Source organism: Eptesicus fuscus, chromosome 11 (assembly GCF_027574615.1).
Source record: "Eptesicus fuscus isolate TK198812 chromosome 11, DD_ASM_mEF_20220401, whole genome shotgun sequence".
In the NCBI taxonomy this organism is placed as follows: Eukaryota; Metazoa; Chordata; class Mammalia; order Chiroptera; family Vespertilionidae; genus Eptesicus; species Eptesicus fuscus.
Window position 1 is genome coordinate 42,248,188 of NC_072483.1, and position 72,089 is coordinate 42,320,276.

The window sequence follows — 72,089 nt, forward strand, 5'->3', positions numbered from 1 at the left end:
CCTTTTTTAAAAATTTTATTTTTATTGTTAAGGCAATTACAGATGTCCCCCATTCCTCCCCTACCTTGTCCTCCTCTGCCCAGCTCCCACCTCACCCCTGGCCCTGTGACCATGGGCTATGCATATATGCATATAAGTTATTTGGTTAATCTCTCCCTACAACCCCCCTTCCCTCTGAAAACTGTCAGTCTGTTGCATGCTTCCATGTCTCTAGACCTATTTGTTCATCAGTTTATGTTGTTTATTAGATTCCTAATATAAGTGAGGTCATGATACAATTTATGAATTTTATCTGTTTTAGTTTTCCCTTATATTTTCAATCACTCTGTTAGCTAAAAGCAAATTGAGTTGAACTAAATGTATAAATCTATTTGGAGATTGTGATAGACAGAATAATGACCACCCATCCCCCAATATCCCCATGCCCTAATCCCTAGAACCTGTGAATTTGTTACTTTACATGGTAAAAAGGGACTTTGCAGGTGTGATTAAATTAAATGTCCTGAGATATTTCCCTGGATTATCTAGGTGGACTCAATGTAATAATATCAAGGGGTCCTTGTGGGGGAAACTGTGAGGCAGGTTAGTTAGAAGCAGGAAAGGAGATGAGGGGAGCAGAAGACAGAGAGGAGAGGGATTTGATGATACCATACAGTTGGCTTTGCTGATGGAGAATAGTGAGTGACATGAGACAAGGAAGTCAAGTGGCCTCAGAAGCTGAAAAAAGCAAGGAAAGTAATTCTACTCTTGAGCATCCAGAAGGAAAGCAGCTTAGCGACACTTTGATTTTAGTCTAATGAGACCCATTTTGGACGTCTAACCACCAGTACCATAAAATAATATACTTATGCTGTTTTCACTCACAAAATTTGTCGTAATCTGTTACAGCAATAGGAAACTAATACAGAGGTTGCTGGCATTATTAAAACACTGAAAATTTCCTTCAAGAACATCACATGCCACAGCTTTGATTCAGATCTTCTTTTACATCTCTCAAATCAAGTTTTTGTTTATAATATTAATCTTCTATATATCATACTAGAGGCTGGTGCACGAAATTCATGCACAGGGGGTTTGTCCCTCAGCCCAGCCTGCACCCTCTCCAATCTGGGACCCCTCGAGAAACGTCCGTCTGCCCATTTAGGGATCAGGCCTAAATGGGCAGTCGGACATCCCTCTCTCAATCCAGGACTGCTGGCTACCAACTGCTCACCTGCCTGCCTTCCTGATTGCCCCTAACCGCTTCTGCCTGCCAGCCTGATCACCCCCTAACCATTCCCCTGCCAACCTGATTGATGCCTAACTGCTCTCCTGCCAGCCTGATTGCCCCTAACTGCCCTCCCCTGCAGGCCTGGTCACCCTAACTGCCCTCCCTTACAGGCCTGGTCCCTCCCAACTGCCCTCCCCTGCTGGCCATCTTGTGGAGGCCATCTTGTTTCCACATGGGGGCTGCCATCTTTGACCACATGGGGGCAGCCATCTTGTGTGTTGGAGTGATGGTCAATTTGCATATTACTCTTTTATTAGATATGATTAAGTTAACTCCTAATAAGTTACATTCTATGGATACTATTATTTTTTTAAATATATTTTATTGATTTTTTACAGAGAGGAAGAGAGAGGGATAGAGAGTTAGAAACATCAATGAGAGAGAAACATCGATCAGCTGCCTCTTGCACACCCCCTACTGGGGATGTGCCCGCAACCAAGGTACATTCCCTTGACCGGAATCGAACCTGGGACCCTTGAGTCCGAAGGCCGACGCTCTATCCACTGAGCCAAACCTGTTTCGGCAATGGATACTATTATTAATGTGATGTCTTAATATATTATAAGTAGTCATTTATGATACACAGGAAAGGCATTGTTACTTTTATTAGTCTATTTATTTTTTCCAATTTTTCTGATTTTTTTGCCTGTTTAAAAATTATTGCTTTTTGCCCTAACTTGTTTGGCTCAGTGGATGGAGCATCAGCCTGCAGACTGAAAGGTCCCAGGTTCGATTCCAGTCTAAGGCATGTACCTTGGTTGCAGGCACATCCCCAGTAGGAGGTGTGCAGGAGGCAGCTGATCGATGCTTCTCTCTCATCAATGTTTCTAACTCTCTATCCCTCTCCCTTCCTTTCTGTAAAAAATCAATAAAATATATATTTTTAAAAATCCCTGCTTTTATTTATATTGATTCTTGCTTCCCTTAGATTTATATCAGGTTTATGTTATATTTTATTTTCAGTTGAATGCCAATTCATTCATTTTTTCTCATTTGGCAATTGAAAAATATTTGGTGCTAGGGTTTGCTTCTGACAACTTTTGTATTGTCTCCTGTTGTGTTCTTATCATTATTTTTAAGTATTTTGTAATAGAAAATTATAATTGACACTGACTAAAAATTATTTCAAGAAGTTATTTTTGTTAACGTAGCTCTTTTATTATTTAGTAGAGGCCCAGTGCACGAATTTGTGCATGGGTGGGGATCCAGCTGACCCATCCCCAATCGGGGCGGATTAGGGTTGGGACTGTTGGGAGGAGGAGATGGCAGGAGGTTGGCCGGCTGGCCCGCCCCAATCAGGGCCCGATCAGGGCTGGGCCGGCTGGGGAAAGGGGCTGCAGGAGATTGGCCGGTGGGCCCCAACCACTGATTGGGGTTGGGGGGCCAATGTGGGGTAGAGCTGGCCTTGTGGAGGGGCTGTGGGTGGTGGGCTGTCTGGCCCCACCCCCAAATTAGGTGGGGGTGCCAATTGGGGTCCAGCAGCCTTGGGGAGGGACCATGGGTGGTTGGCCAGCCGTCCCTGGCCCTGATGGGGTGAGGGGGCTGATCTGGGGTTGGGCCAGGTGGGGGGAGGGGCTGCAGGAGGTTGGCAGGCTTGCCCCACTCCCTTTTGAGATAGAGGGGTGATCAGGGGCAGGGCTGGCTGGGGGTAGGGGCTTTGGGCCAATCAGAGTGTTGGGGGCCCATCGGGGGCATGGGTAGCTGGGGGGAGGGGCTATAGGAGGTTGGTCAGCCAGCCCCGCCTCCTGTTGGGGTGGGGGGTGCGATCAAGGGAGGGCCAGCCAGGGTGAGGGGCTGCAGGCCTATCATGGTAGGGTGGGCTGATAAGGGGCGGGCAGGCTGGGGGAAAGGGAGGGGGTGTTTGGCTGGCGGCCAACTCTTGATCAGTGTGGGAGAGCCCAATCAGGGGTAGGCTGGCAGGGAGAAGGGGCCGCAAGGTTGGCCAGCCGGCCCCACCCCCTGATCAGGCCAGTTCGCTGGCCACAGTGGGCATCATAGTGACCAGTTGTTATGGTCATAATGGCCATTGTGGTCACTGGATTTTTATATACATATAGACTAGAGGCCCACTGCACAGATTCATGCATTGGTGGGGTCTCTCAGCCTGGCCTGTGCCCTTTCACAATCCAGGACCCCTCAGGGGATGTTGGACTGCCAGTTTTGTCCTGAATCCCGCAGGCCAGGCCAAAGGACCCCACTGGTGCACAAATTCGTGCACTGGGCCTATAGTATGCATATAAGATATTTGGTTAATCTCTTTCTGCCCTCCCCTCACACCCCTTCCTTCTGAGATTCATCAGTCTGTTCTATGTTTCTATGCCTGTGCATTGAGCATCTGCCCCCAGGTGGTCAGTGTGCATCATAGCTACCGGTTGAACAGTCGAATGGTCACTTAGGCTTTTATATATATAGATTTATTTATTTTGTTTTATTTATTAGGGTGACATTGGTTAATATAATCATTTAGAATATGGAGCTTTCTAATTTATGATTATGGCATGTATTTTTATTATTTATTATTTTAATAATGTATCATAGATTATTGTATAGTAATATGAAACATTTTTGATATATTTCTTTTTGGTATTTAGTATTATATATATTATTTTGAATTGTATATTTTAAAAATTTTCATGTTCTAATTATATGCTGAGGCATATAGAAACATTTTTTTTCTATTTAAGAAAAATAGAAACAATTTTTAATGTTGATTTTGTATACAGACTTTGCTAAATTTATTATGAATTCTAATAGTTTTCCTCTAGATTTATTTGAACTTTCTTGACTATAAAATTATGCTATTTAAATATAATGGACATTTTGTTACTTCCAAAGTTTATATACATATTTTATTTGTAATTCTTAATTTTAATAGCACCACCAGTAAAAGGTTGTACAAAAGGGGTAATAGTGGTACTCTGGTCTTAATTTGAATTTCAGGATGAAAGCTTTCTATATTTTACTATCCTAATATATAAAGAGCCAGGCTAAACATCCAGATGGACAACCGAACACCAGGCTAGGGTCCTGGCTGGCATGGCAGAAGTCAGTCTGGGTCCCGGTCAGTGCAGAGGAGTCAGTCCTGGGTCCCGACCGTCCATGATGGGAGTCAGTCCTGGGTCCCGCTGTGGGCCGTGGCATGGCGGCGGGAGAGAGCTGTGGGAACAGAGCCATGCTTCCATTGGACTTGCCTCTGAGTCCCTCCCCCTGCCCACAGGCTCTGGGGAACCAGAGCCATGCTGCCATCAGATTCGCCTCTTGGTCCCTCCCCTCCCAGCCCACAGGCCCGGGGAACCAGAGCCATGCTGTGATGGGACTGGACCTTACCCAAGGGGTCCCAGATTGTGAGAGCGTGCAGGCTGGGCTGAGACCCCCTCGAGTGCATGAATTTTCATGCATCAGGCCTCTTGTTAAGAGAAGTTTGTTGAAAGATACTTTATCAGATTAAGGAAATTTTTATTTTGGTTACTTTTTCAAGAGTTTTATTATAAAAGGGTGTTAACTTATAAAATACATATTTTTATTGATTTCAGAGAGGAAGGGAGAGAGAGAGATAGAGACATCAATGATGAGAATCATTGATCGGCTGCCTCCTGCACACAACACCCTGGGGATTGAGCCCACAACCCAGGCATGGGCCCTGACTGGAAATTGAACTGTGACCTCCTGGTTCATAGGTGGATGCTCAACTGCTGAGCCACACCAGCCAGACAAAAGGTGTTAACTTTTTATCAAAGTTATTTTCTACTTCCATTGAGAAGAATTATAATTTTTATCTTTATTCTGCTGCTGTGTTGAATTACAGATTGCACTTAAATATCAGACCAATCTTATATTCCTAAAACAGTCATACTTTATTGTGTTATATTATCCTTTTTATGTAGTGTTTCACTGAGTTGCTGATATTTTATTTAAGATTTTTTTCATCTGTGTTTATTAGAGAGAATTTCCTATAGTTTTCCTTCTTTCCTTGAATGTCTTTGTTAAGTATTTATAAATAAACTGACAAACAAAATAGGTCCAGAGACACAGAAGCATGAACCAGACTGTCCAATCTCAGAGGAAGGTGGGGGAGGGCAGATGAGTGGGATAAGTCCAACCAAAGAACTTGTATACACATGTGCATAACCCATGGACACAGACAACAGGGTGGTGACGGCCTGGGGAGGGGGACAGAGCAGGCTAGAAGAGGTCAATGAGGGAAAAAGAGGGACGTATGTAATGTTTTCAACAATAGATATTTAAGGGGAAAAAAAAGATTTCACTCAACTCATTAAAAGTTATAAAGCTTGTTCTTTTATTCTGAACTCTGGAAGAGTTTGTGTGAGGCTGCAATTCTTTTTAAAATTTTGGTCATAGAAATAAATTTTTATATGGAAGATTTTAAGTTACAGATTTTATTTCTTACTGAGTTGATTATTCTAAGTTGTTTTCCCCTAGGATTTAATCTCTCTTATTAATGACATGACATTTCATAAGGTCTAATTTGTATCATTTTAGTACTTGTGGGATCTATAATGATATGTTTTAATTCCAACCATTAGTGATATTTCTTGATCAGTCCTTTAGAGATCAGAAAGCAAGCTTCAAATATTTAAAAAGTATCTTAGTCCTTTAATGGGGTATTAGTAATATATTTTAATATAATGGATTCAATTTGCCATTTTTTTGAGGTTGTTCATGAATAATAGTTTGGAATTTTTTTATTGTAATGCCTTTCTCTGGATTATGCTAGCCTTATAAAGTACATTGGGAAGTGCTTCCTTCTCTGCTGTATTCCAGAAGTTTGTGTAGAATTAATATAATTTATTTCTAAAATGTTGGGTAGAATTTTCTAGTGATATTATTAAGGCCTAGAGTTTCCTTTCTTAGAAGGATTTTAGCTACCATCAATTTTCTTAATTAATACATATGTTCAGCGTATCTGTTGTTTTTTGTATGAAATTTAGTACTTTGTGTCTTTCAAAAATTAACTCATGCCATTTATATTGTTGAATTTATGGGCATACATTTTTTATAACATTCTGTTATTATCCTGTTAATGTCTGAAGGATCTTAAATGCCACATTTTATTGCTGATATTAATAAATGTGTCTACTTTTTGGACATTTTTGCAAGAGGTTTACCAATGTTAGGAATTCTTTTCTTAAAAATTTTCCATTGTTTTATGTGGTCATTTCACTTGATCTCTGCTTGTATCTTTATTACTTCTTTTTCTCTGTTTGCTTTGGGTTTAACTTGCTCACCTTTTTTTAGTTTCTTAAACTAAGATAATCTGAGATGTTCTTCTTTTCTAACATATGCATTTATTGATTCAAATTTCCTTCTAAGCTCTATCTTAGCTGTATCTTGCAATTTTGATATATTGTATTGAATTCATTTAATTTAAATTCATTTCTTTTTTGAGTTTTCCTTTGACCTATGGGTTACTTAGAGTTGTGTTGTTTATTTTCAAAACATTCTGGTATTTTCCAGATATCTTTGAATTATTGGTTTCTCATTTAATTTCCTTAGAGTAGAATAATATTTTCTAAAGTTTTAGTTATCTAAAAAAATTTAAAATTTGTTTTATGGCCCAGAACATTTTCCACCTCGTGAATGCTCCAGGTGTGCTTGAAAAGAAAGTGGATGCCAATTGTTGCGTTTGGGTGGTGAATACATGAGTAGTTACTGAATTAGTCTCTTCCCTTTCTATTTGTTTAAGCTTATAATTGAAGGCTGAAAAATATTTTAATGTTGGGCACTGGCTATTACCACTTAATCAAAGTGAGACATCCATGTGAGCTAAATGAACCAATGAAGACTTCACTGAAGATTTTGGGGTTTTAGTTGGGCTTTCAACATGGTCAAAATTAGGTAGATGGAATTAGAGAGGGTGGGTATGCCTAAAACAGAAGAATTATAAACAAAAACCAAGATACTAAAATGAAAATTAATGTCATTTTCAACTTGCTTCACTTTTCAGATCTTCCTGGGAGCTTTTTTCCTAAGGATGATGAAGCTGGCTTTCCAAAACTTTAGTCATAATTATGCTGTACTAGTATCTATTTCCCCTAAAAAAGAGATTCTATATTCATTGGAAGAATTGAGGAGGAGTTTGTTTAAAGGTCTTATCTAAGTACTATGAATCATTACACTGTTCGCCAGTTCCTTCATCAAAGTTTCTATTTTAAGGATCAACGCATTTCTCTACTCAGAAATCTTTTTTATAGAATGACGGGGAAAATATACTGTCTATGTGTTCGTCATTGTTCTGGTAAATATTTAAGAATAAAAATGCTACTAATCTATTAGTATAATCAAAATAGGCTGCTGCCATATGTATTTATAGGAGATTATCATTTGGCTAAATAGTGCTGCATAAGAAAAGCTCATTTCACAGTCTATTCACACCTGACTTTATGACACTTCACCCAGGAAGGGCAAAAAGTTTAGACATTCACAATGACAACCAACTTAAACCTTATTTAATTTCCAAACCTTCTAAATTTCTTTAAGGCTTAGGTAATTCCCACCAAGTCTTGCCTCACTTCCTTTCTGCACTCTCCACCTGCCTTCTGAGAAATCAAATTACCCACTTACTGGAAGAAACAAACACTACTTATTTGTTTTTCTATATAATTTAGGGTTTTCCATTTTAGGAAAACTTAAAGAGAGGGCTAAGATTTCCTTGTAAAGATGTAACTCTACCAACAATATCTAAATGAGATAAATTAGGGCATATATTTAATATTTATTTTCCATAGGTAACACAAAGCATGAGGCAGGTATAAGGTTGATTTTCCCGTATGGCTTGGGGTATTGTATTTTACTCACCACTCTTAAGAAAAGCACATAGCTTCTCATATAGTTAACAAAAATCATATTAACTAAAAGCCATTAACAAAAGCTAAATGGAAGTATAGGTTTCGCTTTCAGTGCTCAGGGGAAACAGTATGTTGAGTAGATACTTTCTAACTAATGATGCTATCATTGCAGCTTGCATTTGTGGAGTGCTTTCGTTTTGTCTCATACCCATATTTACAGGATTTGATGCTAATTGTTAATAAAGAAAATTTACACAGAGGTAAGACATATTTAAATATAAACCCTAAAAAAATTTAAAAGCAGACAATAGTGAAATAATGGTCATTTAATATCCAGAATACTTAGATTATAAAATGGAAGGATCAGTGATGTTTAGGAAGTTTGGAGAAGTATGCCACCCTGATCTAAATCCCCATGCTTGCTTTCTGGTCAGAAATGAAACTGATAAACAACAGGACAAACCCCAGCAGAACAGCTATTTATAAAGGAATTCATAGCTACATAAATGCAGGCCTTAACCTTAAGCAGCAGGAGAAGATCAACTACTGATGTCGTCTGCACAAAGATTGGGCTAGCCACAAAAAAATATATTCTTGATTTTGGAAATATTTTTGCCTCATGTGGATGCATTCCCCAAAGTTTTTGTCTATTTAGAGCAATGTGCTATCTGAAAAATTGGGGTGTCCTCTTCCCCCCTGGGTGCTGGGGGTAGGGTCCTTATATCTTGAGAAAAAGAATTTTCAGAGACTTGTGCCAGAGGATAATTTTCATTTGTGTGGAATTACATCCCTGGGTTTCCGAAGTCTCTCTTTTACTCATGGAAGAAGTGTAGCTGGGGTTTCGGTAAAGCTAGAAGCAAATCCAGTGTCCAGAGTTTCTTTTCCATGTTGCAGCTGGGTCCAGTTGAACATCAGGCTAGTTGCAGTCCATGAGTCCATAGTGTGTGGGGTTCACATGGCCGTGAGCAGGAGAGTGTGCCCTGAGCAATAAGAGTCCCAAGAGCATAAGAGAACAAACTCCTTTGTTTAGGGCAGTGGTCGGCAAACTCATTAGTCAACAGAGCCAAATATCAACAGTACAACGATTGAAATTTCTTTTGAGAGCCAAATTTTTTAAACTTAAACTTCTTCTAATGCCACTTCTTCAAAATAGACTCGCCCAGGCCGTGGTATTTTGTGGAAGAGCCACACTCAAGGAGCCAAAGAGCCGCATGTGGCTCGCGAGCCGCAGTTTGCGGATTATGGGTTTAGGGGATTAAATATCCAAAATGTTGCACCCTTGCAGTGGCCATGACCATTCTGGCCAATGGCCTGTTGCCAGATGTGACTGACAGACAAGTAACTTTCTTTTTTTTTTTTTTTTTTTTTAAATATATTTTATTGATATTTTACAGAGAGGAAGAGAGAGGGATAGACAGAAACATCGATGATAGAGAAACATCGATCAGCTGCCTCCTGCACACCTCCTACTGGGGATGTGCCCACAACCAAGGTACATGCCCTTGACCGGAATCGAACCCGGGACCTTTCAGTCCGCAGACCGACGCTCTATCCACTGAGCCAAACCGGTTTCGGCACAAGTACCTTTCTGACATCATCCCAACTTTACTGGGCTTGCATTGTCTCTTCTCCTCCCTGTGATTTTTGGGGAATAGACTGTGGCTTTGTGGGGAGTGTAAAGCTTTAGTTTCCTGATGAAGCTGCCCAAATGACATGCCTCTTATGGCTGGCTTCCCCCTTTGTTCTTGCCCTGTTATTAAATAACTAGGCTAATTACAATGGTATCAAATGGACATAGTCAATGTTTCAGAGGACTGACTTAATCACAGGAAGAAAATGAAGTATACAAATAGAAATTTGTTAGAGCAAATAAAGAAAAATTATGTTAAAAAAGATTTTTAAAGTATTTCTAACCTGAAAAATAAATAGATGTTATGCAAGCTTAAATTAGAAAAATATCAAAGGTAACTCCTGGTGTCACAGGTAGTACTTGTTAGTCACTTCTGACAGTACCTATCTATGTGCTTTTAGTGAAGGATTATGTCCAAGTGTTTCATGAAACTAGCTGCAAGGCTTTGTACTTCAAATGGTCCTGGGTTTCTCCAACGACATGGTTCTTTCTTCATGCTTCAAATATTCAAGTTTAACATTTGAACATTTAATAATGACTGCTACTTCCAGTGCAACACTTAGTGACCCTGTGCAAAACTGTTATTTAAAAAAATTAAACATTTTATTCAGTATAATGTACATAGCAGAAATGCATCTAAATAGTAAGTATACTACTGAATGGATTTTTTTCTTAATAAAGTAAGTACACAACCAATATTCAAATAGAGAAAAAATCATTACCTGCACCCCAAGGCACCAGTCACTGCTACCCTCCAATGTAAATATTATCCTGGCTTCTAATGACAAATTTCAGCTATGCCTGATTTTGAAGTCTATATCAATGGGGTCCTATTGTATGTACCTTTTTTGTGAGCTGGCATTTTCTGATCAACGTTGTATGTGAGATTCATTCATTCTCATTGTCGTATGTGTTTTTGTACCTTGCGGTAGTTGCCCCTTTGATCTGAGTATGGATAATGCTGCTCTGAACATTTTTGATGTATTTTTTGGTGTACATATCCATGGAGAGGTGGTTCTAGGTAATGCATGTGTTCAGCATTAGTAGATATTCCAAACTGCTTCCCAAGAGGGATGTACCAATTGACAGTCTCAGCAGTGTATTAGAATTCCACTAGCTGGGGAAACCAAGATGGCGGCATAGGTTAAACACCTAACCTGCAGCCGGGCACAACAATTTCAAAAATACAACTAGAGGTCAGAACGGACATCGTCCAGAACCACAGGAGAGCTGGCGGACTGAAATGCCCACAGCTGGGGGGAAGGAGAAGGCCACGGGCACAGTCAGGGAAGCCGTAAAAGCCTGAGGTATGGAGAAACGGGCGGAGACACGAGCACGCGCGCCTGCGGGGAGGATGGAACTGGAGAGGAGGGGGCGGCTGATGACCTGGCCGGAGTTCACTGGCAGGAAGGAGATAAAGGCTCCGGAGTTCGCTGAGCGCCGGCTCCGATTGCACTGAACCCCATTCCGGGCGAAACCCTGGGAATCTCACTCACTTTCGCAACTCCGCCGCCCCCGCAGGCCGCCCAGCCCGGGACGCTGGGGACGCCCATGTGTCCCTGGATCCAGGTGAGGCCTTGTGCAACTAAGCCCGGGTGAGGCCACGTGCCCCTGGGTCTGGGAGAGGCCAAGCGTCCCTGGGTACGGGTGAAGCCAGATCCTGGGTCCGGGTGAGGCCGTGCGCCCCTGGATCCATCCGGGTGAGGCTGGGTCCCAGGCCCGGGTGAGACCACGCTCCCCTTGGGTATGGGTGAGGCCACGTGCCCCTTAGTCCGGGTGACGCCGTGCCCCTGGGTTCGGCCGAGACCAAACCAGAGGGAGTCGGACCTCCGTTACCACCATTTGTCCACCATCCAGAGCTGAGGGGTCAGTGCTGACATGTACACATAAGGAACTACTGGACATTGAAATTGGGTCTCAAAAGAACTGTTGGTCCAGGGGGAAGCTCGCTACAGATTGATTCATTTGCCTGTCAGCATAACTATTATTGCTCGTCTCACATTCAGTTCTTATTAGTATATATCTAGTGACATATGATCTCGTTCATCTAGAGGAAATGATGAACAACATAGACTGAGGAACAAGAACAGAACCAGAAGCAAGGAGGCATCGATCGGACTATCGGGCCTCAGAGGGAGGATAGGGGAGGGTAGGGAGAGGGTGGGAGGAGGGGGAGAGTTCAACCAAAGGACCTGTATGCATGCATATAAGCCTATCCAACGGTTAAGTTCAACAGGGGATTGGGGCATGCGTGGGGAGAGGGGTGGGATGGGAATGGGGGGATGAGGACAAATATGTGACACCTTAATCAATAAAGAAATTTAAAATAAATAAATAAATAAATAAATAAATAAATAAATAAATAAATAAAAGAATTCCACTAGCTCCACATCCTCACCGACCCCTGATATCATGGGTATTATGGTGGGTGTATTGTGGTAACTCATTTCAGTTATAATTGCATTTCTTTGTTGATTAATATGGTTGATCACTTTTTAAAATGTTTAGTAACCTTTTGATTATACTCTTTTGAGCCTTGCCTAATCAACCTGGTTTTCTATATTTTAACCGGGATTCTACTTTTTAAATTTTATTTGTAGAAGTTCTTTATATATATTTTGGGTACAAATGCACTTTCAGATATCTGTTCCCTCTCCCTTTATTTCTGATATAATTTCCCACTCTTTGGATTGCTTTATTTTATTCTTTCATTTCTATTGATGAAAAATAAATTACTAAATGTCATATTATCTAATTTATCACTTTTTCTTTATGGCTCATGCTTTTCTGTCCTGTTTACCAGAGGTCATGAAGACAGTGTCCAGCTTTTCTTCTAAGGAGATTGCTTTCTTGCATTCACCTGGGATCTATAAAACATTTGGCATTGATTTTTGAAAATGATGAAACTTTAACCAAAATACACTATTATGACCTATAAATAACCATTTCAAATACGGCTCTAGCTTTCTTGTTTGGTGGAGGTGGAGAAGAAAGTATATTTAAAAAACACATTTCACCTAATTTCTAATCTTTCACACTGATTTGGAGACTGTAAATTACACGAATAGCATTCTGTTGAGCACTTTATTAAAGCAAAAGCAAAGGAAAACCTTCACATTGCCAAACCACCTAGTGCTGATGTGAAAGTGCTAAATGGAGTTGGTGATTTGGAAGTGGCTCCTCAATTCTTGCAGTTGAGTGCTGACATATTGAAACTTATATAATAGGTAAGTGTTATGCTACAGTGCCAGGGCTGTGATTTGGCTTGACCACCAAGTGTAAATATCCTGTTACAAATGAGGGGACAGATATTAGGGAAAAGAAAGCTTAATTTATCATGAATTTTTATCCATTCATTTTATATTATTTTTATGTAGATTTTTGATTTCTAAAACCTTCACATTCTGCTAATATAGCATCTGCATTTAATTGGCTCATTGTCATTATAATTATCATTGTATTTATTATTTCCAACTTATTTTTACAAAGTATAGACGATATAATTCCACTTTCTGTATTTATTCACAGGTACTTAAAAATTCACATTTGTCATTTACCATCACTTTACAAATTTTATGTTTTATCAAACGAAGTAGGTTTTATCTTACTTAGAATTTTCTCAGGATTGGCTTTTGGTAAGGTCCTGTGACACAGAAACACAACAGTGTGTGTGCTGTCTGATCCTGTTGCTTTATTTTTCATGTTCCCCACTATTATTTTGACCATTTTTGTTTCGTTTTTCTATCTTAATTAGCAGTTTGACATTAAAAAGAACTTTTATTTGAAGTAATATTTATTTTACACATTTTAATAAGTTTATATATTTCATTTGTAGCCTATGCGGACAAATTTTGCAGTGAGATTTATTTGTCATTTATTAAAATTGTAACATATAAGGAATTCTTCCAATAATATATATATATACACACACATCAGAGAACGTTTATTTTATTTATTTATTTATTGAATATAGCTTATATTCATATTATTTTGCATTAGTTTCAAGAGTACAGCATAGTGGCCAGACAATTCTGCACTTCACAAAGTGGTCCTCTCAATATTTCAAGTACCCACCTAGCACCATGCATACTTATGACGATATTATTGACTATATTCCCTGTGCTGTACTTTGCTCCCCTGTGACTATTTTGTAACTACCAATCTGTACTTAATCCCTTCACCTTCCCAGCCCCCCTTCTCTCTTCCCTCTGGCAACCATCAGCCTGTTTTCTATATCTATGAGTCCATTTCTGTTTTGCTTGTTTGTTTATTTTGTCCTTTAGATTCCACATATAAGTGAAATCATATGGTATTTGTCCTTGTCTGATTTACTTCATTTAGCATAGTATTCTCTATTATTGAAACACAACTTTTACTGACCAATATACTTATTATAATTAAAATTAAGATATTCTTTACATCAAATTTAAGCTTACAAATGGGCAAATAATGATGATTAGTTTAATAGAAGATACATAAATGGATATATCCTGGATTTATATTATAAAACAGACATTATAACAAGTTATTCAGCTACCCTTTTTGCAGTTAACATAGCCTAAAAGTAAACTGACACTGCCAAGACAAGTAAACACAATTTTATTGAATGGTTTTGAAAAAAATTACATATATTGGGTGTTTATTTTAAGCTGCCAAGCCATTTTTAGTTTCTAATAAAATTTTAGATCTCTAATACTTAAAAGAGATAAAATGTAAAATGGCATGGTTTGAAATGAGAGAAACGGTTCTGAGACTCAGCTGGTTAAACTATCCTGCTCTCCAGGCTTTAAGTAACAGACTTTAGAAACCACCTAATAACAGAACTTTGGAAAGTAACTTAAAGTCCATCAACTTCAGTTTTAGCCAAAAGATATTCCTTGGACCATTACTCTCATAAAATACTCATGAAAACCTGAATTCCATGGTCAGTACACCTGAGAAACTCCTTATGCCTAGTATATTCTCATTTAGACATTACCTAATTGATATTAACATATTAGCGACACTGAGGCATCACATAGTAAAAAAGGATAACAAAACAGCTATTCATTGGAGTTTCAAAAATCAGTTTCCAAATATTATTTAACAGAAATTTTATATTTTGGTAATATTAATATCCTAAAGAATTAGTTTATCACAGTTGCTCTATTTACCGAGCAAAACAAGCTAGGGCAGGATTATTTATTTTAAAGAAAGATTCAACCTAGATTTCCTTGAAATACTAGCTCATTTAAGTTATTAAGGTCATTTAGGATAGATTTGAGTTGTAAAATGCAATCATTACCAAAATTTTCAGAATTACACTTGTGGCATAAGGTGAAGCAATCCTATGTAATGAAAGACTATGCAAATCAACCGAACAGCGGAACAACCAGTCACTATGATGCGCACTGTCCACCAGGGGGCAGACACTCAACGCAGGAGCTGCCCCCTGGTGGTCAGTGTGCCAGAAGCCAGGCTCATGGCTGGCGAGCACAGAGGCAATGGTGGGAGCCTCTCCTGCCTCCATGGCAGCGCTAAGGATGTCCGACTGAGGCTTAGTCGGATATCCTCTGAGGGCTCCCAGACTGTGAGAGGTGCAGGCCGGGCTGAGGGACCCCCTGAGCGCACAAATTTCATGCACCGGGCCTCTACTATTATATAAGAATGGATATGTTGTGTGTATAACATTGTTCTTTTGGAATTTACTTGTGACATATGTAAGTGTAACCTTATGGGATATTGGCTGTGGAACCCACACATTAACATTCAGGGAAAAACCAAATTGCAGTAATACAGTATAGACCATATAATTTAAAAAAAAAAAATGATCTGTGTTTCTATCTTATTGTAAAGTTATAAATAAATAAAAATAATAAAATGAATCAGTAAGGCATTCGTTCCTGATACATATAATAACTGTGCTTTGTACAATTCACCTGATTAAATTATGTAGAAAAATATTGATCCTTCTTGTACAACTCTGTTTGCTTTTAGAAAAATAAGGACCTAAACATCCCTCTCGGCTGCCCTGCATCTGTCTTCGACGCACAGCTCTCTTTGAAATCGGTGGGATGCGAGGGAGTGCAGTGGGGGATGAAAATCTGTGAATTCAGTGGCCATTTCTCAGGTGGAAGATTGGAGGAGCTGCCATTTTAATGATATCTCTCAGTGGGAGGTCCAGTGTGATGCGGCTGAATAAGCCTGAAAGCATAGACTTCAAGATATAAAGAAACAGAATCAGAGAGCCTCACTGCTTCCAGAAGGCCTCTGGAAACCCTGAGTGGCATAGACTCCCTTTCAAAGGGAATTAATTGAATCTGTGTAATTTCCTTTTCCCTTTTTAAGAACTTCTACCTTTGTTTTCACCCATCACCCACTATTTGTCATTTCTTAATGTTGCAACATATTCCTTCAATTACTTTATATTTTGAGACTGTCAATACCTACCAGTCTCTTAATTAATCACTATTATATTTAAGGGCCCAATGCTAAGGTGCTCATGTACATCTAAGATGCTCACATACATCTCCCATTGAATTCAATAGTCCTTTAAGCTGTTTCTGTTGAAATTTTTATCTTAGTAATTAGACATTATGATTAGAATAGCTTTTATGTTATGTGGGGTTTCCCTTAAACTTGACTGTATTATGTGCAGGTTTTCTTAAAAAACACCACAAAACTTAGGAACAAATAAAACTTTGAAATGATAAGAGATGCAAATTTATCGGAATGATTATCTCTTCTTTCCCCTGAATCTGTTAGATATCCTACATGGTCTGAACATTACTGGTAACCCCACAGCGTCAGAAGAAATACATTCCATATTCTTTTAAAAAAAATGTCTTTATTGATTTTAGAGAGAGAGGAAGGGATAGGGAGAGAGAGATAGAAACATTGATGAGAGAGAAACATTTGTTGGCTGCCTCTTGCACAGCCCCCACCAGAGATTGAGCCCATAACCTGGGCACGTACCCTGACTGGGAATCAAACTAGCAATCTCTTGGTGCACAGGTCAATGCTCAACCACTGAGCAACACCGGCCAGGCATATTCCATATTCTTAATATCTTCTCAACATTATATGGTTGTCATACCTGTGTTATATACAAAATATCCATTATTTGACTAAGAAATAATTATTATCAACAAAAAAAATAATTATATCCCCTCTAAACACAAGAGCCATTGAAAAATGTTATATCTATACATTTTAGGCAAATAAATTGATGCAATCTCTCCACACACTGGAGCAAAGAGAAAGCACTTAATACTGTGACACATTTAAGAAATGAAATTTATTTGGTTGGAATACTTTTGGAGTGACTGTGTGAGACAATATAAGAATGCAGGGCAGGGGGGGGAGTTGTGGACACATTTAGTAAACCTGCCTAAAACCTGCTCGCTCCTTCTAGACAGGCCCCTCATTCACATCCACCAGCCAATTGTAATACTTATCATAATCAGAACACTAAAGATTTTCAAGGCAGACATTTCCCTCCGCTGTCCTTAGGAGCCTATTTTAGGTGATTAAAATTCAATGCTGTCAAGAAGTTCTTACATTATGTCAACTTAAATTTGTCTTGCAAGTTAAGCCATTTCCTGCTGTAGCCTGAAGAACAGCTGGTCACTATCTTCTTTATGGTCATCCTCCTTCAGCTTGAAGATAACAAGAAAAATTATCCAGTGCTTTTTTTATTTTCTTTTTTAGCTGAAGTCATCACAACTTATTCACATATTTGTTTCACAAAGTCTTATGTTTTCTAATGATATAATTTATTGTTAGGGCCACTAAGCAATTAGTAGATGGCAGCCGCCGTTCCTTTCCATTACGGACAGTAACTTGCCGAAATAATTTCAAATTATGGCTGCCCATCTTTTAATACACTGCCAATGACATAATGTTCCCTAAACAACACAAATATAATTGACATCTGTAATTAACATTGGGTCACACTTTTCTCTCCCACATTAAAAATGTCATCTTTGAAACATTATTTCACTGGTTATGTTTGTGCCAATATAGATATATCCCAGATATATTAGCAGTGAACCATGCAGCAGGAAAGCTTAAATCTCCAAATGCCCTTCACACACCGACTATTTTTAAAATCCTTTGAAACATGATGTGAATCACTGCCTATAATATGGAAGGCTTATTTATTTTTTTACAGGACATAGTAGGTCTGTGTCTTCTCTATGCACAGCATATGAATAAAAGGAGAATAGTTACACTAGTTATCTGCCTATGTCAAAATTGGTGTCCCTGTCCCCAATTTTCCTAAGATTCTTTGATGGTTTATAGTTAGATTGCATGTAGAGTTAAGCTTAGGTGGCTTATTGAATAAATTTGGTGTATTTGATCAGTGTAAATAAATAATTGAGAAAATATAGGGCCTCAAGCTTCAGTTCATTATTCAATTATACATTTCCTTAATTACACATTTACTTTAAAAAACTATAAACTTTCTTAATAATTACCCGAAATATCCTCTCAGCTTTGCCTAGGGAGCTTGAGTAAGCTTGTCAGATTTATTAGAGTCAAGATTCTCCCTAAATCAGAAGGAAGCCAATATGGTATGTATCATGCTGCCATAGATCTCACACTGAGACCAGATAAAGTCAGTTCGTTTTTTATTGTTCATCATGATTTGTCTACTAAGTTTATCATTATACTCCAAATTAGTGCTACAGCAAATATTACTGAAAAAGGTAGGAAATTTACAAAAAAGGATGTAGATGAAAATCCCCTATTTGTTTTAAAAACAGTTTGTGGGTATGTTTATGCATAAGAAAAGTCTGAAAGAACACCACAATATAATTAAAGCGATTATCTCTGAGAGTTGAGATCATGGGTTACTTTTATTTTCTTCTTTTGTTTGCATGCTTTTTTAATTTTTCTACAGTGAACATGCATTACTTACATAACAAAATAAGCTAATTTTGAACATTTTAAATACTAAATCAACTAAAATATATATTTAAATTTTCAGTAATCATTCAAATGGTGGTTTAAAAAAATTCAGCTTTTTGAGTTAGAGACTATACATATATTAAATAGGCAAGGGCTTTGTTTTAAGTATTTTTTTTTTAATCTTAGCATGCTATTCGTACTCAAATACATTCTCTTTTAGGGGTATTAATATGTTAACTTAGAAAAATTGTGTGAAGTTGTGAACTATTTTCTTAATACAAGCAAAATACATCTTTAGATTATTATAGTTGGATAATGGACATTAAGAATTGCCAACTAAAGGGAAAGAGCAAAAGGGAGATTTCTGGTTCCATGACAACATTCTGGGGCATTAGTTTCTACAAATAAACATTGAGTTATGTCAGGAATGTTATGCAGCCATAGTGCTTGATCCTCTATTCCTGTCTTTGTGGCTGTTCAATGTTCTGAAATTTCACAGTTGTGAAAAATTTCCTTCTCAAAACAACTTACTTGGAGTTAGTTCTAAATATTCCTTGGGTAAAGAAATATGAAGGAAATGAATTAAAATAGAGCATTGTAAATACTACAATTACACTGAATCTCCTAAGTATTAGGTGGAATGGTTCACTAAAAGTAAAGAACTTAACCACAATGTTGGTAAGGTTTTTTTCATTTGTTTGTTGGTTTCCTCATTAAGCTAAAACTTTGATCATTTTGCCAATTATTTTGATCTGACAGAGATATTTGGGAAAGGGATTTTAAAAATGTGATTCAACAGCAGCATGATGAAAACTTTAAAGAACGATGATCACAGTTCTAAATATGACTTATTCTTTTACTATATTAGCTCAGAAGAAGGGGGTAATGCTTATTGCAGGACAATTAGCAAACTGTGACACAGCTTCAAGGCATGGATAACAGAATTTATCTTAGTCTCAGATGACAGGGAAGGCATTGCCTACATTTGAACAGGAGAACAAGATAGCTGGCATTGCAGCTATTTTTACATGTTTGGTGTAAGAATTTTTATCTGGTGGTTTCTACTTCTTTTTTTTCTGTGCTGAATGTGGGTCAAATAGAGTCAGATCTAAGAAGAGTGAGGGAGCGAAATCTGTTTTGAGAATCAGATTGAGATTGGAGATCATGAATTTAGATTGAAACCAACCTGCACAGTTGTGCAATTTTCACTAGCAGCACCCAGCCTTCCAGGTGGACCTAGAGAAAAGCTGGGAGGTAATATTATTCAAAATGGAGCTTTTATTGGGAAAATGCCAAGAAAAGAAATGAGATGAGGAATTTGAAGATGTTGACATGAGAAGAACTGAAGGGCTAGACAATGGAATCTGAGCTGGAAGGTCAAGTGTGTGAAGAGTAATGGCTTCTGATAAATCAGGGTGAAGTGGAGGGGTGCAGGTAATGGAGGGCCTGAGAAGAGGTGCAGTTCCTAAGTGAGGGCTGAAAGGGAAAGAGTTTGCGGTCGGTAATGAGATGAGGTTTAATTTTTGTTTTCCAGATGTAGAATAGGTCTGAGTGATAACAAGCTCCACAGTGAGCCATGAGAATGACTGGCTGAATTAGAATGGAAAGGAAAGTCATTGGAGGTACAGAGGTCAAGAAACGGAGAAGTTAAGGATTCACTGGGAGAATGTGGTTCTTCAGATCTCAGCCTATTCTAGTTCAATAACTACAGATTGGGGGCGTTAATATCATATAAGTGTTGGGAAACAATTCTCCACGAGTCTCTCTTGTTTTTGTAGATTTCGCAAGCAAAGACACTAACTACTTTTGCTCTGGATTATTGTTTCAAGGATGTTCGTAAAGCCTTGCAAGATAGAGATAGTGTCTCCCTCTGGAATAAAGAACAAGTGTGCTTTACTATAAAAGGTGAGGACAGTCAACCTTTTGTACCACAAAGACACCATGTACAGGTGTTACCTGGTCCTCTTCACAGTGCTCTTGGGGATGAGGGCTTGGGGAACAGCACACATGCTGATAAATTAGCTTCTGTTATTGCTGTGAGATAGCAAGTTCTTTGTCTCTGACCCAGGGGTTTTGTGTCTTCTGCCAGCACCCATGAAACTGTAGCAAGTTAACTTCTTTGCTGGATGTAGATTAAAAAGCCCAGACCTTCACAATTCTTGACAATTATTTCTAAATTTCGTTGAGCTATAACACATTCCAAGAGCCTTCTTTCTTCATCAGGATTTTTCTGTGTTGTTTTGCCTCCTTTTCATTATTATCCTGGTATCCTGAAAACCAGAGCCACTTCTTATTTTTATTTTTTTCTCAGTTTGATAATATTCTCTTTAATATTTGTAGATTTCTTACTATGTAAATCATTGTTAAAAGTGGAATATTCCATATTGTATTTTTTTAGGCCCATGATTTATTTGTTCTGGGTTACTTCACCCTCCCCCTCCTTATATTTGAGATGAAAATACTTTCTAAATATTTGAGTACTTTGGCAGTTTCGAAGCTTCACCACCATCAGGTGCAATCTTTTGCATCCTATATACTAACTATAGCAGGTGGATAAAATCAATTGGATGTGTAAATTCTTTAAATAACAGCAAATGGAGCAAATTGAATTTCAAAGTGGAAAAAAGGTGAACCCGAGAAGCAGTGGTAAGAAGGTCATCAGCAGAATTAGCAAAAAAGTCTAGCAAAGTTACAGTTAGGCAGCCAGTAATACTCTATTGATCAGACTTTCTCAATCAATCAGGCTGTGCCTAGATTATTGATGCAAAGGTATTAAGCAAAATTTTATTTCAGCTAACTTGTTGGCTCAGATGTCAACTGAAAGTCATTTCCCCAGTCAATCAAATATACAATAAATCTGAGCAGATTTAGCTCTTAAACATTCTTGTGTCCACTCTGCTTTCCAATCATACAATTACCTTTGAGAGGGTTACAATTAAATTAATATAGAAACTAACACTTGGGGAAAAGCACTGCATTTCTACAAAAAAAGAACAGCATATTCTGAGGAAAAAAGACAGATATAAAATATATTTATTGAATAGAATGTAATAGAAACTATTTGAAATGATATGTGTTTAATCCCAGTTTAGTTAATAATTTTGGTAGTCTTGTCACCCAGCACCCATCTGTGCATTTTGTAACACCCACTGTGATATCTAGTATATCTAAAAGCTGAAGTTAACAAGTTGTTGATGAGAATAGCAGACAAAAAAATGTGCAGAGAAGACAGTGCCTGCCTTCCTTCCTTCCTTCCTTCCTTCCTTCCTTCCTTCCTTCCTTCCTTCCTTCCTTCCTTCCTTCCTTCCTTTCTTCCTCCCTCCCTCCCTCCCTCCCTCCCTCTCTCCCTCCCTCCCTCCCTCCCTCCCTCCCTCTCTCTCCCTCTCTCTCTCTCTCTCTCTCTCTCTCTCTCTTTCTTTCTTTCTTTCTTTCTTCTTTCTTTCTTTCCTTCTTTCTTTCTTTTTCAAGTGAGGGGTTGGAGGTGGGGCAGACATTTGGTAGAGTACTGACTGATGCATTCTGAAAAAATAAATGTCACCTTCCTCAGGGTGCTTATTTGATTGGAGACATAACCTTCTTTTCCTTTATCTCATTTATGTCTGAGTCTACAGTTTTCACTATTTCCAATATCACTTGAATGCAGAAAATACCGATGTCTATAATATTAACTGTTTTATAAAATTAACCCTCTACCATATAGAAGGTTATGATTTTGTGATTTTTGCATATTTTGTGATTTTGTATGTTTTAGCCCCAAGCCCCACCGCCAACCTAGAATGGTGCCTATTCTCTCTCTCTTCCAATTCAACACCTATCCCTTTCTTCAGTTCCTATACACCATGCCTTCTTCAACTCTAAGAGTCAGGCCCTCAGGTGACTTTGTCTATAAAGACCCACTATTTATTTATTTTTAAAACATTTCCATTGATTTTAGAGAGGAAGGGAGAGGGGAGAGAGAGAGAGAAATATCAATGACGAGAGAGAATCATTGATTGTTGCCTCCTGCACATCCCCTATCGGGGATTGAGGGTATGTTCCCTGACCAGGAATCAAACCATGACCGCCTGGTTCATAGGTCGATGCCCAACCATTGAACCACACCAGCAGGGCCAAAGATCTATTCTTTAAAAAAAGAAATCTAGAGTGTAAAAATCATGCCCCAAGCTGAAGTTGGTTTTACATCTGTAAAATTCCAGGCTTTATCAATCTATATAAATTTTAGTCTAACTTCAGTATTTAATTGACTTTGATACTATGATTGTGGAAAGCTGTCATTTCATACAGAATTTGAGGATCGACCTAAGTTTTACTGTATTATTTTCTAATTGTTGAATGGATCTACTATACATCCTCTCTTCTCAAATAGATTGTAAACTTCTTCTTAGAGTTAGGAAATAATGTTTCATTTTTTAAAAATATTATCTGTAGCACTCCAAACAGTAATGGAGACAGTAGTGGTGCTTATAAATATTTGTTGATGTGGCTTTTTATCATGTAGATGAAAACCAAGACTGAAATTTATTTTAAAAAATAGTTAATAGCTAGTAGTTTTGATGTCCCTGTAAGACACCGCCCAAACACCTGGAAAGCTTCTGTATTTTGCCTAGTTGAATTTTATCACCTCTTAACCAAATCAAGGCTCAGCTAAACTCACAAAAATCCACTTTTATGCTTGATTATGCCTCATTCACTTTCAAGATAAATAAATATGTAATAAGGAAAGAATGTAATTCAAGTTGAAAAACAATTCCTTTCAAAGCTTCATTAAAGTAAAAAAAATATGCTTGCAAGATCAAGGAGTTCCTTTCTCTTCCTCATTTTAAATGAGAACTGGTCAAGAATCAGAAAAGAAACCACTATTCATTGCTTTCTTTCACCAAAGACGAACCATTGCTAAATTTGCAAAATGAACTTTCTCAGTGTGAATTCTTAATAAGCCTTGTAGAAAGAAAAAAAAAACAAAAAAAACCAAAAACATTTCCATTAATTAAAACAGGATGTCATACTCCAAGCTAACACTGGTTTTATATCTTTAAAATGCCCTGCCTTACAGCTTCTAAACTCAGGCTGTCTTCAGTCATACACTGGAATTGAAAGCTGTTGCCCATGAGTGCAGGATGGCTGATAAGATACTGTCATATCAAGCTTTATTTAATACTGTTCACATTTTCCTTTACAACCAAGGTAATACGATGAATGCTGGTTAGGGACTGCATTCATTTCCTAGGGCAACCCACAAACTGGGTGACTTAAAACAGCCGAAATTTTTTCTCTCACAGTCCGGAGGCCAGAAGTCTGAAAACAAGGTTCCAGCAGGGCCATGGTCCCTCTGAGACTCTGGGTAAGATCCCTTTTTGCCTCTTCCTAGCTTCTGGTAGCGGCTGCCAGTCTCCGGCATTCCCTGCCTTGCAGCTACATCACTCCAGCCTCTGCTTCTCTTGTCACAATGCCCTCTTTTCGTTTGCCTCTGTCTGCACATGGTATTTTCCTCCTTTTATAAAGACACTCCTCATATTGCATTAGGGCCTGCCCTAACGACAGCTTTACATTGATTACACCTACAAAGATTCTATTTCCAAAGAGGGTCATGTTCACAAGTATCCAGAGTTAGGACTTTTGAGGAGACACAATTCCACCCATAACAGGGATGTATATGATAAAAGGTTGAACTCTAAGAACTCTAAGTATTGCAAATTTATCATTTTTAAAGTGTATTTAAAGTAAAAAAATATATATTTTATTGGTTAGCAATCATAAAATTCTAGCCAGAAACATAATAGGCTTTTCCACTTGTATTACTGACATCAGTACAAATTTCCCATTATTTTAGCTTTAGTTTTTCATTTATCACACTAATTCTCTGAAAATAGATTTGGGGCATCCAAGCTTCCTATTTTGAAAGCCATTTGCTTCTGTACCATCTTTTTAATAGGTCTTTTCTGTATAACATACTTATTCTTCTGTAATATCTCTTAAAATGTCCTATGTTTTAATAACATTTATATTTAGTAGCTATTCTGTAACTACATGTTAGAGGCAACTATATATCTTACATATTAAGAATCTCAAAATATTAAAATTTTGATCTCTTGCTGATGAAACACTTAAATGATTCATAAATTTTCACATTTCAAACAAGGTAGGAAGAATATAGTTTTTGCTTACTTATACTAACACATTTTCAGCATAGTGATAATTCCATTTGGCCTTTTTTCCTTTATTGATTAAGGTATTACATATGTGTCCTTAGCCCCCATTGCCCCCCACCCTCCTGCTTGTGCCCTCACCCCCCCCCCTGGTGTCTGTGTCCATTGGTTAGGCTTATATGCATGCATACAAGTCCTTTGGTTGATCTCTCTCCCTTCCCCCCACCCTCCCCTGTCTTCCTTCTGAGGTTTGACGGTCTGATCACTCTGTCTCTGGATCTGTTTTTGTTCATCAGTTTATGTTGGTCATTATATTCCACAAATGAGTGAGACCGTGTGATATTTATCTTTCTCTGACTGACTTACTTCGCTTAGCATAATGCTCTCCAGGTCCATCCATGGTGTTGCAAATGGTAGGAGTTCCTTCCTTTTTACTGTTTTAATACTAATTTCATTTTATTTTTAGAAATTGACCTCCATTTTAGCGATTGAAGACAGTGAAGACAATCCCAGAAGACAGTTTATAATAAATAGAAATATAAGTATATAACATGCATGATAATTTATAGCTTTTCTTTTCTTAAAACTAGACTTTGTGAGATAAATGCTCAGTACTCATTATAGTACCTCCAATGTAAGGAATAAAAAGGATGATTATGCAAGTGGATCTACGTGACTCGATAGGTTGAATTTTCATTATTATTGTTTTCTGAGTTTATTTTAATTAATTAATTAATTTATATAATCCTTTAAACACTTTTTCCTTTTTATTAACTTTATTGAGGTGATATTGGTTAATAAATTTATACAGGTTTCAAGAGCACAATTCTAAAACATATCATCTGTACACTGTATTGTGTGTTCACCACCCCAAGTCAAGTCTCTATCCATCACCATTTATCCCCCCGTGCCCTCTTCCACCTCTCTCTATCCCCCTCTACCCAGCAATCACCACACTGTTGTCCATGTCCATGAGTTCTTTCTCTTTTTTTGCTTATTCCATCCATACCCCCTCCACCTCTCCATCCCCCAATAGCTGGTCCAGGTCAGAATGGTCAACTTAAGTTTTAGTGGCAAATAAATACATATACTATTATTAAAATAAAATACTTAAAGGTCTTTATAAATCTACACTGTGAACCTAAGAGTAATGTTTTTAAATTTATACCAACTTCCAAATTTCAAATTTAATTAACAACTATATATATTAGCATATGTATAGGGTTTTTTATTATACTTATTATAAAAACTAGATGTCACCTTAAGCATACAATGTGTGGAAACAAAAATCCAGTTGTATCTGTTTGTGATTAACCATAACACTTCCATATGTGGTATCTCTCTTTGGACTCAAGCTGTCTACAGTAACTTGATCAGGGGTATAATTACACCCTACTTGAATCAAGAAAGTAAAATAATGTCAAAAACAATCATTTTACTTGTAGATGTTTTGAGAATTAAAAGCTGAAAAAATGCAGATAGCTTGATGTTAACATCTCACTGATTTAAGCTGATCTCTCAGCAGAACATGGAAACTAGAAGAATTACAAACTGTATGATAAAATGTTATAGGGTAATATGGAGAGGCTCATGTATTTAAAGAATGTTTCTTGGCTTATTTAGTGTCTAAACCAACAATTTCTTAAATTTTCCTAACATATCAATGGCCATTGGCACTACATCTTCTGTTATAGTTGGTCTTGATCCACTTTCAAATAATTTTATTACCCTCAGAATTGATAAAATGATTGCATTAACCCAAGTAATAACAGATACCATAATTTCTATAAAAGATCTTAATAATCCAACCATCACATTTTAAAACAAATAATTTTTAAAAAAAGAACAATTAGATAATATACCAAGGTCACAGCACTAGTTTTTGGCAGAACAAAGAATAGAATTCCAAACCTCTAGGACAGAACTAAATTTTTACATATTCCTACAGCTTTTAAAAGTCAGTTATCCCCAGAAGAAAATGAGGATGTTGGAACTGCAGTAGTGGATTTGTCTACACTATAGGATTAAGCTGGAGGACAAGCCAAGTCAGAAGGAAGATTGAATTGTAGAGCTTACTGCCAGAGAACCCAAGTTAATTTAGGTGGCCAAGAAGGAGTACAGTCAAAGTCAACTGGGCTGACATGGAACTAAGAAGTGAGGTAAGCATGGGTCATATGATCCGTGGGGAAGATTAAAAACACACACAAGATCATGATGCTTTTGCCTAGACTTTCTGGTTTTTAATATAAGTGATTTACATCTCTTGAATGTGTTCATTTACCAGTTTTAGCTGTCATTATCTATTCAACCAAACCTGTTACTATTTTATGGTAGGTAGCTATACTGACATAGCTATATAGTGTATGTAACTGATAACCACTGTGAAATTCCTAAAATTAAGAAATGGAGAAACTTCTCAAAGTATAACTACAAATTTTCTTACATTTCCTTACACACATTGCATATCACATTGGAAGCACATTCTGTTTATTCTTTTCCCAAATTACGTAGGTCCTATTAAACCTCAATGAGACAGAATAATCCCTATACCTTGTATATAGTACATCAAATTTTATTTCCTTTTAAGCAATTATAAAAAGTATATTTTAGTTAGGTTATTTCTACATAACAATCAACAAAATAATGAAAACTTAATTTCAATTAAACTGGTTCATTTTTTGTACTTATGCATAATAAATTTTTATAAAATCTAGTACATTTTACTTGCTAGCTACAGAATTACAGGCCATTTTAGCCATCTCTATTCTTTCTTTCTCTCTCTCTCTCTCTCTCTCTCTCTCTCTCTCCCTCTCCCTCTCTTACCCAGGATCAGTTAGAGTTTCCGAAATAAAGAATTCAGTTTTGGACACTTGACAAAAATATCCTCCCAACAATTCTTATGAGGTTAAACTCAGGACAATTTATGACTGAGTGCTGTCTGAGCAGGTTGTTCCTGGACCAACGTGGATTGTAAGTTGATTCCTCAACTATACTCATAAAGGTCCTGCCCCATTATTTGACATTCTTGATTCAAGCAGTGTGTAATTACAGGCCTAATCAAGTTTCAATAGTCAGCCTTAATACAAATCAGAAGCTTGAATTTCATTGTCAACCATCATTTAGTTTCATAAGGAATGGAGTGCTGTGAATGATGTGGTCTTTTTGTCTAAATTCCGTTAGGAGTGGTTTTGCTGAGGTCTCCACTATACCCCCTTTTTACAACATTCATAAGTAAAATGCAGAGGAGCAAATTTGTCTTCCTAAAAGACTGCAGAGGAAAAATGATTTTTTGGGAGCTAAAAACATTTATTCTCAGATATCTCCCTTGCCCAACTGACTAATGCCTACATTTGCTTTTATAATTTAAATACAACTGAGTAGAGTGATGTCCAGAGTTCTCAGAGGTATTTACATCTCAGCATGAATGGGTTTATCCACTTACTTTCTAAGATGAGTTTGATAGAAGATTTGGAAAAGAAGAAGAAGGAAGGGGAGGCCAAGCATGAGACAATTTTGCCCTCAGCCAGCAGTCATTTTATTAAGAAAAACTCCATGATGGGTGCTAGGTACCCACCTAGGTGATCTTTTCTGATTGGGCATATGGAAAGGAAAACAATTTGGCTGAGCATTTACCTCCAGGGATGAAAATGTAAGTATCTCCTCAGAAGGAAGATCTGCCAGCAGAAATCTCCACTCATCACAAATATTTACAGACCCTCCGCTGTGCACACAGCACAGTATTCAGTGTTCCAGAGTCAAAGGGACTTAAAATTTGTTACTTTTTCTAAGATTACTTCCTCATTTGGATAACACTACTCTTTGAAAGGTGATCATTTTGTTTCACCATTTTGCCTGACATTCTAAATGATGGGGAAAATTCTATTATTTTAACATTTTTTCTTCTAAATTTAAAGCTCTTCATCGTTATAAAATTTTATAAAAATATCTTTTGCACAACAAAAATATGATCATAATGTTGTGGGTATACCACTGTTTGTGGTGTCAGAATCATGTTTGGAATAGTACAAACTTTAAGCAATTGTAATGTCATAAATGAGATATTTATCAACTTGCTATAAGCCTTCCATTCTTGTTTGATAGAATTGAATAGTGCTTAAAAGCACAGAATTTGGAGCCAGACTATATGGGGTCAAATCCCAGTTCTGTCATTTATTAGTAATATGACCTTAAACAAGTTATTTAATCTCTTAGTCCCTCAATTTCTTCATCTGAAAAATGAGAATGATAATAACAATACATCAATCATAGGGTTGCTTTGAGGATTAAATAAATTAACCTCTGTAAATCACTTAGAAGAGTGCCTGGCACATTGAAAGCACTTACATACATGTTTGTTAAAGAAATAAACCTAAAGATATTCAATAGTCCAAATTATATTAATAATCTCCTTGTATGTTTTCTATTAATTTATAGCATGCCAACTCTGTAATAATACTAAATAATACTAAATACAACAAATGCTTGAAAACTAATGTTTAACTTAATTTAGGAATTAAAATAATGAGTGCTCAGCCATCTTAATACCATTTTTAAATTAGACCCCCAATTTGAGAGTAGCCATTTAGAAGCTTCTTTACAGCCATGGTTAGAAACGGAAGAATGTGATTCCTTTGGAAGAGATACTCCACTGCCATATTTAATATGACACCCTACTGGCTCATCATACTGACTTTGTATGAGATACTGAGCAATTTTTCATCTGCTTGTCTAGAAGCTTAATGATTGGAACATTAAAAAGTACTGATATATGGGCTATATGGCAGTTGAATTGATACTGGTGTTATTAAAACTAGTGTCATATAGCTTTTCAACAATTCTAATGTAGAAGTATCATGAAAGAATAAACTCTGAAGATGTTGTTCTCCTTGATTTGTAAGTTGAAAGTATTCATAGGTTCTTATTTGTATATCAGCTTTTTAGCCAATGCACTGTGTTACTCAATAGAGTTATTCAGTACTTCTTTATTCTCAGTTCCAACTATAAGACAATCACAGGGTCAAACATTCAGTGCTTTCTAAGTTGAATAAAAATCGTGGATACATACACCTTAATTTTATTACATTTACAAATATTTAAATTTATTCCTTATCAAATCACACCCAACATTAAAGAGATCACTCACATAATTCATCCTTCAAATTATTTCATATGGCTATGGTGAATATCAGAAGTACAGCTACTTCTTTAAGACCCCAGCTTCATCATAACTGGTTTCATGCCCAATAAAGAATGACTGAGCTCCCAGCTGTAAAATGAGCATGGTGCAACCTAGTAGCTTCAGGCTGCATAGTTATCAAATAGGAACAACTATCTGGTCAATTCTGTGTCACATCACATGTCTTAAGGATGAGCTTGGTTCCTCAAGAAGTTCTAGAGCTCCGTGTTTACATGGGGAATGGACAGCATTATTTGGATGGCATTCATAAGCCTAGTGGCTTCCACACAGGTCAAGCACTGGGGAACATCAGTACTAGGAAAGAATTAAAGTGATTAAATTTAACTATAGACCATTGTCGGGCTGAATTGCCCATCAGTGATAATTTTTCAAAGGGAAAAATGTTGGACTCACATGAGAAGCAGAAGAAAAGAAGATAAGGTATACAATGGATGTTCCTTTGGGATCAGGTTGATTCCAGTAATGTTTATCAATGCTCTGAATGATGGAAGAGAAGCCTCTTTATTAGATTTTCCAATAACCTAGTTAGGCAAGAAAAAAGGAGGAAATTAATTCAAAGGAACTTTGACAAATAAGAAATGGCCTGTCAACACAAGTTCAGAAAAGGGCAAGTACAAAATAAGTATTAGGCACAGACTATCACTAATCTGATAAAAGATGGGAATGGCTAGAATGAGTGTCCAGAACTAGACCTGGGGCTCTTGGTAAGCTGAATAAGAGTCAGTAATGTAGTACTGCCACTGTGAAATATGTGCTTATTGAATATTAGGGCATATGCAATAGCAATGACAGACATTCTCTAATGGATGAAAAATAGACCCACTCAGGAAAGGTTAAAGAAGATTGTATAGCCCAAAGAGAGGATGTTTTTCCATCTAATGGATCATTCCATTTTTGCATAAGCTATACCATGGGAAATGATCAAATTGTTCTATTAACACCGAAGTATTTCTATATAGACTTACCCACAGGTAGAAATTAATTGAAAACAATGGTACCATACTCCAAACCACCATCCCTACAAGTGATTGTTATCCAGAATTCAAAATGGCTGGCCTTTGAACTGAAATTGACCAATGGCTTTTCTTTTTCCTTTTCTTCCAATTGGGAGCACATAGACTGTCATATTAGGTTAGTTCTTTGGTACAACCCAATTTTTAGACACTAACTATTCCCAAAGAATATCCCACTGCCTTCTTTGATGTTAGCTTCAAACACTAGAATATGCTTTTAAATATCCTGGTTTTCTGTCACAGCCAATTAATGAGTTGTCAGCTATACATTTAACTAAAACTCTTGCAACTATCTGTATTTTTTAGTCTGTATGATTATTTGTCATAATAGGTTCCTTTATTTAGAAGCTGGTATGCCAAAGTATTACTTTCCTTTTATTTGTTGGGAATTTACTGCTTTCAAGTCTACATTCTGATTCTAAATTCCAGTAATTGATAAACAAGTTTACTTTATATTTTCAAATATTTATCACAAACATTTTGACATTTCTTTTTCTATATGTTAGAAGCCTATTTTTTTTTCCAGTTGTTCCTTTTACTCCTTAACTTCTTGGTTATTTTATCTAATATCTTTAAGCTGTTGACTCAGATAGCTTATGTCCTCTTGAGTTTGCTTCCATTCAGAATTGCTTCAAACATTCAGGTGAAGCAATGTGATGGCACAATGCATTTAATTCATTATATATACTGAAACATCCCAGTTAGTGGATATAGCACAGGCTTCAGTACTTGAGGAGTGCAAGATTACACATACTCAGTGCAGGCTCTTTTATCTATAACCTGACTATCACTATGTGACTTCATCCTTTGATCACCAAATAAACCTTCCCTAACTTCTTCCTAGATCTTCTTTCAAGGAGAAACTAGTTTGCACTTGAATACATCCAACCCCACCTTTGACTGCTATTTTCCAGATTTGCATGTGCTTTTTTTCCTCCTTATAATACCATTAACATAAGAATAGAGACACATTGTGCATTAAGAGTGGGCACTCACAGCCAATCTCTCAATTGCATGTACTTCACTAATCCACTTTAACAAACTCCAACTATGTCTTATTTGCTCTTACTTTTCCGGTTCCAAGAATGTACATATTATTCAGTGTCCTCCTGATCATGTCAATATTTCACATTCTCTTAAAAATCTTTATATAGTTCCTCAATTCACTGATCTAATAATTTCATTTCTAGTAACTAATTCTAATATATCTATTTTCTTCAATAAAATACATTATGTAATGCTGACCTCCTTCCCACCGTTCTTTTAAATTTCTTAATTTAAAAAAAAGCATATATTATAACACATCTTTCTTTTCCAATTAATATTGCATGCACTATTCCTGGGATGGATATACTTTGTTATCTGCATGTTGTAATATTGTTTAAAGTATATCCTCCTTTTTAGGTTTTTTTTTTTTCAACTAATCTAGTTCTATTGAAGATTAGTTTAACATTTGTATTTAGTTTTCTTTACTTTTTATATGCTCAATCATTATTCCAAAGCAGAAAATCTGGGTTATTTTTAGAGAAATGCTTTTGAGACATCAAAGCCCTTTTACTGACTCTACCTGAGAGATCAGAACCAATTTTCCTGGAAGTATTTCTGAATTAATGTTTGTCTAGGTACTCTGGTCTACACTTCAAGTCATCTGCCTATTTGTTTCAGCTCCCTTATCTATCTACCCATATATCCATGAATCTTTTTGTCTTTCATTTATTGAGTGCTTCATGCACTGAGTGTTTGGTGCTAGTCATACACCAATAAAACATGACATCCTTGTCCTCAAGTAGTTTATAATCCTATGAAAAAGAGTTTACTCAAATTTTGGAGCTTTTCTAGTTTTTCTCTACTAATTTGATATTTTATTACTCAGAAAAGCTTAGGGTTAAAAGCAGACTTAGATATACAATTATGTATTATGTCAGTCAGATCACTTCTTTTTAAAGTCAAATAGATTTAGTCTCAGTAAACATTCCTATACAATTGAAAGTACTATATCTATAAAAATTACCATATATCCTATCTAATAAAAGAGTAATATACAAATTGACCATCACTCCAACACACAAGATGGCCTCCCCATGTGGACACAAGATGGCCACCACAGGATAGCCAGCAGGGGAGGGCAGTTGTAGGTGATCAGGCCAGCAAGGGAGGGCAGTTGGGAGGGACCAGGTCTGCAGGGGAGGGCAGTTAGGGGTGACCGGGCCAGCAAGGGATGGCAGATAAGGGTGACTAGGCCAGCAGGGGAGGGCAGTTAGGGGCAATCGGGCTGGCAGGGGAGCAGTTAGGCATCGATCAGGCTGGCAGGGGAGTTGTTAGGGGGTGATCAGGCTGGCAGGCAGAAGCAGTTAGGGGCAATCAAGCAGGCAGACAGGAGAGCAGTTGGGAGCCAGCAGTCCTGGATTGTGAGAGGGATGTCCGACTGCCCGTTTAGGCCCGATCCCTAGTGGGATCGGCCTAAACGGGCAGTCGGACATCCCTCGAGGGGTCTCAGATTGAAGAAGGTGTAGGCTGGGCTGAGGGACGCACCTCCCCTCCCCATGCACAAATTTCATGCACCGGGCCTCTAGTATATATATATATTTGTGTCTAATTTCTAAACTAATCTTTTATCCATGATAAAAATGCTCCTTTAATTCTACAAAAGTAAATACATTTTCAAAATAAAATATAGTGAGAAGAGTGATAATATTTATATATTTGCAAATATCTTTAATATCTGGTTTAATAGAAAACAGTAGGAATCTCAAATCTGTGTCTTCATCTAATCTATTGAAAATATGTCATTTAGGTTAAAGTGTATGAATAAAATCTGTATACACATAGATATATAGTCAGAAAATGGAGGAAAATTTTAATAGCCTTTCCAGGTAATTCTGGATGTTCTTTTTTGATGCCTCACCAAAATTGACAAAGAGTAGTTTTGTAAAGGTTAGTTGCAGTGTTGAATCTGACACCACATCTTATGCTCTGTTATATATCCAATTTTCTTTTGTATACAGTCCCCTGTTTGTGTCTGTTTAACTTAATTTTGACTAAGTTTCATTGCCATTTCAGTATCATTTGCCCGTTAGAAGACATTGGACATACAAGCCAACCTTCATTACCAATAAATCAGAGTTTCTCATTAAGAGCTAATGAGCTCTTATATTGTCCCTCTGATTATTACCCTGTTCTGTGTGAAAAGGAAAACATTTCATCTTTTTTATTCCCTTTCCCAATCCTACCTTTCAGGGCATGAGCTCTTTTAAGGAACAGTAGTGAGATGAGCTAGCACAGCTTCAACCTTGTTTCCTTTTCCCTCTGGTGAGAGAAAGAGGTGGTATTGTATTTTAGGTTAATTGGAGTGTTGCCTCTTAACTGATTTAGTGATAAGATTGAATTTCTGCTCTACCATTTGTTGCCTAGACAGTAGTGCATATGCTATTATGTCTTTCCATGCCTCAGTTTCCTCATCTCTAAATGATGATAATACCTGCACTGTTGGTTTATAACCAGGGTTGAGTTAGAAAATAAATGCAAAGCACTCAGCATACTGCCTTGGCATATACCAAGTGCTCAGTGCATGGTAGTTATGATCAGGGAAATGAATGGTTCCCTCAGGGACTTTGTGCCCTCGACTCTCATAGATGTCCTCCCCACTTGCTGGATTTCCAAAGCAAGAACCCTCTTCATGAATGAAGAGGAGAAAATAAATTCTTCCCAATGTGTAAAGACTCATCTCTGTTTTTGTTTTTGGGAGAAGCAGTGATGGATAGCAATGAACTGGAATTTAAGGGGAGAGAAACATAGTATTTCATGAGTATAACAATGGGAAATGAATCAGACAGAAATGTAATATACTCTTTCCAACTATGGAATTGGGTAGTGGGAAAAGAACAAACCTCACTAATTAACCTTTTGCACTCGGATGTCGAGTGTGACTCGACACGGTTAGCATAGGTAGCAGCTCGAGAAAAATGCAAGCCAGTGCAAAGGGTTAATTAATCAACAATTAATCAATAGTTGTATTAAACAACTGTATAAATCAATTAAATAGCAAGCTACAGTAATATCCTCAGAAAGATAAGAAAAAATATTGAACTCTTTATAAAAAAACATTATTTTTATAAAAATAGTAGCCAGAAAAATCAACAAAAGCACTTGAAACTTATTGATATAAAATAATTGTTAGAGACAATAAAAGTGTTAACGTATACAAACAAAACACCAAAAAATTAAAACATCTGAAAGTAAAGTTGAGGAAATATTTTAGGAAGTAGAAGGAAGATAGTAAAAACAAGATAAGATAATTAGAGAATAATTTAATGTGTTCAAACCTCTAACAGATAAAAGTTCTTGAAATAGAGAATGGGGAAAATGGAAGCAAAGACATTGTCAAAAAAATGCTAAGAGAAAATTCCCAAGAAATGAAAGACTTGCGTTGTCAGAATTGCCCTAACAATTAGGAATTTACACTGAGTGGCCAGATTATTATGATCTCTGAATGCATAATAATCTGGCCACTCAGTGTGTGTGTGTGTGTGTGTGTGTGTGTGTGTGTGTGTGTGTGTGTATACAAATTAGAGGCCTGGTGCATGAATTCATGCATGGGTGGGGTCCGGCCAGCCTGGCCAAGGGGGAGGGAACATGGGTGATTGGCTGGCCTGCCTGCTGGTCGAATTCCTGGTGGAGGGAACAATTTGCATATTAGCTTTTCATTATATAGGATATACACTGAGTGGCCAGATTATTATGTGTTCAAAGATCATAATAATCTGGCCACTCAGTGTAGTTGAACAATGGAAATTGCTAAAGCATAGGTCAATTATCACTAGTCTCCCTGCTTTCTCTCTCACAAAATTTTGTTGTTAATCTCACATCTATATATATAAAAGCCCAAACGACCATTACGACTGAACGACCGGAACGACCAGTCGACTGGTTGCTATGATATGCACTGACCAGCTGGGGGCAGAAGCTCAAGGCAGGAGCTGCCCACTGATGGTCAGTGTGCTCCCACAGCAGGAGCGCTGCTCAGCCAGAAGCTGGGCTCACGGCAGTGCTTGGCAGGTGCAGCAGGGTTGGGATGAGCGGCAGCAGAGCTGCGCCTGGCCCTGGCTGGGGCTCCTCCCCAGCTGCCTGCTACATCCTTCGAGGGGATGTTGGACAAGCCTGTGGGGATCAGGCCAAAACCCAGCAGTCCAACATCCCCCAAGGGGTTCCGGATTGCAAGAAGGCACAGGCCAGGCTGCCATGCACGGATCCATGCACCTGGCCTCTAGTCGTTAATAATTTCTTCTGCTCTTGTTGTAGTAGACTTTCATATGAGTGTGAAATACTGTTTGTGTCTATTTCTCCTTGGGATTCTCTTGATCATCATTTTTTAAAATCTCCATAGTCTAGTGGTAGAGAACCAGAGCCATAGTAAGATCTTGCTGAATAAATGAACAATTTTTAGAAGGAGCAAGAACATCAGAATCTGTCTACTTATTCAGTTACCCATTACTAACATGATGAATTTAGGCATATTACTTATCTCTGAGCCTTGATTTCATCATCTATTAAATAATGTTAATAATAAATTAGTGAGATATTTGAAAATAAATGAAGTGGTATGCATAAGTTACCTATCACAGTGCCTGAAACCTGGTAGATATGTAATAAATTACATTAACTGTTCCACTCACCCTTTTTCTTAGATCTGTAAACACAGCTTCACCATGTTTGAGTTTCCACTCATTAATTAAAAACCTGTGGTTTGCCGAAACCAGTTTGGTTCAGTGGATAGAGCATCGGCCTGAGGACTGAAGGGTCCCAGGTTCGATTCCACTCAAGGGCATGTACCTTGGTTGCAGGCACATCCCCAGTGGGGGGGTGTGCAGGAGGCAGCTGATCGATGTTTCTCTCTCATTGATGTTTCTAGCTCTCTATCCCTCTCCCTTCCTCTCTGTAAAAAATCAATAAAATATATTTAAAACAAAACAAAAAAAACAAAACAAAAAAAAACCCTGTGGTTAACTTAGTTATTTGTAAATACAAATTTTTTGAGGAAATCTAAAGATCTTTGTCAATATCTGAACAAAAATTTTTTTGAGAAAAATATCTGTTAAATTCATATGTGACATAAATGGCTTAGTAATAAATTCCACCTATTAAGAAATTATTAAAACATATGATTAGTGCATTCTCAAGTTTGTGCTAGTTGAACTGTGAAGTTTTACCAATTTGATTCTTATTTTAAAAGAATAAAGTTATCATTAACTTTTTTCTGAGTACAATTATTCATTTTCATTGTTACTTAAAGCAGACATTTATTTAGCACCCTAGAATATTAAAATGGCTACTTTAAATTTCTAGAAGTATAAAATTTGGCTGTAGCAGAGTCTGTTAAATATAAAACTGAGCTGTTTTACAGTATATTTTGATAAAAAGTTTTTATTTGTCCTATTCATCCTATCTAATAAAGAGATAATATGCTAATTGACCATTACACACTCACAAAGATGGTGGCGCCCACAGCCAATAAGGAGGGAATATGCTAACTGATGGCGATGCCCTTAAAGATGGCAGCGCACACAGACACAAGATGGCGGTGCCCAGTCCCCTCAGCCCTGCTGGGGTAGCAGGTGTATGGCATGGCTAGGACAACCCAACGTGGGTCCGGCCACTCCATGCGCCTTCCTCCAGGTCCCCCAGTCCTCTCAGCCCCCAGCTGCCCAGAGCTGGCCCAAGGCGCAAGCAAGCCTCAGATGGCAGCTGCCCAGCCGATGCCCGAGGCGCAGGCAAACCTCAGATAGTGGCTGCCCAGCCGCCCAGGGCCACCCGAGGCTCAGGTAACCAGGGCTGGCCGAGGCTTGCTCTGCTGGCAGTGGCAGCAGCAGAGGTGTGATGGGGGCATCACCTTCCCCTGATTGCTGGGCCGCCTCCCACCCTGAAGGCTCCTGGACTGTGAGAGGGGGCAGGCTGGGCTGAGGGACCCCCCCCTCCAGTGCATGAATTTTCATACACTGGGCCTCTAGTTTGAATATAATTTACTACTTGTATATAAGGACAGGGTTAGACTCAGATCTTTCATTTATTCAGATTCAGAACAAGTTGAGATATAGGGTAGGATCCAGCTAGGGAGGAGTCCAGTAGTAAATGAATGAGAACTAGTCTTTTGTTCTGAAAGGGGAAACATTTTACTTTGTTTCAATTGAGCTAAATTCATAATTTATGAAACAACACCAGAACATCCACAGAATAGCTTACCATTATAACTACTGACTTCCCTTCAATAACCCAGTTTACTCTACCTGTTTGTTTATTTATTTATTTGTTTATTTATTTACTTTATTTATTTATTTATAGAATCGTGTTTAAAACTAATAAACAAAAAAACCCTTTTTCTATGTGCTCTTCCTCAGTTACAAAATAAGCATTTCCCTCAGCTTCCAGTTAGTTGTTTCAGTACAAATACTGAGTCTGAGAGGGGATGTACAACCATTTTTAAAAAGTAACCGTTTAGACTTTTGATCATTATTAAAATAAAACAACAAAAGATACTCATTATAATCTGGTTATTTGGCTGTGCATGTTTGATTGTGTTTCAAATCCTATAATATCTCCTTTATCACCAGGAGAAATAAGACTGCAAGCCCGTGGTAACACTCAGATGAATTCTAAGAAGGAGTAGCCAGCCGGTACCTGGAAACAGGAGGTTGTAGCTCTGGTAGATAGCTTTGAATAACTGTGTTAAACCAATCCATTTAGGTACAATGATTTTTTTAAAGTTTCTCTCATACATAAAAAATAAAACAATCATCATTTGTTCCCACTGTACAAAAGGTTTCTACTTAATAACTACCATGAGCTGAACATTTTCCTTATATAGTAGGGAGGGTCTTCCCGGAGCAGAAAGGAAAAGGAACATCATCTGGGCCCACATTTGCTAAAATAGAAATTACTTTGCTAGGGGGTATGAAGCGCCCCTCCTTTTACATACCGCATGAATAGTTTATGGGAAATTGTCAGATGACAGACGCGGTCTAGTTAACACTATGTCCAGAACTCTTCTAAGAAATAAGATTTAAAAGCTATCCAATCTTTCTTATTGCAACGTCGAGAATGTTCATCTTACAGAGTTAATCCTTGGACTAAATAATATTCTTATATCTGCTCATCTTCTAAATTGAAGGATCCCTAGTTATTTACAGACATTTTAATGAGTTATCAAATCATTGGCTTTCAAAAAGTAATGATAGCCATAGTACAATACTCAGTACAATAGTGAGTACTTAATATTCACATAAGATATGACTATAAGTTCATAAGGAGATATACAACGGGACAGAGGGAAGGCAGGAGTGGGTGGGTGGGAAGGGATTAACCAAAGGATGTATATGCATATATGCATAGCCCATGGACACAGACAATAGTGTGGTGAAGGCCTGGGGTGGGGGTGGAGAGTGTAGACTAGAGTGGTCAATGGGAGGATAAAAGAGACATCTGTAATACTTTCAACAATAAAGTTTATAAAATATTTTTTAAAATGAGACAGAGGAAGGAATAAAGTAAGCATGGCATTGAGAAGTCACCTGTTTTGTAAATTTTGCTTAGACTCATACCAGTAAATAACACCCTTGTATTGCTGGGAAAGTTAGATTCTTGAAGAGTTTCTATGGGGCTCTGCCTTCTTCCAGTTCTGACTTGCAAAAAAAAAAAAAAAAAACACCAAAAAAACCCAAGCCTACATTTCTCTTGGAGTGAATGAATAAAGCGAGTGACAGTTCTGCTAAGGAATTTACATATGGAATTAGCAGACTTTCCCAATGAGCAACCTACATCAAGGGAGTGTGCCACTGTTATGCAGGTTTCATAAACCTGTTTTATAGATCCTATTACAAATCTGGCTTGGTCTGAGAAATAACAATTACAATAATTGATGTGGTTACATATCCATTACTACCTATGCTTTTACTATGCGTTATCTCATTTAATACAGCAGCAGAAACTAGCATGTGTCAGTCTCATTTAATAATACTCAAAGCAACTCCTTGGGTATGTACTATCTTTTCCTGCCATGTTAACAGACAAGGAAATAAGTCTAAACAAGTGCTAATACTTCCCCAAGGTAACACAGCTAATAAATGTAGAAGTCAGTATTGAAGCCCAGTTGTGTCTGTTTAAATATCCTATATTCTCAAAAGCCTTGTTCTTATATACTATTATATTCTGAAAGAAAACTATGACAGTGCAAAATACTTATGCTATTACTATTAATTTGAGAATAATGTTCTGATAATGAAGGCTCTGACACATTAGCATAGATTTCCAAAAGAGTGTGTGGAGTCTTTTCCTAAAATGCTAGAAAATAGGCTGGGTGATCAATATTAATTATAGTAGCTAATGTTAATGAATATCATTATGTTGCAGACACTGTGCAAAGCAATTTTACATAAAACAACCACATGAGGAAGATGATTATATTTTCATTTTATCAATTTAGAAACAGACCACGAGAATTCAAATTTTCATTCAATAAAAGATGTATCCAGAATTTAAGCCTGAATTGTTTTTGAAATAAAAGTCACCCTTTTTTCATTATGCCACCACCAAAAGGCATACACTCTTCAAAATCACCTGTGCAGGACATCTTTGAAGAAAACTTGAATTAATCAGAGCATCAAATTATTCTTGCATAGGAAGACTCGATATTGTAAGGATGCCAATTCTCCCTAAATTAAGCTCTAAATTTAATGAAATTGCAATCAATATTCCAACTGGAGGGCAGAAACAGGTCACAGAGGTGATAGCTATAGGGGAGCAGTTTTCAGCTCAGTATAAGAAAGCATCTTCTATGAGTTAGAATTATCCAGAATTGGAACAGAATGTGAAATAGTTAACCTTTTGTGACCATAAGGATTCCAATGGAGGATAAATTGACCACCTGTTGAGGGATGCTCAAACGGCATTAGAACACTATCATTTCTTAAGAGTCCATTTTCCAGGCACTGTTCTATCCACTTTCACCTTTTATCTCATTCAATTTTTATACACTCCTTATTTTATAGGCATGAAATATGGTTGATAGTGGGTAAGAGCACAGATTGTGTCATCACATGGATGGGGATGTGAATCACAAGTCTGCTCCTTACTAGCTACCAAACTGGGAGAAACGTCTTTAACTCCCTAGGTGTCAGTTTCTTGGTGTGCAAAATGCAGATAGCAAGACCCACCTCTATTCTTGTACGATTAAAATAATTTTATTGCAAGAGCATTGGCACATCTCTGAAAACTTTCATTTTTAGCAAGTGGGGATTATTATTAGTATTGATAGGGAGAAACTAAAACTTGAATAAGTAATGAGCAAATATTCAATTGAAGCAGATTATCCTTAACATTCTAACTTCAAGATCCTATGAATTTTGGCATTATAACTATTTCCAGTCCTACAATTTTACAAAAAACACGATATAAAGAAATTAGAAAGATATTATGCAAAATCCATGCATTTCAGCTAAATTTAACAGTACATGTTTAAATGAACTAATTTAGCATTTTAAAATATTTTAAAAGAAATAAAAAAATGTAAGGAATTTAAAATCAGCAAACTCATCAGGTGGTCAATCTATTTTAGATCAAAGTTTCCTAAGGGAATGGAGAAATATATGTTTTAAAGTCAGAGGAAATAATTCTTAAACATCAATGCTTTTGATGAGTGGTTAGGGAGTTGCTGTTTTTCCTTTGACTCTTGGTGGGATGAATAGGAATCTCTATAAATGCAGACCAGAAGACAAATCACTATGTCTCCACTGGGAATGCTTCAGAACCAAGGCTGCTAGAAGGAGGTAGATAAATGCATTCTGAAGAGAGGGATTTCAACCACATTGTGAAAAAAAGTAATATTCAATGCCTTATAACCAGGTTAGAATACACCAGGGGCACACTTTTCCAGGACCCTAATGTTTAGTGGGCATTATTAAACTTTCATTTTCTATGTGTTTTCTCCATTGAACCTGGATATACGTATGGTTTATTTAACATGGGTTGAAACTGATATATCACCTGAGAGATTTGCACACTGAACAAAAGAGCATGATATAACCTGTCTTCATCCAATAAGAAGGAAATAAGGGAAAGATAGTAACAGCTAATATCTGCTATGGCTGGAAGACCAGACTATGACAATTTTCCTAGCATGGACAATTTCCTGGGCAAAGATAAATAAACAACAGGCATGATGAGGACAGAGGCCAAAAGCAATTTCAAGTTAAATTTTGACAAGTCTGAAGGATGAAATTAGACAGTAGTCAGTACTAAGACTAGCAACAAAAAAAACAAATAAATAGCAGGTATAGCAGTATTTTGACAACATCTAGGTTTACTTTAAACATCTCTGTTGAGGTATAGTAGGCATACAATAAATTGCATACATTTAAAGTATAAAATTTGATAAATTTTGACATATATTTATAACAATGAAACTATCTCCACAATCATGATAGAAAAAAAAAATATATATATATAATCAATATATAATCATCCCTGAAGGTTTCCTCCTGACCCTTGTCAATCCTATATTCTCTTTCCCACCTATACTGCCCAGAAACCTGTCTTACGTCTTAGCAAAGTACTGATCTGATTTCTGTTATTATAGACTAGAGGCCCAGTGCATGAAATTCGTGCATGGGGGGAGGGGTCCCTCAGCCCGACCTGCACCCTCTCCAATCTGGGAGCCCTCAGAGGATGTCCTACTGACAGCTTAGGCCCGCTCCCCATGGTTCTCTACTCTCTGCGGGGCCTGCCTGCTCCAAATCCCGGTGATGGGCAAGCGGGCCCTGCTGGGTGCTGCCTGCAGGCCCGCTTGCCTGATCACGGGTTGCCGCGGCTATGGCAAAGTGGACCCTGATGTCTGCTTTCAAGCTGCGTGGCTGGACCCTGGAGTCATGGGTCTGGCCCTGCCTTCCTCTCCGGCCCTTGAAGCAGCCTCGGTGGCTGCTGACCAGGCCCTCCCCCAGTGCAGGCGCATGGAGGCCCCTGCCGCCCCACCCCCAACGCTGCATGCACAACCTCCTCCTGTCCAGTCGACCCGATATGGTGTCCCAGTTAATTAGCATATTTCTCTATTATATATATACTAGAGACCCATTGCAGGAAGATTCCTGCAAGAATAGGGCTTCCTACGGCGGTCTCCGCCACCCCGCCTACTTCCCTCCCTACTCCGCTGCCCCGCTTGCTTGCTTCTCCACAGCTTCACTCCACTCTGCAGCGCTTGGCTTCCTTCTACGCTGTCTTCAGTCTGCACTCTGCACCAGGATATGCAAATTAACCACCATCTTGGTTTGGGTTAATTTGCATATTTTCTCCTGATTGGCTGGTGGGCGTGGCTGGTGGGCATAGCAGAGGTACGGTTTCTCTTTTATTAGATAGGATAGATTAGTTTGTGTTTTCTAGAGTTTTATGTACATAGAATCAAACAGTGTGACCTCTTAGAAATCTGACTTCTTTCACTCAACATAATTATTTTGATTGTATCAGTAGTTCTTTCTTTTATAATGCTGAGTAGATTCTATTGTTTGACGATACCACAGTTATTTTATCTATTCACCTGTTGCTGGAGATGTTGTTTTTGTACAGTTTGCGCCATCATAATAAACTGCTACAAATATTAAGGTGTGTTTCTTCAGAGATATTAGCTTCCCTGTTTCAAGGGTCAGTAACCAGGAGTGGAGTGTCTAAATCTTGTTGGCTAATAGGTATATGTTTATCTTTAAGAAACTGCCAAACTGTTTTGCATTTTGTAGCAAACCTTCAACTTACTGCAGTTTACTTTCATATAATATTATTCTACTTCACATCTAGGATAAGAACCTCATCCCAGTATACTAGTATGTCAATTTCTTCCCTCTGGTATTAATGCTTTTCTTGTCATAGATTTTACTTTTACATATGTTTTAAACTCTGTTGTTTATATATTTTTTGTTTGTTTAAAAGGCCAATTGTTATGTAATTAGATATTTAAAATCTATTGAGAAAATAATCTTATGTATTAGCCAGTGCTGTTTGTACCTTGTGTAGGTCCATATTGCCATCTGGACTAATTTTCTTTCTGCCTGAAGAACTTTCTTTAACATTTCTTCAGAAAGTGAATTTCTATCCCTTTTAAATGTCTGAAAAAATCTAATTTCATCTTATTTTTGAAAGGCTTAGGATACTGGATTGACAATTATTTTCTTTAGTACTTTAAAAGAAAGTGTTTAGTCTAGAACTAACTATTCCCTTCTACTGAGCAAGAGTGTCTGAATTCTAAAATCAATTGTCTTTGAATTATGAGGTAGGTGTTCTGCTCTGCTTGAGGGAACAGGTAGTCGTAGACCAGAAGGTACTGCTTATCTAAAAATTTCAGGTATATTTTCCCCAGCTTTATAGGGTTTCATCATATGCAGGTACTGATCAGTATTTTGCTGAAAACTCAAGGACAACAGTATGCAGATTCCAAGAATTTTCCCTCCATGTAGCTCTCCTCTCCTTTATTCTGTCATAAGAACTCTAGCTGCCTTTGTCTCCCAGGGATCTTAGCTTCCTTCAACTTTGGGAGTCTGCAGGACTCCCCACTCAGGTCTCCCTCCCTGTGCCATGTCCTGGAAATTCTTTCAAGGCAGCAAACTAGGGCTCACCTTGTTTGTTTCCTATCTGTCAGTAATCACCATCCTTGGTGAAAAAAAATTGTTTTATATATTTTGACCCACTTTTTGTTTCTTTTGTGTGTGTGTGTGTTTTGTTTTGTTTTCCAGACAAGAGGGTAAAACTCATTCCTGTTAGTTTGTGTTTGTTATAAATGAATGTTATAACTGCTATTTGAAAAGTGTTTTACAAATGCTACTTTCCAGGGAATGGAGTGAGAGAAGAGTTCCAATCATCCCCTGAGCACTATATCATATAACAACTAGAACTTGATATTTAGATAAGCTAATTTAGATATGTCAACAACTAGAGCAAGGTGTGGTGAAATCAGGTGTGGATAAATTCTGTTTATCTATGATCTGTTCCAATGAATTCCTTAAACTCAGTTACCTTGAATGCAAATGTGACATAGACAAATGTCAAGAAAGTAACTTGCATTAATTTTTAAAGTAGAAAAATGGAATGATTTGATTGAGCCACTTGTGAGTTCTTTAACTACCTCTTGATCAGTTCAGTCCAAGGACCTTTTTTCCTGAATTCTAACCTTTCTCAGAACTTATCCCCGAGATCTCTCTGAAACGCCTCTCACTCTCTGCCACTGATGTGTTATATTTCTTGGTAATCTACTTGAGTTTTTGTTAGGCCTGTTCCCTAGGTGCTGCCTCCTTGAATATGCTCCACAGACTCTGTGACTCTCCATCTCTCCTGCCCACACACCTGAGTCAGTGTTTCCAGGCCAACGTCAAGTCCTGTAAGGATAAGGGTGAATGAAAAAGTGAATAAAGTTACAATATATTAAATACTCTCTATCCGTCATGGAAGCCTTCTATGTTTTTTGTTATAAACAAAGAGAATCAATGTAAAATAAAATTAATCTTCAAAAACATTCTAGCACATAGAGTTCCTCAAATATATTTGGCTTATAGTTCTTTTTTTTTTTTTAAGCAACATAAACTATTGTCAGTGAGTCCATTCTCATTGCAAGTAAAACATTTCACAATGCCTGTGCAGCAGAAAACCTCTCCCAACTGCACTTGTTACTGATTCCATTTGACAAGTGGCTGCTTCTCGATAATTACTGTACAAACCATTACTTCCAAAATAAATTAAACTCTCATCACTTTCTCCTGCTCTTTTACATTCATTAAAATGTATCTTGTAAAATAGGTGGCTGCACCTGCATTAGGAAATGCAGAAGCCTTTATTAAAAGATGGTGCTTTTGTATATATTTTGTCTTTGAGAGCTGTGTTTAGTTCATCGGCAATAAAAGTCCAGAGACTTTAATGGGGCAGGGGAGGGGTGGAGCTAAACCCTAAATTCAAAGGGAATTTTTAATTTATTTATTTTTAGTCATCTTTGAATTTATTTGATAAATATATACATGCTCTCCTTCTAAGGCCAATTTCAGTGCCTAAAGAATCAGTTTCTCTGTGAGACATACAATGGTTTACATTCTACTGATTTTCATTAAGTAGATGATCTGCTCATATCTGAGATGCGGCCTATCTTACATGGGCCATAAAGGGAACCGAAATATGGCAAAACTGGACAGATTTTTGGTTTTGAAACCTGATGATAAATCATGTTTGTGATGATTTGAATTTGTTTTATTATCAGTGAGCCAAGTGGAACATATCTTCAATTTCCTTTAGTTTGTAAAGGTTTTTGGATGGCCTCCAACTGAGACCAACATTGCAGAGTAGATATCTAATGGTGATATTGTTTATCTGTGTAGTAATAAGCTTTTTTTGTCTTTCAGCTTTTATTGATAATAAATGTACATTTTTAAAGAAACTGATGATAAAAAAATATACATTTCTGGTCACTAATTTTTTTTTCCAAATTCTCTGTTTACCATTCCCAAGTATTTATGACATTTTTGTATTATTTTGACTTTGATCCATTGATTGACACGTGGTATGACTGATAAACTGGGACCTTCATTTAACAAGCATTTACTGAGTCCAGAGGAGTTCCTGGTATTGCCCGAGGTGCTGTATTAGAGATGCCATTTTTAACTTCTATCTTGATTTTAAGGTACAAGTTAAAAGCACAATATCTTCAGAGAATTATTAAGATGTTTCTTCTATATTTCTTATCTCTCATTGTAATTAACTCTCAATAATATAAGTATTATTTTTAATGGCCGCTCCCTGTATTGACCATACATGTTATAGAAAATATTAGATGTGTTTTCTAAAAGTTACTTGAGGGTACTGTCTTTGTTTTTAGCAATGTCCCAAATTTTCTCACCTTATTCTGTAAATAACCTTGCCTCCAGAGATTTTAGAATTACTGCCATTAGACCCCAAAGCAAACAATTATTCTCCGAGACAGTTCTGATATGAGATATAATGTCTCAAAAGATTCTCTGACAAATAGCCAAACCAATGTGACAGTGTAAAATGAAGCACTTGGATAGAAGCCTAGATTTTTCTTTCTTTTTAAAAATGAAACCCCTTTTCTGCACAAAATTATTATTATAAGGTAAGACATTTATATTTTCTTTGATAAACTACCTGACAATAATTATTTGTGAGCCCCAAGATAGCCCCAGGTTACTTCATTTCCCTCACCTTAAACATAAAGAATATGTTCAGAAATATTTATCAGTTTATTCAAATGGTCGCCCTATAATTTATAGACCTAATGCCAGAACTCAGAATTTCTGACCTCTGAGATTATCAGGTATTGGAAATTAATGTCAATATTCTTCAGTTTTCTTCCATAAATAATGTCAACATGCATTAATTTTCATCCATAACTTTCTTTCTTTTTACATTCTCCATCTGTTCTTTTTCACTTATCTTTATTTTTCATGCTATGTATTGTATCTAGGGTGATTCTTACCTATCTATTTCATGATAACTCCTATCCATTTTATTTCAGTAATCAAAATAAAATAATTTCTCCATTCAAAACACAAATGGCATGTAATTTCTAAAATTCTTGTAATATTATTTGGAAAGGAAAATTGTTGATGCTTATGTTTTCTCCCTCCACAGTACAACATTACAGTCCAGAATATAAAAGAAAGTCTAAATTTCTGAACTAAAAAAAAAAAAATGAAGGTGGTCATTGAGAAGTTAACTAATTCAAATACAATGGGGGGGGGTGTTAAAAGAAATCTGTAAGTCATATTTATGTTGGTTAAATCATATTGAAAATATAAGAACAGAGAACAATAAATGAATTAAATCCTTTCCATTGGGAATAATAATTAATCCCATAATTATCAGTTTTGCAAATGATTTTACAAGGCAGATACTTTTGGACTGTCCTAATGGCTTTATCCTTATTTCAAACTAAAAATCTCCTCTTTGTAATGTCTCCCCATAAGCCCAGTTACTTTCTATTGAAGAAATGTGAAAGATATGCTATGTAATTGCTATTAAAATTGATACAAATAAATGTTATATCTATATATTTTTTTCCTTTATACTGAACAAGTTTTGTTCCTTCCACAAGGTCAATGACCATTTTTCAGGCCCTCTTCCATCGTTATGACCTCTGAGGAGTGACTTGGGCTTGTCAGTTTTCTGATAATATGGTACCCATTTCTTCTGTGATGGTGTAGATGTTGCAAAATGGAGATAATTACATTTTATAATTAATACAAATATTTCCTCGAATGCAATATAAAAGTTTGTTGTCTCACAAAAAATTATGGTAAATGAAATGAACATTTTTTAATAAATTCATTTTCCCCTATTTTTAAAATCAGAGAATGCAGCTTGTATTGATGAGTTATCAACAGAAACCAGAAAGAGTGTGTGCCCACTTTCAGTTACCTTTAGGATCTCAAATTTCTCCACCTGGGGAAGGAATAGTAATTTTTTGTTTTGTTTTCCAAAGTCCAAGTCTTTCCCTTCTCTGTGTAACCTAACTTAGAAATGCAAGAGCAATTATTTTCTTACCCTCAGCAATGCCTGTTTGCAGCTACATAGTAACAATTACAGATGAAGGGATATGGGGGAAGCAGTTAGATGGATAAGAAGAGTGATGCACTGGAAAACAGAAATATAAGCCTATCAAAGGTCCCTCTACCCTGTTTCAATGGCTGCTTACTTCTTTAATGGTTGCATTTCTCTTTATGCTTAATCAGGCCCTTCTAAATGAGATTGGGGATTTCCAGTGCCAGCTATGGACCCGGCCCCATAGCCATGAGATGAGCTAATCCAAACTTGGGCACATTCCTGGCCCATGAAAGCTTATAGTGATGGGTCAGGCACATTTTGCTACCTCTCTACATCTTTGCTGTTTTTCATCCAGTTCAGGAACTGCCATTTCTGGAGCAGTAGTGAGAAACGTGATAGGAATGCCAAACTCAATGTCAAACTCATATTTGTGCAGGTCACGGATGAACCACCTTTTTCCAAACCACCTAGTCCCTTCCTTGTTAGAATCATTGTGTGCATTCTTGTTGTTCTCCACATATGGAATTAGAGACTGATATTCTTCCTCGAGTTGCTCACCTACAACTCCAGATCTCAATATCCAGGACCAGGATCTTAGACATGGTACTATGATGGCCTTGTCTGCCTCTAAGACTTGGTTTTGTTTTGATTTTTAAACCTCGCCTGAGAATATGTTTTTGTGGATTTTTTTTTAAAGAGAGAGAAAGGTGGGATAGGGAGGAGAAAGAGAGAGAAACATTAATATAAGAGAGAAACATCCATTGATCATCTGCCCCACCCTTATGTGCCTGACCGGATCGAACCCACAGCCTTTTGGTGCATGGGGCAATACTCCAACCAACTGAGCCACCTGGCGAGGGCTAGATTTCGTTTTCTTAGTTCTAAAATAATGATGCTAAAGCAGATGGCCTTCCAATTCTAAAATTCTTTAAATCAAATTGCTAGTATTCACCTTTGTTGTCTGCAAACTTTCTAACCAAGATTTCTGTCTTCAATCCAAACTACAATAAAAATGTAGAAAATAAACTCAAATGTGGCAAACTGCTAGATATTTTCTTTTTAAACCCATTCATTAATAAAGAATCTGAAGTATAGTTGTTCCATCAATCACTAAAACACCTATCATCCAATCCTCAGGTCTCCCGGGTCCTAAGTGCATTCATTGGAGTCAGCAGAATAACATCATAAAGCAGGTAATATTGTCATCACTTTAAAAATTAGGAAACTAAAGCTTAGAGACAATTAATTTCTCAAATCACATAACCTGTTGATAGTAAAAACAGGGTTAAAGCCTGAGTCTGTTTGTTATTACCACACAAAATTAAGTTATATTGTGTCTATGGCTGCCATTTGTAGTAACCCAAAATGAAACTCAGAATAATAAACTAAATCTTCTTTGATATATCTTGCTCTTAGAAATTCATTCTAGATACTCCTTAAAGTCCTTTCAAAGCCTACTAATTTATCTGCTCCCTCTGATTCTTTATGATACATTATTTAAAGCACTTTTATGACTTTCAGCTTATGCTTTATAGATATGTGTACACTTGTCTAAGCATCCCTACCATCATGCACACTCCTCAAGAACAGAGACTATATTTTAATCACCGTAATGTCCATAAAAAGATCTAACTCACTTCTTATACAGAGCAGACATTTCATAAATATTTCTTGAAATAAATTGAATTGAATTAAAATAAATTGAGCACCACATTTTACAGCCTTTAAGCTTTAAGTTGAATGATGAACTGAATTGTTAGGGTGTCCTTAGGAGACTAAGCAGAAATTAATTTCTTAACTTTTGTGCATCCACAAAATGACTATCTGTTAATAATTATAAGACATTGTTTATAAGTAATTACAGTATATATTTATTTAACTTACTTGCATAAATATGTGTTTATTAAACACATATTTTGAATTTTTGTTTTGTGTTGTTTTTGCTAACTTGGTTTTGTTTGCTAATCTGTTTTATGTTTCTGAGAATATAAGTAAACATAATAAGTAAACTTCTGAAAGTTTGGAACAATGTTTTTCCTAATCTAGATGTGCTTTATAAGAAACAGTTCTTGAGCATCTCATAGCATGAGAATGTACCAGAAATAGGGAATTTATAGCGACTGAGGATGAGTTCTTCCCCAATTAAGCTGCTCCTAGTTTAGCAGATATTATGGGCATTATTTGTGTCCTGCCTTCCAAGTCCATTTTTGAAATTCTAACCTTCAATGTAATGGTATTAGAATGTGGAACCTTAGGGAAGTAATTAGGTCATGATGGTGGAGTTCTCTTGAATGGACTTGTGCTCCCATGAGAAGAAACATGAGAGCTTGCTCTGGCTTGCTCTGTTTTCCTACGGTATGTGAGGATACAACAAGAAGCTGACAATTAGCAATTAGCAGAGGGCCTTCACCAGGCACTGAACTGAGCTGCACCTTGATGTTAAACTTCCCAGATCCCAATTATCCTATCTAATAATAGAGTAATATGCAAATTAGGCATCACTCTGTGACAAAATGGCGGCCCCCATACCCACAAGGTTGCGGCGCCCAGTCCCCTCAGCCCCGCTGCTGGAGTGTCTGGCCTGTCCCACCAGCAAACAGAGCACTGAGAGCAGGGCATGGTTGCTTCCTTAGTGCTGCGGCAGCGTGAAGCCGCCAGGCCCTGCACACATGGAGCCAGCGGAGGAGCAGGGCCTGTCGTGCGGCGATCAGGAAGCCCAGGAGCCGGCGGAGGAGCAGGGCCTGTCGCCACGGCGATGGGGAAGCCGCCAGGAGCCGGCAGAGGAGCAGGGCCTGTCGCCGTGGTGATGGGGAAGCCGCCAGGCCCTGTGCCCATGGAGCCAGCGGAGGAGCAGGGCCTGTCACCACAGCGATCAGGAAGCTGCCAGGCCCTGTGCACACGGAGCCGGTGGAGGAGCAGGGCATGAAGTCTTCCCGAAGGTCGCTGAGGTGATCGGGAAGACTCCAGTGCCAGCAGAGCAGGGCATGGTGGCTTCCTGATCTCGGCAGCTGGGAAGCCGCCAGGCCCTGCAAAGCCGGGCATGGTGGCTTCCTTAGTGGGGCAGTGGCAGGGAAGTCCCCAGACATGACAGACAGAGCCCAGACAGCAGGGCTTAGTGTGTCCATGTCTGGGAAGCCCCTAGGCCCGGCAGACAGAGCACACTGCAGGGCATTGGGGCTTCCTTAACATGGCACATGGCGGCAGCAGGCAGAGAGCGACAGCAGGGCATGGGGGCTCCATCTCCATGGCTGCAGGGAAACCTCCAGGCCCCGCAGAAAGCAGAGAACTATGGAGAGTGGACCTAAGCCATCAGTAGGATATCCTCTGAGAGCTCCTGGATTGTAGAGGGTGCAGGTTGGGCTGAGGGACCCTCGTGCACGAATTTCGTGCACCAGGCCTCTAGTGAGAAATATATTCCTTTTGTTGTTAGCAACCCAGCTTATGATATTTTGTCATAGCAGCCCCAACTGACTAGTACATTGTGGAAACCAGACCTACCTGGTTTGCTTAGTGGATAGAGCATTGGCCTGCAGATTAAAGGGTCCCAAGTTCGATTCTGGTCAAAGGCACAGGTCTGGGTTGCGAGCTTGATCCTCAGTGGCTGGTGTGCAGGAGGAAGCCAATCAATGAGTCTCTCTCATCATTGATGTTTCTATCTCTATCTCCTTCATCCTCCTCTCTGAAATCAATAAAAATATATTTACAAAAAGAGAGAAACCAGATGCAATAGCAATAGGGTAAATTATTTAATAGCAGAAAGGAAGAAAACCTTCACCGGACTAGAGGTGTCAGGAAAATCTGTCTGAAGCATGACTTCTGAGCTACCCTCAGATTTGATGAGTTAGTTAGGATAAGGCCACATTGGAGAAAGTAGACATTTGGGGCAGAGGGAACAAGAGGAGAAAATGCTTGGTGTATGGGTAGGATGAAAACATATTCGAAGTTGGTGAATCTACGCTAATAAAAGAGAAACTTGCAAATTGACTGTACCTCTGCTACACCCACCAGCCAATCAGGGCAAGTATGCAAATTAACCCAACAAAGATGGCAGCGGCCCTGGAGCTGGAGCGAGCAGGAGGCTTGGGTTGCCCCAGCAATGGAGGAAGCCAAGCTTCCTGCCTGCCCTGGCTGGCCCTGGCCTCCACTCAAAGCTACAAAGTTTCAATTATAGAAGATAAATAAATCCCAGACACCTGTTTTCAGCTGGCCCTGGCCTCCACTGAAGGAGGTGCTGAAAAAAAAAAAAAGAAAGAAAGAAAAAAAGGAAGGGCTGGGAGCCATCAGCCTCTCACCCAGGCTGTCCAGGCACCCCAGCAGGGACCCCCACCCTGAAGGGGCTGTGGCCAGCCTGAAAACAGCCCTCAATCCCTTACCCAGGCTGGCCACGCCCCCATGGAGTAAGAGTCCCCACTGGGGGGTGTGGCCAGCCTGAAAACAGCTCCCAGCCCCTCACCCAGGCTGGCCACGCCCCCCCCAGAGGGACCCTCAACCCATGGGGGCGTGGCCGGCCTGAAAACCACCACAGGCCCCTCGCCAAAGCCTCCCCACGCCCCAAGGAAACCTCCACCCTGAACCAGGACACCCTTTAGGGAAAACCAGCCGGCCCCCACCCATGTACCAGGCCTTTATCTATACTAATAAAAGGGTAATATGCTAATTAAAACTGGGACACCTTCCAGGAGACCTTCCAGATGTTCTTCTGGATAAAGCCATGGTGGCAGGGCCGAGGTAGAGGTGGTTAGAGGCCAAGAGGGGAGGGCAGATGAGAGCGAGCAGACCGGAAGGCAGAGTGGTTAGGGGCAATCAGGCAGGCAGGCAGGCAAGTGAGCGGTTAGGAGCCAGGGCTGGCATGGGAGTGATTAGGGGGTGATCAGGCTGGCAGGCAGAAGCGGTTAGGGGCAATCAGGAAGGCAGGCAGGCAAGCAGTTGGGAGCCAGCAGTCCTGGATTATGAGAGGGACATCCTTCGAGAGGTCCCAGATTGGAGAGGGTGCAGGCCAGGCTGAGGGACACCCCGCCCCCATGCATGAATTTCGTGCACCGGGCCACTAGTCATAAAATAAAAGGCAGGGAGTGCTTGAGAAAGAGGCTGGAGACATGAGCAGTAGCCACATTAAAAGGGGCCCTGCAGGTCGGGGGAAGAGCTTTGATGCTGTCATTAAAGTGTGTCAAGCAGAAGAGAACTGCGTTTTAGTTTATGTTGTAGCTGGGATGCTCTAATGTAAAGATCAGAAAAGAGCATGAATTTGGGCAGCCAAAGCAATTGTAGAAAAGTAGGCAAAGATAGATAAAACAAACAGACTTGGTGAATAATTGGTGAGGAGGCACAGGGATAGATACAAGAATTAAGGTTTGAATGGGCAATAATAAGTTCACTTTTTGATTTGTTGAATGAATCTTGGCTGAGAACACTGGTTGGGAACCTCAGTTCTTAGGTGGTAGTTGAAACTAGGAACATGGAGAGGAGAGCTCACCTAGGATGACTGTACAGAGTACAGGGGCAAAGAATCAGATGCTGAGACATTTTATCAACTGAAGAGTGCTATGTGTCAAGTAAAAGTCCTCTAAAGAGACAGAGGGGAAAAAAAAGTCAGACATTTAAAAGAAGATTGTCAGAATGTGGTATTATGGCAAACAAAGTGTTTTTAGAAAGATTGAATGTCCAAGAGTGTTGAAGTTGTTGTAAAAGAATATGAATTATAAGAAGACTAAGAAAAAGGAGGAAGATAAGGAAGATGAGGGGAAAAAGAGAAATACGGAAAAATAATTTGTGTTAATAATTTTTTTCTGTGCCACGTGACACTGTTAAGTACTTTATATGCATCATCCTATCTATTTTTCCAAATATGATTGGCAATTGGTTCCCAGACCCAGGAATTCCAAATCAGTTATCTGCTTGGGTTCAGATAACTTCATAAACCTTATAATAATATAACCCTGAAGTTTACATAATTTATTTTCCTGGATCCCACTTACAGAGTTATTTTAAAGATGAGAAGACTGTGATTTGAGTGATTAGATGACTTCACTTGTCAGTCATGAGAACACCAAAGGGGGATTATTTTCATCAGATCCCACCATGATGGTTAATTTGATATCAAAGGTGACTGGGCCATGGAGTGCCCAGATATTTGGTTAAACATTATTCTGGTATGTTTGTAAGGGTGGTTCTGGCTGGGATCAGCATTTGAATTAGGAGCCTTAGGAAAACATATTGTGTTCCCCAACACATGTCAGCTCACCCAAATCCACTGAAAGTCTGAATAGAACAAAAAGGCTGAGGAGGGAGATTCACTCTGCCTGCCTGACTGTCTTTAAGTTGGAACATTGGTTTCTCCTGCCTTCAGACTCAGATCTCAGATTCAGACTGAAACTTAACACCAAAGTTTTCCTGCTTCTCAAGTCTTTGGAGTTGGACTCAAACTATACCATCAGCTCTCTTGGGTCTCCTGCCTGCTTACTACAGATCTGGTACTTCTAAGTCTCTATAAACACATAAGCCGATTCCTTATAATAAGTCTCTCTCTCTCTCTCTCTACACCACACACACACACACACACACACACACACACACACACGCATTACAACATGTGTATATACATCCAAATATATAGCTCCTAGTGAATCTGTTGCCCTGGAGAACCCTGATTAAATACCCACCCACCTCCACTTACCAGCTAACTCTCAATTAACCTACTAAAAGGTACAGTGCTTGCTATTTAAATGCAGCTTCAACAGCCCTTCTGCACAAAAATGCTGGAGTTGTCACTGGTCACAAGGACTGCGTTAATTAGTGTATAACAGTATCATGAACACAAGAATACTTTCTATCCCTTAAAAACAGAACTAATTATTCTTTAAATGCCCTACCTAATCTGCTTCTGTTCTAGTGTTGTGTATTCCCTAAATGCAAAATGGAAAGGTTTCTCTATTTGATCTCTCTCAGATGATGCACTGACACATGAGGGAACTTCACAACATCAGCATTAGAATCCCCCAGAAACTCTGGATAAGCTCATTCTCCCTCTGAGGCAGGAAAAAAGTGACCTATTTGATAAGTCTGTTGTTCATTTCCATACATGTAGCACTAATTAACATTGAAAAAGCTCCCCTTTCCTCCTTAAAAACATGATAAGAACTGAATGTTAAAATAACATAGTCCAACTACAGTCAATGAGCAGCTTTATGACAGAAATATTGGGGTGCCCATGTTGGCTGCCCTGTCTCTCCCGGGTCCACGCTGCTTCTGTTTGATCTGGGCTTAAATGATGAATAAGATTTTACCAATTCCTTTGTCCACTCTTCTTCCACCAGGCCTTCCTCCTGTTCATTCTCAGATTTCATTTCATACGTAATAGAAGAGTATGCACTTCCTTTGCTCACATCCTGTGATGGCTTCCCATTGCACTTGGAATACAGCCGGTGTCCTTTCCATGGCATGCAAGGCCCTCTGTGGTCTGGCTCTGGCCTTTCTATCCTTATCTCACCTCACTCCCTTGTCCATGCAGCAGGACTGGCACCTGCTGTTCTCACTGCATGGAAACCCTTCCCCATAGCTTTTCTTTTGGAAATCTTTACCCAAAGACACGCTTCCATTGATGTGAGAGAGAGATTGAACCTGCAACCTGGGTATCTGCCCTGAGCGGAACTTGAACTCATGACCTTTCAGTGTACAGGATGATGCTCCACCCAACTGAGCCACACTGGCCAGAGCTCCCCCAGATCTTTAATAGCTTGCTTCTCCTCATTCAGCTAGCAGCAGAAAAGCCACCTTCTCAGGGGGGCCTTCCTGGACCTGGCTGTTTAAACACACGCTCAAGTACCAGCGGTTTTATTTTGTTTCTTAGCATTACCTGAAAATAGTGTGCATTTTTTATGGCTGGTCCTGCCACAACCACACCTATGCCCATGGAATGTGACTCTCATGCGCACTTTGAATTTTCACTTCTAGAACAGGGCCTGGTACATCCCAGGAGCCCAGTAATCATTGTTGAGCACATGAATCATGATCATCACATTTTCAGATTCTCCATTTTAAATAATAGCAGAGAATCTGGTTGAGTTTTCTCTTTGTACAAGTAAATATCCCTACCAATCAATATTTTGGTGCAATCTTAGTAAGTTAATGATCAGTTCTTAAAAGAAGACCTAATGTAACATCATAAAAGAAAAGATATAGTGTTCATGGCATTTATTCCTTGGAGTCCTTGGCCAGTGCTGTTAGCGTCACATGGCACTAAATTCACAAATGTAAGAAAAATTAAAAATAAATTACCTCCTCCTCTTTTTATGTTTTCAACAGTACCGTTGTCTTTGAGTGTTCCCCAAAGGGGGTACACGAGGTCAGTTTGCACATAACTAGCAAGGTTGAAACACTATTTCAGTTTTGTTGCAATCTTCCCTTTATGGGAAGGCTAACGTTCCAATATTATTAAAAATGCAAACCAATAAGACATGAAATGGCTTGCTTATTGCTAACATTTATGCAAAACCACTTAAAATGTTAAAAATATTGATCTCCTACCCTATGTAGCAATTAATGCGGCACAGATGACGACAATTGTTTCTTTTACCCCCACTGGAAAATCACCAGCACTCCACACTTTCTCTTCTTCTACTTAATTAACACAACTATATAAATCCTTCAAAGTCACAGGAAACTGGTGTAATTGCTTTTGTAAATTCAACTAGTCTCCAATGAAGAACAGATTGCTAAATTAAATTCAAGTAATTTGAAGCTTTAAAAGAAATCAGAAATATAGACATTCTTGCCCCTGTATAGTATGAGGTGATGTAGAGGTCAGGAAAAGAAAAGAAAAAGTAAGAATTGCTAGACGTGCCTTTGATTCTCTTTTGAGATATTATGTACAGTTTAAAGACCATTTGTCAAGCAGACATCATGTTATATAAAATAATTATACTTTATAATCAGCCACCACATTGTTGGCAAATAGATGTATGCTGAATTTATTTGAAATCAAAGATTGTGTGTGTTTGTGTGTGTAGATAGCCCTGACATTTCTGAAAAACTGAAGAAAATAAAGATTGCAGAAACAACGTAAAAAAGGAGAAGTTTTTATTTTTGCTTACTTATTTCTATCTAGAGAAGATAAAAGAGGGGACAATGGGGAAACAGGAAAGAAGAAAGGCAGAAAAAAACAGAGATCAGACAAAAGGATACACAAACACACAATCATCCTCATTGTTCACGGATTCTGTATTTATAAATGTGCTTACTCTCTAAAATATATCTGTAATCCCAACATCAATACTCTAAACACTTTCTGGACATGCACATGTGCAAAGCTGTGAAAAATTTGAGGTGCTGGGCACTCAGGTTCCACGATGAGGCCAAACAAGGCTGTGCTCTGCTTCCCTGTTCAGTTCTCATATTGTAAACAAGTGTCCTATTCAAGGCATATTTAGTGTTTTGCTTTTTCATCTTTATGCTTTTTATTGATGATTAACTATTTATAATGGTCCACAAGCATTGTACTGGAGTTCTCTCTAGTGTTCCTAAGAGCCAGATTGCTGTGATGTGCCTTGCAGAGAAAACATGTGTATTTAGAAAATATGTGTATTTGTTCAAGCATGAGTTACAATGCTGTTGACTATGACTTCAATATTAAATAAAAAGTCTTTAAAAAGAAACACACATAAAACAAGGCTAAGTATTGATCTGTTGACAAAAATGTGACCAGAGGCTTGTAGGAACCTAGCCTTGTATTTCGCTTAGGAGTAATGATTCAGTTATTTGTTAATTCAGTTTTGCAGTGGCTATATAAATATAACTTCAGTGGACAATAAGAATCAACTGTGAATGTGCATATTGATTCTTATTGTTCACACTAGTTTTGTTGTATATCCATAGAGACAGACAAAAACAGAGAGAGAGAGAGAGGAAGAGAGAGAGAGGAAAAGAGAGAGAAGAAGAGAGCTATCTCATGTCTTGACCAAGTGTGGGTTGCTTATTAAAGTGAATAAATAAGAAGTAATGTGACTAGATAAACAGGTGAAAGCTAATTCAGAATAGCAAAAGACTGAATTAATCACAGATGTAAGAAAAAGAGGCAATTTCAAGAGTTTGCCTAACTTCATCATTACTCAGTCGAGGGATGTGGGAATGGGCATAATGGTTTAAGGTAAGGCTCTGTAGCCCAATTCAAATCTCAGCTCTTATTCTCTTAAATTCTGTGGGCCTTATTTAATCATTTGTAAGATGGGCATAATGATAAGATTGTAGTAAGAAATCAAAGATAGTAGAAGAGGGTGCGTTTTGCATTCAAGCATTCAGTTAAAAACGTAATGATCATTAAGTGAACCTCTGGGCTTACATTTACTTAGAAACTTCCTGGTGGAAGCCAGTCCCCGTGTCCTCTTTTCCCTGCTCAGTGTTTTGTTTTTTTTTAACCATCACATCACTTAATGGCCATTGAGGCACTAGTTGGCCTGATCTCTACATGCTATCCTGATGGTTGGCATGTAGAGATTGGTTTCATAGCATGGAATACAGTCAAAGAGAAAGGTATGCAAGTAGGTGGTTAGGAGAAAGAGGGATGTCTGCTTCAGTTTTCTTCTAAAAGAACATCACTTCCAAAGAACAAATGTGAGAAATAATGTGAAGTCTCACCATCCACTAGCCAATGACCTATAGTCACAAAATGGAATAGGCTTTGATTTCTGCTAGGAGCATAAAGCAAACTAGTGTGACAAGGAAGAGGTTTGTCTTTTGTTTTCCTTTTTTAAAAAATATATATATTTTATTGATTTTTTACAGAGAGGAAGGGAGAGAGAAAAAGAGTTAGAAATACCAATGAGAGAAAAATACCGACCAGTGGCTTCCTGCACACCTCCTACTGGGGATGTGCCCACAACCAAGGTATATGCCCTTGACTGGAATCGAACCTGGGACCTTTCAGTCTGTAGGTCGACGCTCTATCCACTGAGCCAAACCAGTTAGGGCTGTTTTCCTTTTTTAATGAACAAATAGAAATAACTGCATCCTCAAGCCTATTTTTCATATATATATAATACTGTTAAAATCCTTTGAATCCATTTATGATGGAACATTCCATCAAAGCTGGAGATGGAGATCTGTCTAAAGTAAAATCAGGATTTGACACAACTTATTTGATCTTATTTTTTACTCCTAAGGAAGACATAGGGTGAAAGAAAATTTACAGTATTTTTAATATGATATCTGCATGGACATGCATAGAAAGTCTGTTTTGGATGTTAACAATAATAATAATAGTACCAATAAAATCTATTACTTCACATGTCAGTGAGATACAACTGCTATTTTAATATATTTATGTTTATCAACATGAGTAACTGGTACAGAGCTAGTGAAGGAATTTATGGATTTTTTTTTTTGCCTCAGCCTTATTCTTTATTGTTATTTGATTTGATTTAGTTTTTTTATTAATTTGAATCCTTTATTGTTTAAAGCATTACATAAGTCTCCTTTTCCCCCTATTGACCACTCCCTGGCCGCCCCCATCCCCTCACCCACCTCTGCCTCCATCTGTGTCCATTGGTTATGCTCAAATGCATGCATACAAGTCTTAAAACTTTGCATTTTGGATAGGACCAGATAACACTGAAGAGTACTCCAAAGAATGTGGTTTTCCTTTTTTCCTTCTCTCTCTCAAAGGAAATCTGGCAAAAGTTCAGATTTTTATCTAGTGAAGCTTATCATTTAAAAAAAACCCACACAAACATTTTTTTAAAAAACACATTCAGTTAGTTGCCCAGTGTGTAACAAATGCAAACTGTTTCGTACAACACTTTCTAGAAGCAAACGTGCCTGTAATACAACTCCCATAATGGATTCATTGGAAAAAAAAGATGACTTATTTCACTTTCTAAATAAAATAATTATACACTTTAGCAATTTGCACTGCCTTTGACAGAGGTATGTTTTCATGAATAGAATATACTTATTGCTCAAGAGTTGGCTAACAAATTATGTTTCCTAGAATTAATATCTTAAAGTATTTCATCAAATAAAATGGTATTGTTGTTGCTGCTGTTTTGTAACTTCATAGTCATACAGACTGGGAAAGACCATGAGAGCACACAGGGCCCTCCTTCAGTAAGTTGTCCTTAGTGCATACTATTTATTACATATTTGAAGGCTCCATTGTAGCTAATGAACTCTGAGCCATAAAAATTAAACACATTGATTTTAAAAAATATATAACAAATAGGTAAGGAGATGCTAAATAAGTCATCAGCTTTACTAAACCTAAATGTTTATGTTTATCCATTTCTACAATAAGATGCAAGCATTTCCCACCATCAGAGTGTAGGGTTAATGTATAAGAAGACCATTAAACTCACATCATTTAAACATAATAACTGCCTCATGTGTCTACATTATGTTTCATAGCTATTTTTAAGCCATTTAAGCTTTTCAATTTCAACTAAACCTCCACCAAGAGGTTTTCTATTAAATTTAGTGCAATATTTTAAATGATCGGCACAACTTGATTTTAAATAAATTCAACAGTAAAACTAATTTCTAAAGATATAACTTACATAATTTCCTTCACTGCATCGCTGGTTCTGAATAGTGGCTTTCAAGTTTAAATCATTAAAAATCTTTTAGAATCCCCAGGCATCTGCACTTTGTATAAATGTTAGGAAGTTAATTGTGGCTAAAATGGCAAAATAAGTTATGGTATATTTATATATTTCTCGTTACCCAAAGTAATTTTAAACATCGAGTATTTCACAAATTATTGTGCAAAAAAAAGCACTAGAAATTTTTCAAATAATATTTAAAATCATGTCTGCTTCCTGAGAAAATTGTTGATCTGCTCAGAATACTATTGGCCAGGATATTATTATGTGAAGTGGTGCATCCTGGAACAGAGGGGTGTGTGACTGGGAACTTGGGAATTTCACCTGGAAAGAGCAGTTGACAATGGGGGATGATTGGCTGACTCATCAATGAAGACAGAAAGCTGAGGTAGAAAACAAAGGAGCTATTGATGGCTTTTGTCTGCTGCAGACAGAAGCCCAAAGGAAGGGTGACTGCTCTCTCCTAGTGTCATGGATGTCATGATAGAAAGTTTTATGTTTGTTTCTGACATTAGGCAAACAAAAACCTTTTGAATAGTGAATTAGGCTCTTGTTTGGAGTCTGTGAGCTGTTTCTCTTCCTGTCCTTGAGTACTGATCTGATTGCAGCTCTCTCATCTTTATGGTGTAAACTGTGTGGGGAATGTGGGTAGAAGGCCTAGGACAGAAGCACCGACCTTACTCCCCTGAGTTCACATAGCTTTTGGAGTTTTCTTCTTGTCTTTTTTCTTTTACTTTTTTTTTTTTTTTGGTTCGGGGGAGAGTAGGGGGTGGTATAGGGGTGGAGACTAGGAGCCTACCAATCTCTTTGCTTACATGAACAATATGAGTTAGGCCTTCTGAAATCAGTTTAGCAAAAGACCCTTTCTTCTTTTCCCTCTGGAGAAGGATACAACACTATCACCACAATTCAGCTTTGCCTGTCTGCGTCTGTGCAAATTGTGAGGCAAAGAGTGCTTTGAGGAAGCCCTTCCTATTCCCTTTGGTCCCTGTGATCTGCAGTCACTTGAGGTTCTGAGGTTCACAATTCGATGACTTGGCAGGAAAAGATAAATCCGTTTTTTAAAGTCATGGTAAGGATTGTATTCTAGTGGAGGGAGTCACAGATTGGAAAAACTGAAACCATTTTTAAAGCCCTTGATTATGGCCGACTTTTAAATATATACATTCACTTTGAATTAAAGGAATCTAGAGAAATGAGAATAATTTTTGTTTTTTGTGGCCAGACTTTGAAGTGGAGAAATGTGGAACTAAAAGCAAATAATGTAACCTGTTTTAATCAAAAGGAGTCTAGCAAGAAACAATCAATTAAAGAACAGTCTGATTCTCTGCGACATCAATGTATGAAAATCTGTTAGACGCCAGATTGTGTCTCAAGACACATATGATGAACTGAAAAAAATGACCTGCTAATAGCTTTTACGGGTAATAAATGCATCATGTTATTGGTAATTCTGCAGATGGTAAATCAAGCTAATATGGATGCTGAAACAAGCTACTTGTTAAATATAGTTCAAAATGATCTTCTCTGTTATTCAAAAACTGTATTGCACAGAAAAGAAAGATGATTACTCCTTATATTTCTAAGTATCTTAATAGATAAACATTCTCATTCTTCCATGGAGAGATTTTAATTTTTAAATCTTTTGGAGAGAGCATGCCTGAAGTAAATTTAAGCTGAGAAATGCTATGTTTGTTTAGATTATGAGCAGGAACTACAATGTAAATCCTGTGCTGAAATTCAAGTGTGACTTTACTGCATGCAATGCATATTAGGTGATCTTTCCAATCAGCATTTGGAACATAGACCTGGTAAATTTGAGCATTTGAGCACAACACATATCAACAAATGATGGAGTGATGGACATGCCACTGATATTATTGACTCTCTTGAATAGTCTCATTTGCCTAAAGAATGCTTTAGCTTCTTTTTTGTTGTTGTTACAAGATCTAACATAGATAGCAACACAATTCTGGAAGGGAAGGGAGGTTGGGAAAAGAGAAGCCAGGACAATGGTCCAAGAAATCACTCCTATAGAAAAAAAGAAAAAAAAGGATTGTGACTCTCTATGACATACAAAGGGAAACTCAATCAAATGGGAAAAAATAAATTAACTTTATAGATGGACAGGTCAGGTTGCTGAATGTCAAAAATGGGCTTTTCCTATCTGGTTATTTTTAACCTAAAGTCATTTTGTTTGGCTATCTCTATGTCATGTAAGTAAACTCACTGGCTTTTATTAACTGGGGATAAGATCAGTTCTAAGTGTATATTTATTTTTTAACTAAATAATTTCAGATATACATCTAAAAAATCCCTAATATGGTATATTTTTAAATAATTTTATGATGTATTTATGTTTTTTCAGATAATTTTATGTTTTCATATATATATGTGTGTGCGTGTGTGTACTTGTGCATGCATGTACAGAAATATACAGACAGTTGTATACAATTTATAATTTTTTATATTGCTAATTCCATTGCAGTTCTAGGAAACTACAATAGCTTGTTTGGAATAAAAAATATGTTCTCTTTAAGAAGATTATATGTGTTCAGTGAAATATTTATAGTATTAGGTAGAATCAAGGATCTAGAGACTTTGAAAATCAGATGTATTTTAGTTCTGGATTTACCTATTACCTGGAACATCTTGAGGAAAATCAGTGAATACCTTAAATTTTCAGCTTTTTAATAGTGAAAAAAATGTTAGCTATTGTCCAATTTTCTAGGATATGACTTTGAGGACAGTGACGGTGACAGCAATCCTATCTTTAAACAGTAAAAAAAAGGCTAAAATATCACCTCATTGGAGGAACAGATGTTTGCAATCCATTAGCGGCTATTAATTCACTGCAGAATCAGAAATTTATAATAAGACTAATCCTAGGCCAAATTGTTAAGCTGGGGATTATTACAATTAGCAGGACACCAAATTCCCGTAAGTAGTCATTTTCACAAAGATTCCTAATGTCTTCTCTAGTTCCCCACCTTTGTTTTCACTGTTTATTCATTTTATTCAAGCACTATAATAAAGGCATTAATGAGGTAGTATCTCTACATTTTCTAGAATGTTTTCAGCTTAAAGTAAAAGAAAATGCAACTGAAAGTGGCCTAAGCAATAAGGACATTTATTATATTAAATAACACAATGTCCAAAGGTAGATCAGCTACAGGGTTCATTGTTCATCTCAACACTAGCAGCCAAGGATCTGTCTGTCTTATGCTGTTTACCAAAACAATCATAATGCTAAAAGCAAATTATAATATATATTAATTTATACATATTTTATTCTTGCTATGCAATTAAATAAATTATATTTTAATAATACATGCAAGCGTGTAATGCTTTCTTAATTTTCTTTGGTTTAAATGCTTCTTATTGTCTGGAGATATTTTAAGATAGAAGATGGGAAGCAGCAAATTTAATATATGTTACTGTGTGGTTCTATGAAGATAAATAGTAATTCTCACTATTCTTGCTGTAATGAATAGGATAGAAGTACTGATAAAGTTGGGGAATTGTGGGTTAGAAGGCAACATCAAAAAGTGGAAGAACTCTGAAATTTCTTTCTACAAAATATGTGCAGTAAAGGGTGTTTGAGGAGATAGCTCTGCAGTCAACTGTAACATAAAAGAGAATTTAAGTGTTCTCACCAAAAAATAAAAATAAAAATATGTGAGTGATGGATGTTTTAATTAACTTGATATTGGCATTCTTTCACAATGTATTCATATATCAAATCCTCACAATTTTATGCTTTTTATTACAACTAGAGGCTCGGTGCATGAAATTAGTGTGTGGGAGGGGTCCCTCAGCCCGGCCTGCACCCTCTCACAATCTGGGACCCCTAGGGGGATGTCTGACTGCCGGTTTAGGCCTGATCACTGGCCTGCCTGCCTGTCTGATTGCCCCTAACCACTCTGCCTGCCTGCCTCATCGCCCCTAACCACTAGCCTGCCTGCCTGCCTGCCTGATCCCCCCTAGCCAATTGCCTGCCTGCCTGATCACCCCTAACTGCTCACCTGCCTTTCTGATCACCCCTAATTGCTCACCTGCCTGCCAGATCACCCCTAACTGCCTGCCTTCCTGATTGCCCCTAACCACTCTGCCTGCCTGTCTGATCGCCCATAACCACTCTGCCTGCCTGCCTTCCTGCCTGATTGCCCCTAACTGCCTTTGCCTGCCTGCCTAATTGCCCTAACCACTCTGCCTGCCTGATGCCCCTAACTGCTTGCCTGCCTGCCTGATCACCCCTAACTGCCTCTGCCTCAGCCCCCGCCACCACGGCTTCTGCTGGAAGGAAGGACATCCAGAATGACGTCCAGAAGATCATTTGGCTGCCTGGTCTAATTAGCATATTATGCTTGTATTATTATAGATTATATTTTTTAGCTCAATAATGCTGGAAAAATAAATACTCCAGAGTAAATTAAACCTGAAAAGTCCGATGAGCTCTATTGACAAGCTTTATCAAGAAATGTAGATATCCAAGTAGGTATTTCTCTGATTAATAAAATAATAAAAAATGTTTATTTTAATTTTTGTTTCTGATAATCCACTCTTACTTTGATGGACCAATTTACTTATATAACTCATCAGCCTGTGGATATTCATTCCTCCAGCCAGCCACAAAAGAAAAACTAGGCATGCATTGATATTCTATGTTAAAAAACTATATGCTCTGCTAAAATGTTTCTTTCAGACACATTAGGAAGATAAAATAATTAGATGAAAAACATTAATAAACCTTTAAGACAAGAACATAATGTGCTGGAACCATGGATACTCCATTGGAGCATATATGAAGTCAACAGGTGGAGAATAGTAAATATGACAAGATGAACAAAGAAAGAAAGGCTTAGTACATAATTTTGTGAGCATGCTCTCCTATTAAGACTTCTGTGCAAGCTTGATGACCATGACCTACATCAATGCCTTGGCTCCTCTATCTCTTTCTCAGATCTATGTACAATCCATGACTTTTCTTCTATTTACATTTCTAGTGCTGTGGCATGGAAAGAAATGTTCTCCAAGGGCCAAAGAACTGCGATAGTTCACAGGAGACCTTGATTCTGCTTCCAGCTTCTCTATTAATACTGAAGATATTATTTCAATTCTGATTGAAATTTATCTTAGAAATATAGTAGAACTAAAATGTTTTCACAACTACCCTTCCATGTACAAACATCACAGTGCTGTTGCTCTTTTTGGCGATAGTGCTACTAATCATACAGAAAATGCTACTGTTTATAGTGGCATCTCCTTATAATGTGGCTCTTTAAAAGTCAGAGTTCAGCCTGAGATATGTTCATGGCTTTGCTTTTTCCAATAGGATTTTGTTACTGACAAACAGAAAGACCTCATTATACACTGGTCTCATTTATAAGACAATCTTAGTTCAAGGAGTCCAAAGGCTGTGTTAAATGGGAGGCTTCATATTATTAGTAAATCATTTATCACTGGGGTAAAAATAATTATGAGACATCTTGTTAATCCTTCCAACATTTATAATATATTAGTTATGAGTTATTGGCAATGAACAATGAGTAAATGAGCTTTTGACAAAATACATGAAAAACTTTCCAAGTTTTGTCTCTTCTAACATTTTGAGATTTGACTGTCACTGACTAATGTGGTAACCTATTTATACTGAATAAAACTTGTTGACATTTAAGTGGAAAAAAATCTCAACACATTATCTAAGCAGTAGAAAGAATATAGGAATGACATTCACGAATATTTCCAGCTGTCAACAAGTCAGGTTTCTTACTAACTATGAGCCTTTGAAGTATTATGTTCCTTGGATAGAGTGAGAAATACTGTTACTTCAGGTTCTTTTTGGGTGTTTTATTTATTTATTTTTTTTTTTGGTGTGTGTGTGTGTGATATACTTGTTTGTACTAATTATCATGATCATGAGTCCCTCTGCTCCTCTGTTCTCTAATGTGCACTACTTTTCTTTTAAACAATAGCAGAAAAAATTTCTTATGCATTTGGAATAGGTGATCATTCACACAAAACCAAGGACACCAACATCCCTTAAGAAAGAATTTAATTAAAAATCTATTCTTAGCACGTAGTAAGTAGTAGCAAAACCGAAAATATTCCTAAATGTAACCAAGGAAAAAAGATTAAACAGGAGCATCTATTTCCTTTTATCTCCTTGAGGAAAATATAATGTCTCATGTGGGCACTGGATAGAGAAACCCTCACTGATGCCTCAGTAGGACATCTACCCCTGCAAGTGACCACTCTGTTCCTGAGATGAATGGGACTGCCTCTCTCCATCTTTTTGCTTCTTCTTCTCTAAGAAGTGCAGAGCAGCTAATGCCACATTCCTCCTCTTTCTAAGTATTAACTTCACATTTCATTGTCATGCTGGGGAGGGATGCAAATACTTTCTAAAAGAAAATTATATAATATAGTGGTGAAGCATGTTGAGCTTGCCAACCTGCTCTCTGGTCTTTGCCCCATCACTTAGTAACTGCATAATACTGACAAGTTACTTGATTTCCTGCTCCTGCTCTTCTTTTTTGTCCTGGGCTCACCCTTCTAACTGTTTCAAATAATTTTAGAAGGTAGCAACTTCTAAATTGTTGGGGTTCGTCAATTGTGTGAGTAAGGTCATCGTGGAAACTTGAAAGAGGTTTAAGACCAGTGATATGAAATATTGTCTTATGTAGGATTTAGTACTTTCAGTATGTAGGTGATTGGAGGGTTTCTGAGTAGTGCCTGACATGCCAAATCTCTCTTTTACTCTTAGAGTATGCGTTACCTATATGTATGCTAATGTGTGCATTGTGCAATAAATTGCTCTAAAACAGAGACTTAAAACAACAAACATTTTTTTTTTTTATCTTGCAATTTCTGTGGACATAGCTTAGCTGAGTGCTTCTGGCTCCAGCTCTCTGATGAATCTGTAGTCTGTTAGGCCTGTGGTCTCATTTGAAGGCATGTCCAGCGAGCAAGCAGCTTCCTAGCTTACATGTTCAGCTAGAATTTCTCAAGCAATCTTTGGAGAGTCCCATGTGGTAAGCACGCAAAGCTTTCTAATGACCACATCCTTGCCATCTCAAGAATGGTGTCCTTCACTTTGTTAAACAAGACCTTTTATTTTATCCCCACACAGCCATACCCGCAGGGTATTCAGGTGCCATTAGACTTTACTTGGAGAGTTGGAGAATTGTTTACATCACAGAAAGTAAAGAAATTCCAATTGAATATTAGGCTTTATGTTTTTCAGACCATTCTGTAATTGAAATCTGTCTCAAGATAATTCATACTGACTGGCACTCATGAGAACTGGCTGGTTGGTCTGTCTCCATTCTACTTCTCATCATTCCTCCTCATCTGCTTCCTTCTGAGGATAAAAATTATCTCACTATGCACAGCAAGCAGGCAATCTCCAGTGGCTATTCCCAGCCTGACCATTGCACAACCCAATCCATTAACATGCTCTGCAGAACCAGAGGACCTTCCATTTAATAGAACTCTATCCTCTAGAAAACCATTCTTGTTATAGCAATGTGGTGTTGTTGTTTTTTGTTTTGTTTTGTTTTTCATTATGCTCCAATTTACTTCAGTTTTTTCAATTCTTGTTAATTTTTACTTTTGGGATTTCTGTGGTTCTAGAGTAGAGAAAGTTGGATGTGAGTTGATACAGTTTTTAACTCTTATAAAGAGTTTTAAATATAATGCCTAACCCTTCAGGGAGAAGGTTTCTTAAGTTTTTATGTTTGCAAAATATGTCTGTCAGTTTCATGTCTCCAAACATTTGAAATGTAAACAATTGAGTTTATTCCAAACACGTGATTTAGAAAACAAGTAGAGTAAACATAGATTGAAGAGGATATTCTGATATTTTGTCATATTCCTTGGCTTCATTTCATTATATTTCTATAGGTACTCTCAGCCTTCATTGTGCTAATTACTCTAACTTTTGTTCTTTGTGATTGAAGTTATGATTTCCATCAAGTCCTCTCTTTTAATACATTTGTTGTTTCATCAAGTTTAAAATATGGTATTTTCTCTTTTAATACTGTGATTGCAAATTAAAATTACAGTAAGAGAGCTTAACTTTTTGCTCAAGATTTACACAGCTCTATCCTAAATTAAAAAAGTTTGAAGATAATATTTCTTCGTTGTGAGGATTTTAAAATGTGGTATTCGTAGAAATAAAAAGAAAAATATTTTAAAACAACCACACACATAAGAGAACAGAAGAGATAAAGAAAACAAATATATTATTAACTAATAAAATATTAGTATTAACAGGTGACATAAAAATAAAGTAACACATAAAAATTAATATTGTGTCATCATTAAGAAGGTTACAAAGTTTCAAATATTTATAGCAAAACAAAATAAAAAATCCTAAGGTATTTAAAATAACATCAATCATTACATTGCTTTTCTAAGTACTTTGCTGAACATAAAGATCAATGTAAACTTTTATTTTCATTTTTTCTGGTCATACAGACTACCTTTTTAATTTATAAAGTCAAATAGGTTTTCCCAATCTAACTTCTAAAAATAACAAGAATGACCTTACTTCAACTTACCTTGTTGGCATTATACTTAAATCAAATACTAAAATAGTTTTAAATACAAAGCTAGCAAAGGCCAGTTGAATGTATTAAATTACCTGAAAGGGAAAAAAATTGAAATACATGTTCACACTAACCTTTTGAAATTCAGGACGAAAGTGATGGCATTAGCTCGTTGCCAGGCAGTGTTTTCTTCACAAAATGTTGGCAACATTCCATTTTAAAACTTCTTCCTTTAACAATCACTGAAATGTACATTTAGACAGTAACCATTTATATGACAATGCCATCCAGGAAATGTTGAGAAATTCTGGATTTAATAATAAAAAAAGGACTATTATTCCCACTTTTCATTCTACTTCAACTCAAAACTTGAAGTGGAATTCTTGTGTTTTTTTTCATTCAATGAAATTCTTTCTCTATCCATTGATTTGTTTTTCCCATTAACACCTTGCTCGGTGCTTCTAAATGATTTTTCTTGAATATTTTCTGGAAATGGTGGTTGGGCTGTTGGTTCTCAATAGGTAATGTTTCTCAGAACAATACTTACATCTCATTTTTGTTTTTTCTACTCATGGCCAGAGGAAAACTGAGGATAAATATGCTGACCTAGATGAAAAACTAGGGTTCAGAGTCATAAAGTAACCTGTCAAATCTCACCCTCCCAGAAGGTAGTGTATTCAGAATTTTTACTCCTATATGACTTCTGTATGTGGGTGCTAATATCATGAGCTTATTATGTGCATATGTATTAACTTATTTTTTTCTCTTCTTAACATATAACTAGAGAAAGTTTTCATTAGCACCACTTTAACCAAATCAAATATAGGGCAGAACCCACAGAATCTTTGCCTAAGAGCAATGACCATTTGACGGTAAATTTTCTTATATGAAATCATCAGAAATGCTTTTTATCCTTGTCAGATAATCTTGCCCTTATATAGTTTAGACTAAATATTTTTACATATATTCAGCTTTTCTTAATAACTCAAAGCAGTAGTAAAATTATTAATTATTATTATCAGTAGCTTATTATGTGCCACGCATTGTGCTAAGAACTTTATATCTTATCTTCACAATAACCCAGTGAGGTATCCACTATTACTGATCATGTGTTATTGATGAAGAAAGAGACTGAGAGAGATTAAGTTACATGTAAATCACAAAAATTTAACTGTTATTAACTTAAGAGGGAAAAGGAGAGTTATAGGTAGATGCCAGAATAGCTCACAGATGTGAAGCAAGAGGAACTGTGGATTGGAGGATCAGATGCTCCCAGAGCCCTCTCCTAGATCTCTGGGATTTCTACGTCTCGCTGGGTGCTGGTGTGGTGCCACTGGCATCTCTAGAGCCACATTCTAATAGTTCTGGAATCTGAGAGAATGAAGATACTTTTCCTAGCCATCTCCAACATAACCAGCTTGGGAAGGACATGAGTGATAATAGAACTAATAATAGTTCATTTCAGGCACTGTCCTAAAAGCTTTATATCACACAAAATTCCTAAGAACAAGTTATGATTGTCCCCCCTCCCCTTTTTTTAAACAAAGAAGGAAAACACAGAGAGGTCATAGGACTTTGCCTAAGGCCCAATAGGCAGGAGGTGGTTGTGCTCAATTTCCCAATTAAAGCAGCATGACAGAAGAGCCCATCCCTTAACAGCTACTCCATCTGCAGCGTTGCCTGTTGGGCTGGCTTGGGTCTCATGCCCATCAGTGAACCAATGGCCATGGATAGGAAAATGTTATCCTACTGGTTCAGCTTAGGTCTAGTGCCCATACCTGTAGTCAATGGATTTAATTCTGTTACAAAAAGAAGTAAGCACCTCAGGATTTCCCTTAGATTATACCAGCATTAAGTAGGGAAACTGACAGAGAACTTAGCTATGTCTGATTCTAGAGCCAGACTCGTACCTTATCTATATTATCTCATAACTAGAGGCCTGGTGCATGAAATTCGTGCACGGGGGTGGTGTCCCTCAGCCCAGCCTGTACCCTCTCCAATCTGGGACCCCTCGAGGGCTGTCAGACATCCTTCTCACAATCCAGGACTGCCGGCTCCCAACTGCTCGCCTGCCTGCCTTCCTGATTGCCCCTAACTGCTTCTGCCTGCCAGCCTGATCACCCCTAACCACTCCCCTGCCAGCCTGATTGATGCCTAACTGCTCCCCTGCCAGCCTGTTTGCTCCTAACTGCCCTCCCCTGCAGGCCTGGGTCCCTCCCAACTGCCCTCTCCTGCTGGCCATCTTGTGGTGGCCATCTTGTGTCCACATGGAGGCAGGATCTTTGACCATATGGGGGCAGCCATCTTGTGTGTTGGAGTGATGGTCAATCTGCATATTACTCTTTTATTAGATAGGATAATAGTGTGTGCTGCTATCTCATTTCACAGATTAAAAAATCAGCCGGGTAAAGTCAAATTATTCCTAAAT